Source organism: Symsagittifera roscoffensis, chromosome 7 (assembly GCF_963678635.1).
Source record: "Symsagittifera roscoffensis chromosome 7, txSymRosc1.1, whole genome shotgun sequence".
NCBI lineage: Eukaryota > Metazoa > Xenacoelomorpha > Acoela > Convolutidae > Symsagittifera > Symsagittifera roscoffensis.
Genome location: NC_087068.1, coordinates 16,884,682 through 16,956,770, shown reverse-complemented (window position 1 = coordinate 16,956,770; position 72,089 = coordinate 16,884,682). Strand labels below are relative to the sequence as shown.

Here is a 72,089-nt window from a genome sequence, read left to right as displayed (position 1 = left end):
TGTTTAAAGATTAGTTTTTGGAATCCAGGAACATACAGACACAATATAGTGCACAGTTTGGCCTCGTAATGAACCCGCGCATACGCATTAATCGTGCAAACTTTTTGCGCGTCAATTGTCTAAATAGGCCATATTGGCAAAAATTTAAACCCCCATAAATTTATAAAAAGCAATCACAGATGAAATATCTCTTTAAACTTGCCCTAAAGAGAACAAAAATTTTTGGCTGATATAAGATGTTTTTTAAATATCTTAGTTAAAAAGTAGAAGATTTTCTGGAGAAAAAAAACACCCCGAGCAAAAATATTCCAAAATTTTCAAAAAATATCAAAAACTATCATTATTAAAATTATCAAAAACAATCAAAAATTTTCAAATCGAAATATTGGTATATCAAAATGCGACGAGATACTAATAAATTGCTTATAGCATGGTCTACGTATTATCTAGAATACAACTTAAATGCAAGTGCAAAATCCATTTTAGCTGTTCGAGCGATGTTAAACAACACTGTTTAATCAAGAATTTCAAGAAGAACAAGTTTTTTAAATATTACCAAGCCAAACTGTTTGTTTTGTGAATTGTAAACGGATTCTGCGACAAGCTGAAAACATAAATGTCGGGAAATCCGCAATACGTCTATTTTTATTTTCGCAATTTTCGCAATTTTCGCAAATACCTAAAACATTTCAACGCTCAGAAATGCCCCTAGAAACAGCCAATTTTGCAGAATCCGCAATCAAAACATGCAAACTGCAGAAAAACTAGAAGAATTTTCCAAAGAAAAAATGGTTAAATGATATCGTATAAGAAAGACGAAATATCTTAATTAGAATTCATCTCAATTGCAGAAATAACAATTTATCTCAAATGATGAAATAAACATTGTTTTCCTAAAAACTTAAAGAACATTTAAACCTTCGAGTTTTAAAGTAACCGCTTTTTCTGAAGTAGTGATATAGCGAATTTATCTGCATCACCTACTCAGGTGACAATACAGAAGTATATGTGTGTTTTATGATCCCATAACTATTGAGATGGATATTTGCTTAGATTGCCAACACTTATTACACAGCTTAACAAAATATTTTGAAATTGAAAAATAGGAACATTGAAAGACCTGACTTGATAATTTATGCTAAATACTAGAGGGGTACACTCACAAATTTAATTATTCAATGACCCAAGATTTGCCAGTGAGTTCCGATGACAGTGACAATGGTTGAGTCTTTAGTTTTATGTTTTGTATTTGCTATGTATTCATTATAGCTGTAGCTCTTTAAAGTTTATGCAAGAACTGGGTTAGTTTAGTTTAATAAATAAAACGTTTGAATACCCTTACATTTGCGGAATCTAGTTACAATTTGAGGAATGCGCTTGCCTTTCCGGAATCCAGATTAACCCAGCTATTTTTGCTCATTGCTGAATCCACGACAAAAGTAATTTGCGACAAAGCTTACGATATACTTACATGTGTGCAGATTCCACAAATTTTTTGTTAGAGGAATCCACTCACATTTTCAAACTTGTCCTAAGACTGGTCTCTGGATTACAGTAACCTACAGACGTCAATTTGTTTGCCACTTTTGGCCTCGCAATGAACTAACTAAGTAAAGTTGGCAAGTTTCCAAATTTTAGAGTAAGTTTGAAGTGCAATAACAGTTGCTTATATCAGACAAAAAAAAACAACCTGGAAAGCAAGTGAAGAAAAAGTATGCTGTTTTTGAGGCAAAATGAAACCCCTATCATCCAATTTTTCAAAAAACAAACTTCTAAAATTAAATAAAATCTGCTCGCAGTCGTGATTGAACATAATTTTTAATTAAGAAGTCAGTTCAAATTCTGGTCAACTAATATTTACCAAGCAGTTTGTGTAAAAAGTTTTTAAAAAATAAGACGTAGAAGCTATAAGAAGCAAAAAAAATTGTTAATGATTAAATGTTGTGGTTCCCTATTACCAGTCAGTTTCGATCTCACAAGTGAATTAAGTGAATATACAACTGCTGATGTAAAAACTTCATTTCAAAATATTTTAATTTGATCTTAATTGAAGCCCAAACAACAAACAGGCATAAACGAACAACAAACATTGAATTGAACATAAATCAAAGTCATCCAGCACAAAATTTTAATTATAATTTTTTTCAATCCCCCGCCCACGTATGAAATATTAGTGGTAAGACTTTACTGAAATTTTCTTTTCTTTTTCGAAAATTGGCGTGACAACTACACAAATCCAAGCATAGCTGATGTCCATTCATAACCTAGCATTCATAATCTAGCATTCATAACCAAGCCTTGTCCATTTATAACCTTGTCACACCGCTGGTTACACCATTAAATTGATGTTTGTAAAAATAGGGGCTGGGTGGGATTGAACATTTTTAAATGGAATTATTCATTTATCATTAAACTTTTGTACATAAAGAGTGGCTTGCTTTTTGCATTTAACTACTGTTGTTTACATTCGTATTCTGAATAATAATACAAGAGCATGTTTAGGGAGCAACCAGATTTTTTTCTCGATTCTGCTTTTTTCTACGGTTTTTTTGCCAACGGGTGCCTAAAAGTCTATTTCATTGCACTTTCTGGTCGTCTACTCTAAACTAACACCACAAGCCAAAAAACGCCCGCGAGTTTTCAAAACTTCAAAAGTGAGCAAATTTTTACCACCCCCTTTCTCCTTTTTCACACGCCTCAGAAGATCCTCCACTCGCCATTGAAACATTAATTCATTTGATGATCATTTCTGAAAAATCCTCAAGCAGTCAACTGATAATTTAGCATAATCCTTATAATTTAGCATCATATAAATAGTAATGAAATTATTTCATTTCATTGATGATTTTATTTCACTAAAAAACTTAATTAGATTCAAATATTCTGGAAAATTGCCTCCAAAATGACTATCAAAACTGGACTGATTTTTCTGATCATCTTATTTGATCCGTTTCTGGTTCTCTTCGGAGCAAACTTCTCTTCACCCATTCTTGGCTGGTACTCTTCGTTTTCTGGTTCATCTGTTGTATTTTGCTTTGACTCCTCATCATCTATGAGCTCGAAACGCGGTTCGAATCCCATCGCTATCATCCTTTTAGAAATAAAACTCATATTTTCAGTCTCAGCTTAGTTTTTTCTTTCAAGAAATAAATTCATAATTTTTTAAAATAGAAGTATTGAAAATGTTATACGAAGATATTTCTTCAAAGCATCGGAAAGCTGATTTCAGAGGCATGCACGATAGTTTTTTTTAATAAGTTTAGTTTTCTGCTTAAAAAATTATATCATTGTAATGAATGTTGAAAAAATCGCACCTTTCGAATTTCGAAGAAAAAAATAGATGCCTTTTAAGCTCTTCAAATATCTAGAACAATTTATGATTTGCACTTTTCTGATAGCATTTTTCAACCCAATTTAAGAAAACTGGTTCAAAAGCTAAAATTTTGATTCCCCTGGGATTCTAAAAACTAATTTCCACATTAGAAACTTAAAATCGTTCACATTTTTTGCGCTATTTCCACATTCTTATTTGGAGAGTGCTATTTAGGTAACTCTCAGCGGATGAACTTCATTTGAATGCATATATACCTAAGTGCATTCATAAATGCGTCAATATCTATGAATGCACAACTGTAGTTATTAGAGACTTTTATGCACCATTTAAGACTTTTTCCTATAAAAAAATCAGCAAGACTTATGTGAGAGTCTTCATTACGTTCATTACTCTTATCAAAATCAAGTTCAAAAACATTGATTATTTTCAAGACAAAAAAAATCAAAATTTGCAATAAAAAAGCCAATTTTCAATCATTAGAATTAATTTATTTTTCAACGCAAAAATTATCAATTCAACGCAAGTTCCGCAAAAATTATTTTTAATTATTCTGATGTTTAATATTTCTGCAAAATCAAAAAACTTTAAAATATCATAAAAAACTTAAATATGCAAGAAAATCAAGATAACTTTTTATCATAATCAAGTGATAAAATGGTGGCGTTTCGTATGATGGAGACTCAGAATGTTGGGAAAAAATTGGAAGTATTTGGAAACCTCATTTAAATCGTGAAAACCTCAAAGTAGGCCGCCAATACATTCAGGCCAATAAAAGGAAAAGTGATTGAGTGCAAATTATGCAGATAAATGAATTATCAAACACTTCCAGATGAAAGACGATTTGGAAACAAAAACTTATTTTTTAGGGTACCGAGTTAAGATAAACGGAAAACCATTAACAAAAACAAATTTCCATGATTGAATTGCACCGCAAAAAATTGCTCTGCAATTATTTATTATCTTTTTTACTGCTGAAACTGATTTTGGTTTTGTGCGAAAACGATTAGAAACGTCTATCAATTCTGATTGTTTGAAAAAACATATCAACCATATATATTCGCCTCAGATTGTTTTAGAGGAAGAAATAAAGATTTTCATAAGCTAAATTTGAGTGTAGCCTACATTTGTTCAAAATTAACCCCGTTTTACTCAAAAAAATTAATTAAAACATTAGAATGTGTAATGAACAGCATACAAATGCAATCCCTCACAAGGAAAGTAAAAGCGAACTTGTGATCAACATCTAAAAAAATGGAATGCTCTTAATTTTAAAACTTACGTCGCAATAGTTGCAATTTTTGAATGCTCAATTGGATCTCTTAATCATTCCGTTCTTACATCTTAAGAGACTTCAACAATTAACATCCAACTTAAGCTTAACTTAAGTATGAAAAAACTAGCACCCAAAAACCGATTTAAAAGATTCGGTCAAATCTAAGATTATGAGACTAAAGATAATTTTTACGCATTGCTTTTTTTAAACAAATAACGAAATTTTTCAACTTTTTTATTAAAAAAATATGGCTTATTTGAGACAATTCATCTCTAGTGTTTTTGAACTATTTGATTTCTGAAAAAATTGATCGAGAATTTGATTTTTTGATTGGATAATTTCGATTTTTTTTGGTAAAAACTTTGTCTTTTGGCCTATACAACTTTTTCGCAAAAATTTTTGCATTTTAAAAAATAAACAAGAGTACTCGTATCAGTTCCTTCTACCAATTTGGAGCGATTTCTAAGACGGATTGAATCTCCGCATACGCGTTAATAGCGCGAAATATATCGCGCGTTAATTTCCCAAAATGGCCAAAATGGTAAAATTTAAACCCCCATAAATTTTTACGAAAAATTATCACAGGTGAAATATCTTTTCAAATTCAAGCTCAGGATAACAATACCTTTTGAATGATATTTAAAAATTCCGTCAAAAATGGCTAGTTAAAAAGTCGAAATTTGTCTGAAGAAAAAAAAAACCCACCCCGAGCACAAATATTCCGTTACTTTCGTATCGAAAGTCGGAACAACAAGACTGCTCGGATCAGGGCGAAGCCCTGAATGTTCCGACTGCCTTTTAAGGTTTATGGAGCAGCAGTAATAACATTAAAAAAATTAAATGAAATAAAATAAAATGAAATTTTTTTTTCTAAAATTTGAAATTTTTTTATGAAAATCATCACCCCACACGCCATATAAAGTAAAAAAGATAGATTTTGTTCCTTGTAACAAATCAATTATGGCAAACAAGCTTCGTTCAACCAATTTAGAACGATTTATAAGACGGATTGAATCTCCGCATACGCGTTAATAGCGCGAAATATATTGCGCGTTAATTTCCCAAAATGGCCAAAATGGTAAAATTTAAACCCCCATAAATTTTTACGAAAAATTATCACAGGTGAAATATCTTTTCGAATTTAACCTCACGACAACAATAGCTTTTGAAAGATATTAAAAATTTCAGTCAAAAAAATGGCTGGTTAAAAAGTCGTAATTTGTCTGAAGAAAATAACCAACCCTGAGCACAAATATTCAGTTACTTTCGTTGCGAAAGTTTGAACAACAACTGTTCAAGCCTAAGTTATTTCAAACAAAGAATTGTATTTTTGACCCTGTAGATCGACTGTAACATTCAGGAAGCTCCAGCTCCATCTCACTGCACAGCTGCCATTTGGTGTCCCCCCACTTGGATGGTGTGATGCTCTCCACGTGCACACAATTCACTCCCAGGGTGGGGGCTGTTTTGATCTTGCAGCAGCCGACGAACCACTTGGCTGTGTTGCCGGTGAAGTAGGAGTTGTTCGCCAGACACTGGCAGAAATCTGAGTTCCCACCTGCAACATTTTGAAATCACACAAGATGAAACTTTGAATCTGCTTTTCGACTTTTTTTTGAATTTTGAACAAGTTACCCAAACAAAAAGATTTTAAATATGATATATAACTTAATCACATCTGTCGTCAGTCAAGTATTTAAGAAATTGGACTCATTCATCCTCTTCATTTGGGTGTAAAAATTGGGTGTTCGAGTTTTATACTGCAAACTGTTATAAAAAAACATAGCCAATCGAAGATGGGAAAAGAGTTATGAACGCAAGTAAACATAAAAAAACTGCGACTCGAAAAAAACCGCGAAGGAAAAAATCTCAACTTTCGAATTTCAAAGAAAAATATAGACGCCCTTTGAGCTCATTGAGTTTCTAGAACAATTTATGATTAGGCCTTTTCTGATAACATTAACCCAGTTTGAGAAAACTGGATCAACAGGTACAATTTTTATTCCACTGGAAATCTGAAAATTAAATTCCACTTGCGAAACACTTTCGTTTTTGCGCGCGATTTCCACGTTCGTATTTGGAGAGTGCTCTTTACGTCATTTTCAGCAGATGAGTTTAAATTCAACTCAAAAAGTGCATATATACCTAAGTGCATTCATAAATGCATCAATATGAAAGAATGCACATCTGTAGTTATTAGAGACTTGTATGCACAATTTAAGCTTTTTTCCTGAAAAAAAAATCAGCAAGGCGTTCATTACTCATAAAAACATGGCAAGACTTGACCTACTACATTAGCGTCTGAATTTTCCTAGTACAACCTAGTTGAAAGGAGCTATTCTAAAAGCTTAGGTTTTTGTATATGGCTAGAAAAATTTTACTTTGAAAATTTTGGTGGTTGAGAAAACAGCTCGTTTGGTTTACAATTTCACGATTTTCAAAAAAAAATACTCGCTCGTGATTTTTTTGATTTTTTTGAGTGAAAAACTCAACATGGACTGCGGGCTCTTTTTCCTTTTCCCCCCACCTGCAAAATTTTACATGTAAATTTGTTGACCACATTGTCCGATTATTATGAAAATTTACATACAGACAAATAAGGGCACGACAAACGTATTTGGTCTTCATACTCAACCTCGTAAAACCTCTCGTTATAATAATATATTGAAGGTCGTGTGAGGTGGGGGGAAAAGGAAAAAGAGCCGGACTGCGTTATAAGAACAAAATAACAAATTATGCGTGCAAAACTTTTGTTTTGTAAAATGCTTATTTGAGCACAGAAGCGTGTTTGGAATCAAAAAAGAATTGAATTTTTTTTACCTCAAAATTGTTTTTTTTAATGAAAAAATGCATATCATACAATCATGCATATCTTAAATTGTGATGGTTTTTTTACCCAATTTTTTTATGCGAAAAGTTGCTATCATCTAACTGCCATTTATTTGTATTATTTGCTTTTAAAACCAATTGTAGGGCAATCATTTTTCTTCTGCGGACGTCAGCCAATGTGAAATTCAGATTTGTTTGTACTGATATTAAGTGAGCCAAATTTTAGATTTTGTTGATCCAGACTGCTTTGTTCAATTAGCATATTCACTCAATAAATACTTGAGAAGTTGAGGATTAATAGTTGGACCGAATTTGCTAAAGCCTGCGCTTATTCTTCATTTTTCACAAAAAATAGTGTCGGTCAGCCAGTTTTTCTCAATTATTAAGCTCATCCAGGCGAACCCACGGAGTAAAAAGAGATTCATAAGAGAGCAATTTGAGAACCAGGGGGTCGACACATGTGCTAAACTTTTTTCCCGTTTAATTTTTAAGCAAATTAGGAAAGGAATGGTAAGGTCGCCAAATGGTTGGTTTCGACCGTTGATTCAAAAAACAAAACCAAACTTTTTCCGACCCCATCATTCCCTTACTTTCTTAATTATTGAAGGAGGCAACTTTTCCGCACAATTTAGTTTTTTGTCTATTTACAATTTCTACCGTAAATATTTACGAAATGAATCATCAAACCCACTCAAGAAAAGTAGAAACAAGAACAAGTACGCAACTTAAAAAAATTAAACCAAGTTTCAGATATGAACTTTTTTTCATAAAATTGGATTTTTAATGTCTATCTTTCTAAAATCTGGAAACAATCAATAATAAAACAAAACGATTAAAATAATTATGTTTTCCAAAGCAATAAATCTATTTTCAATCAAATATAATTGATTTATTTTCAATTTTTTATCGAAAAAATTATAATCAAATTTAATCAATTAAAATTGTATCTAATTCTTTCCAATCTCTTCGACTGCTTAATAACTTTTAAGCGCTATAATTTTCATAACCATATGGAATTTAAATCGTAATTCTGTTTTCCCACTCATTTTTACTTTTTTTAAATGCAATCGCGTTTTTATAACTGGTTACGTTTCCCCGTTTATCCATCTGGAACGTGAGTTTGGGGTATAAAATATGGGGGGTGGGGTAAAAGTGGACGGTACACGGGAAGATGTTAAAGATTGTACGTGGATGTTATAAGATTGTACGTGGATGCTATTTCTTCCCCTCGCCTCACAAAAGCTTCAGTTTTTTTGGTGAAATATGAAGGTACAGTATGAATGCCATTTAAGTTTGTCATAGCCCAATTAGCCCGCATGCCAGTTTTCGTAGCTATCCAGCAATGCGAGCAAAAACGTTTCTTGTAAAAATTCCTAGGGGGAGGGTGAAGGAAAAAGGGCGTGGGGGAAAAGAGGGTAGAAAAGAAGCGTTGTAGCATGGGAAACTTTGAGGATTAAGGTGTTCGTTTTGGCTCGAGTTTTGCAGAAAAAAATATGAAAAAAACTGTACACAGTTCAAGTACACAAAAAAAACAATTTCCAAGAAAATTATGAGCAAAAACATAGTCGAGTATTTTGACAAAAAAAATGAGGTCTAATCAATTATTACGGATTGTTTTTCTAAATCAATTGATTAGAATGAAAATAAAATCACCTGTGTGGTCTAGTCTAGAACTGCTACGATAATTGACTATCTAGACAACAATTCATTCAACAAAAATCCGTTATGATCAATTTAAAGCAATAAAGATGGTGCGGGGGGAACGTTATCAAAGGTAAAAAATAACTAAAGCGATAAAATTAAAAATGAGTTTTTTCAGAAAAAATTTTGCTAACTGGAAACAAAACAATTTGCTATAATCAATTTCACTTTTTTGCTCCAACTTCCAATGAAGGGATGGAATATTTGTGGTATGTTTTTTTTTGCTTCTGCTTTTAACTAGCTACCTTTGAATCAAGTTTTTATACCATCTAAAAATTTTAAAGGTCTTAAGCTCAAAAATAAAACATAGCCAACAAACAAGAGTCCATGAACGTAACGATACAAAAAAATTGACAATTGTTTTTTCTAAGCTTCAATTTTCAAATTTCAAATTGGATGCCCTTAAAGGTCTTTGAATTTTTAGAACGAACTATTTTTGTCCCTTTTTTGATAAAAATAACCAAATTCGAGAAAACTTGTTCAGTAACTAAAATTTTTATTTCTCTGAAAAATCTGAGAACCAAACTCAATTTTGAAACTAGAAGTTGATCGCGCTTTTCATGACTTCTACACTTTTGCTGTTCGATCGTTTAGTTTGTCTTCCTTTGAACTAGGGAAAAACGTTAAAAAGAAATGAATGGGCAAACCGCAAAAAAGTGAATTAGAACATCAACAAAATTTAAGACTTTTCCTGAGAAAAAAAAACAAAAGAAAATCATCGCAATTTATATAGGAGTCTGAGCTATGCTCATCGACTGTTAAAAAATGTACTTTTTATCGTTTTTGTACAGCTATGGCAGTTTGAAAACGGCCAGCTTCCGTAATTTGGGACAAATAACGCGTTGTGTAGTTTACACTATTCACACGCGTAATTGATGACTTAATTCATCTCAAAAACTGTATCAAACTTGAGGCAAGGTATTTGAATTTTAAATACGATGTTAGACGCGTAACTTTTTCCAGAACATTTTTTGTCTAGTTAACTTTTTTTAAATTTTATCAAAACTTGTTTTTAGATTCTTAAAAGCAACCGGGACATTCGGGGCGTGGTTTTGATATGAGTGGTCAAAAATTACGCGTTCACGCTAGCAAGATATCGTTAAGAAAAAGGTTTTTAATTTCAAATGGGAAAACTTCACCAAAAATTATAGGTTTTAAATGAAATTTGAATGAGCGGTAAATTTCAACTCCACGGTATAAAAAAGGATCAAATTAAGATCTTATCAGTGACAGATGATCAGTTGAGCAATTGAGTTTTGCAACCTCAACAAACTGAAATGTTGTTAGTAACGAAAGAAACTTTTCTTCAGAAACGAAATATGATGATTTCATAGACAATGATCTCTAGACAATCAAAACAAATTTTTGTGATAAGTATATGTGTCAAAAACAGACAGCCACAAGCTGACAGCAAAAACAGATGGAAGCAAAAACTTATAGATTTGACCCACAAATTGCAAGATGGAGTTATAAACCTGTTTTAAAAAAGTTGCATAAAAAGTTGCTCATTGGGGCGTCAGAAATCTTGCAAAAAATTACATAGTTTATTTAAATGCGTACTTTTGTATACAATCATTTTAATTTTCTGATGATAGGCAGTTCACTTCAATGTTATCACAAAACTCCCTTTGAAAAACAAAAAAAACACAAGCATATTCGAAGCCAACTGATAACGGGAAAACAAAAAAGAAATGTAGCACATTTTCTAAAACAAAAACTTCTGGACTACAAGCCAGTGTTGTATTTCAAAGACATAAAAACGAATTGACAGTTTTCCAATTTTGAACTGATTACTACAACAAAATGTTTCAGAGGGAAAAATAAAGAGCAGAAGACATTACACTCAGTCTTTTGGCAGGAGATTTACACTTGGTCTTTTTACACAAAACTGAATAAAATAGTTTTCGGGAAATCATTTGAAATTTGAAATGCTTGCAAAATGAGCTAATGAACAACCAAATGTAAGCAGTCAGAGTAGAAAAAGCCGATTTTTTTGAAGACTGTTAATACAAATAAGGATTGATTAGTTTGTAAATCACTACCAGTGGCCAATTTCAATTTCAATGAATTTGGCAATATTGAATGATCTAGCATATTGTTCTTTTGGGGGACCGATTGTTTTGCAGACCAGTCTTTTAGCACAAAAAAAGAAAAAGAGTCTTTTAGCAGACCAACGTAATAAAGTGATAAATGATTGTTTGACAGAATCAAAAAGACGCTCAGTCTGGGGCCAAGCTTCCCCAATTAAGTCAATTATCTCACGATTTGTCAACAAAACTATCAACTTCAAAAACACAACAGTATAAGTTAGCGGCAAAACAAAGATTTAAGCGCACAAAAACACTCGTGTTGAATTGAAGCGCAGCGCAGCAAGCGGTAGCTTATCGCCAATGCCGCGTTTGAAGTTAGCTATTGCATCTTGAGCCTGCTAAAAAACCGGTCTGCTAAAATCCCATAACCCGTTCTTTTGCTTCTATGTTTTGATATCTAACTCATACGCATTTAATGGGTGGTGGACTTCAAGCCGAATTGTAAAGTGAGGGACTTCGAGCCGAATATTCTCAAGTTATGTAATATAATTAATTTGAAGAGTTTTTCTGAAGCATTTCTCAATTTCATGATCTTTTTCAATTGATATATTATGCTTTTCGAAAAACGGCTATTGTTGTTGAAGTTGCCAATCCTAAGTGGTGCATTGTCATGAATAACTCTAAAGCAACGTTTTACAGATGAAAAAAAAGTGGTTTCATATGCTTGTTTAGTTAGTTTTATTTTCGGCCTCAAGACCCTTCGGCTTGAAGTCTCTTCGGCTTGAAGACCCGTCGACCTGTTGATTTAGACCCGCTGTTAATATCACAATGAAACTCTAACTTAGACAAGACTGCTCGTATCAAGGCGAGGCCCTGAATGTTCCGACTGCCTCGTAAGGTCTTTAGAGCTATTAAAAAACGAAAAACATTAAATGTAATTAATAAAAATGAACATTTCATCCCCCCACCCCACAGGCCATATAAAATACAAATTGTTAGGTAACAAATCAACTATGGCGAATAAGCTTCTTTTAACTAACTTGAAACTATTTCTAAGACGGATTAAATCCTCCGCTTACGCGTTAATAGCGCAAAATTTATCGCGCATCAATTATCCCAAATTGTCAAAAATGGCAATCTTTAAACCACCATAAACGTCTCAAAAGTCGGACAAAAATAGCCAGCAAATATTTCAAAGAGTCTCAAGGAGTTCATAGAGACCAAAAAAAAAGCTTAACGCTTCTGGAAAATCTTCAATTTTTAATACTTTAAGGCTTTTTAAATTAAAAAAAAAAACTTTTTATTGTTGATGATTGATATTTTGTTTTGCCAAAGCCAGTCAATAAAATTTTTTTATAATTTTTGTTGGGAAAACTTACAATTATTCGAATTTTTGCAATTGAAACCAGAACTGCCTGGCTTTTTTTAAAAAAAAATCAAAATTCGGACTTCAAAATATCAAATTTGAGCGTGATCAAAATTCAAGATTTTTTCTTGCAATCTAAAAAAAAACCAACCAATTTTTCGACCAATCAGAATGCAGAAAAGTTAGATTTCTCAACACAAATTTACTGTTTTTATTTATAGGGCTGTAGATTCTTAAGTAGGTATGATAGGGGGACCGTTAAGTAAATCCGAAAAAAAATTTTTTTTAAGTTGGTGTCGTTTTTTTCCTCATGTTGTGATAAAAAGATCTGAACAAAAACATAGAACTTAGGCATAATTCAAAGTCATAGTAAAAAAAATCAATTGGAAATTGGCTCCAAAGAAAAATGACTAGAAAAACGAAAAACAAATTAAAAACAAATTAAACAAATTAAATTTTTTGAATTTTTAAATTTTGGTTCCTAAAATTGCGAAAATTTCCTACAAATATCCAAAAAATACCTTTTAATGAGACAAACTAAGTTTTTACCGCTTAAATTATCTTATATAGGCTATTTTGGTCAACTTATTAGCTCGAAATTAGATCAGAAATCAATAATTTTGAACTGGTTTTTCTCGAAAAAGTTAAAAAGTTCAATTTTTTTGAAGTCTTTGAATCACGACTGAAAGGGCTGTAATATTGTATGTTTTTTTACCTATGCCGATGATTATTTGAGTTAGATGATTTTGCGTGCAAAAAAAGAAATACACACCCGAAAATAAAATTCCTCCATTTTCAATAGTCTATACAATGTTTTCCATAACAGACTTAAAGTCACCAAAACGAGATCAATTTGGTAAATTCTTAATCAAATTAAACTGTCTGTCTGTTTTCAGGCCTCCAGCGTTTTAAGCGTTTGCTATTTTTATCTGTTTTTTTAAGTAGGCGCTGAATGTTGAAATTAAGTAGAACATATTAGCCTCAAAACAAATTTGAACCTCAAGTAAAGACTGCTTCTATATCAGATAAAAACACTCATTGTTGCGAATGTACTCTATGGTCAAATAATTTTTTTTTATTTTTTTTTCTTCGCTCTATTTCCACACATCTTAAGTACAAATGGATGTTTTTCACGCCTCGGTTCATAATTTATCTTCACGAAAAAAAATCACATTATTTGTACAATTGAGTTCCAATATATAAATGCCATTGCTCACTACTCTTGCAAATCACAAACCAAATGAAAACAAGACTGCTCGTATCAGGGCGAGATCCTCCCCCGACACGCCATATAAAGTACAAAGTGATCGATTTTGCTAGAAAAAAAATCCGAGCACAAATTTTCCTTTACTTTTGTTACAAAAAATCGGAACAATATTTAAAAAAATTGAATTTGCAAAAAAAAACCTATTTGCTTCTACTAACGAATTAAAAAATCCAAATAGCCAGCTTCATTCATTTTGTAACTTTTCTTGTGCCTTTTTCTTTCATTGAACACGTTAGCAAAACAAATAAAAGTTACGCATTAATAATCCCAAATGAGCCAAGATATATATAATTTTCGAATGTTTAAAATAACATGTCAGGAAGAGCTAGTTAATGGGTAACAAAATACAGTTATACAAAACGACTGAAGAAAAAATATATTTTTAAACGCCGATGATTATTTGAGTTAAATGATTTTGCGTGCAAAAAAGAAATACACACCCGAAAATAAAATTCCTCCATTTTCAATAGTCTATACAATGTTTTCCATAACAGACTTAAAGTCACCAAAACGAGATCAATTTGGTAAATTCTTAATCAAATTAAACTGTCTGTCTGTTTTCAGGCCTCCAGCGTATTAAGCTTTTGCTATTTTTATCTGTTTTTTTTAAGTAGGCGCTGAATGTTGAAATTAAGTAGAACATATTAGCCTCAAAAAAAATTTGAACCTCAAGTAAAGACTACTTCTATATCAGATAAAAACACTCATTGTTGCGAATGTACTCTATGGTCAAATAATTTTTTTTTATTTGTTTTTCTTCGATGTTGAAATTAAGTAGAACATATTAGCCTCAAAACAAATTTGAACCTCAAGTAAAGACTGCTTCTATATCAGATAAAAACACTCATTGTTGCGAATGTACTCTATGGTCAAATAATTTTTTTTTATTTGTTTTTCTTCGTTCTATTTCCACACATCTTAAGTACAAATGGATGTTTTTCACGCCTCAGTTCATAATTTATCTTCACGAAAAAAAAATCACATTATTTGTACAATTGACTTCCAGACAATAATATTTATCAGATGTAATCTGTCAATAACTCTTATTTAAAAGTCAAAATTTGTCTGAATAAAAAACAATCAGAATAAAAGTTTCTCATTTTGGAACAATCGATGATTAATTTTAAGGAAAGTACGACATATTAAACATATTCAACTTAGAAGTCTGCAAATAATGTCCTTAACAAAAAAAGAACCAAAAGAAATCAGCATTTGAAGTTATTTGGTTGAAATCAAATTCCCTATATATCGCTTGTTTAGGCATTCGCTTTTCGGAATCGTTACAAGCAATACAAACAATTATGCAACCAAAAAAAACGAATAAAATTATTTTCTCTGTTTTTTCTCAAGATTTCGGCAGCATAGAAAGCTTTATTTTGGCTCAAATACAAAACAAAAAAGATATTATTAACTTAAAACTCATTGTTGTTTTTTTGGACGCAGATCAAGTTCAAAAAACATAAATTTATGAACTAAATAGATCAAACGTGATTTGAAAAAAAATCAACCTAATTAAAACTACGAAAAACTTTGAAATCTCAGAGAACAATTAGAAGGCCAATTAAAAGGACCATTTACGAGGCTAATTTACAGTTTTTTTTCCATATACGAAAGTTATTTACCTGTTTCACGTCACAAAAACTATTTAAAAGCAATTCAGCTATGTTTTATGTTGATCAATTGATTTTTCTGGGCTCTTTTTAAGACAAACGTCAAGCTTCAATTGTCAAAAATTTGAAGACTAGCATTTAAATGAATGGTCTAACCGGTTTTCATGTTGATTTTCTCCTGTCGACATTTTCCTTCCACGTCTACTGTTACCGATCGCCTCATAGCTGAAAAAGAGCAGTTAAATTCATCATTGTTGTGATCAAGAAAATCTCAAATTGTAACTAAGCTGGCGCAACTAACAACACCAGAAATCTATCTACAATTTTCCAAAAAAAACTTAGAAGATCGCCCTTAAAGCTCCAGTTTTGTCCTCAGGATTCTAGCATAAATTTTAGGAATTGGAACTTTTAATGACCTCTCAAGCGTTGTTCTGAGTTTAACAGCAATTTTTTGAAGCTGACTACAGTTGACAGCGAACAGATTGTAGCCTCAAACTTTAATTCTTAAAAGTTTAGTTAATTGAAACTATTTTTTTCTTTTTTCGACCCCACTCGAAAAATTAAAAAACAACAAAATATACCTTTTTTCTCTTTAAAAATACTCCTTCTCTCTTTATGATGAAAACTACCCCATAATACGAGCGGCTGCTTCTATTCTCTCTTCACGCCTTCACTGCTTCAAAAGAAACTACTCCAAAAAAATCAAGAAAACTCTCCATCTATCCTTCACAAGAATAAAACTTAAAACTCTTAAAGTTTTCTAAACCCAGGATGTTTGGAACCAGTCCAATACAAGTATTCATTATATTTTATTATATTCTTGATAACTATCTCTGTAAAATTCCTAGAACCAAGCAATCATGATCCATGATCAAAACTTACAATAATTTGCAAGGCTGAAACTATTTATAGTTTCAAACAGAAGAGAATAAATTTAACTTATCAAACAGTTTTCTTCCTCAGAACAGTTCTTGATTCTAAACCTCGCAAATACCAGTGTACGCTAGATCTATTGAGACTAGGAGATATAAGGGTAAGATTAGGATTGGTATTAGACTGAGAAGTTGCACGAATATATACGACCGAAAATAAGATAGCGTGGCGAACATACGGTGTAACTCATCCGAAATTACTCTATGATAAAGCCGCAACGAGCTTAAGCCAATTACGCCACTGTAGCTTTTAAAAAAAAACTTGAAATTACATTGTAACCGTTAATTAAAACTGACCAGAATACAAAACATATACGAGTTAACAAATATTTATATTTCAGAACTATCATTACTTAAAATTAAAACTGCTCTTATATCAATGGCCCTGAATGTTCCGACTGCCCTTTAGTTGGTCTCCAATCGTAGAATATAAAATTGGCACTGTCTATTGTGTAAATAAAATTTTAAGAGTTTTGTGAAGTAGTTATGCCAGTTTTCAATACTGATCAGAGATCTTGAGGATCAAGTTCACTTGGAAACGCTTTCTCGGAAACGCGAAGATTCCAAGTTCATTAAAACAACCAGTCTTTATATATTGGGTTTTTTTGCTCATTAAAACAACAAAGCTACTTACACCAGAGCGAAGAGCCCCGCAGGTTTGAGTTGATGATTGTCTCGATTAACATTTGTTAAGAAAAAAGTTTGAAAAGGCTTTAAATTTTGAACTCCAAGCACCCATTTATTCCCCTCCACTCAATATCAAAAAAGTTGTGTTTTGAATCGTCTAGGGAATTAAAGAGACCAATTAGCTTATCTCAATTCAATTAAGAATCTTTCTGAGGTCGGAATAATTCAATAGTTTGCTTAAACAATTTGCATTTTTATGTTCGAATCTATACTACTAAAAATCTCTGCAATTTATCTGTCTGTGGCTCTTTTCTACTTTCCCACCCCTTCAATAAAATTCCAACATCGCGAGTCCTCTTCTCTAGGTTTTCGAAAATCGAACTTCAGAATATCGATGAGGAGATCTGGAAAAGAGACTGATATAATTATTTGTCTACTATCATTAAGCGCAGGGGCGAACTTAGGGGGGAGGTAGGGGAGAGACGACCCCACGCCCTTACCCCCTAAACGGTTGAACACAAATGGTCGAGTGTTTTCATAGTGTTAGATACCAAGCTTCTACAGGATTTTGCTTCAGAAAATTTTTTTCCGCTTCACGGTATTTTTAAAATTTTTTGAAACATTTTTTAGCATGGCAGTAATGCAAAGAAACTTTTCATATCGAATAAACTAATGATAAAGGAAAAGATTTGTTCCAAAGATTTATTCCCAACGTAAAAATACACATTCAGTCATAATAACATGTGAAACAACAATGAAAATTAGAAATTGGAAATAGGGCGTCGGAGAGTAAAAAAAAACTATTGAAGATAGTTCATTTTAGTCCTATAATGTGGAGAAAAAGAGCAAAAAAAAGACAGTACTGACAAAATGTCCGTTGCATTTGCATTTTTTAAAACTGGCACCTCTATTTGTTTCAAATCAATTTAAAAACTTTGATTTTAATTTACGGCACCCTGAAACTTGATATTATTAAAAATTCCTGACGCAATTTATACAAAACAATTCTTACCCTTCAAATTGGAACGCACTTCAATTGTTCATGAGTGCATTTAATTTTCGATAATCAAGTAACATATAACGAGTTTTAGTGTTAATTGATTATGATTGAGAAGCGTTAGATCACTACAAAATTAATGCTTCATAGTAAAAACCGAAATTAAATCTGACTTCACGATCTTTCACATTATAGCCCGAGTCTCCTTGACAGGGAAATTGAAATTCAGACCCACAATTTTTCCAAAGGAGTAAGGATAAAGAGTCAAGCTTTTTAGGATATAAAAATGTGAGAAAACTTGTTGGGTCAAGCGGAAACGCAAGCCAAGAAATTTTGTTTCATAACTTGAAACGAACGGTTTGCTCAAAAAATGTTGAAAAAATTTTGAGAGACAAGCGAGCTCTCCTTACTGCTAGTTTTTACAACATTTTAAGAACAGCGAACGACGTGGCTAAAAGTTGGCCCCATCGATCACTTTGATTTCATAACCTTCAACCAAAGGCAATTACTATTGGTAAATAATTTTTTTTTGTTTAAAACATTTTAGCAAAAATCTTCATTTAGGTATAATTTTTTTATTATTATTTCAATTACCAAAAAGTTTTGACGGCAAAAGTACATTTTTTTGTATTATTTCAATTACCAAAACAAACTGACAGCACCATTAGGAGCATAAAACTTCTGATGGTTTTTCGAGATTAACAAAAAAATCAGTTATAAAATTTATTTTTATAGTTTTTTAGTGTTTTCAGTTTCTTTGTTTTGTAAAAATTCAGTGATACATTGTAGCTTAGTATCAAACAAAACATTTTAACGCTCTCAGATAAATCCTGTGCAATGAATATATAAATGCCATTGCTCACTACTCTTGCAAATCACAAACCAAATGAAAACAAGACTGCTCGTATCAGGGCGAGATCCTCCCCCGACACGCCATATAAAGTACAAAGTGATCGATTTTTCTAGAAAAAAATCCGAGCACAAATTTTCCGTTACTTTTGATACAAAAAGTCGGAACAATATTAAAACATATTGAATTTGCAAAAAAACCTATTTGCATCTACTAACGAATTAAAAAGACCAAATAGCCAGCTTCAATCATTTTGTTATATTTCTTATGCCTTTTTCTTTCTTTGTACACGTTAGCAAAACAAATAAAAGTTACGCATTAATAATCCCAAATGAGCCAAGATATATATAATTTTCGAAGGTTTAAAATAACATGTCAGCAAGAGCTAGTTAATGGGTACAAAATACAGTTATACAAAACGACTCAAGAAAAAATATATTTTTTCTTTTTTTAAAACCTTCAGAATTTTTTCTTAAAATACACTTAACTCTTGAAATGTTGAAGATTTTGATCTTGAAGCATTTGAATTATATTTATCAAAAATTTACCCTACAGTTTTTCCCTCAAAATGCTATGCTCTTGTTCAAAATGCTGTTTCTCAAAATTCTATGCTTTTGTTTTTTAATGATGCTTTTGTTTAATAGTATTTGATGTTATTTTTTTGTCAAAAGAAACTTCGAAAAACATTTGGAAGCCGGTATACTTTTTATACTTTTAAATTGCTTAATAATACAACTTTGTCTCAAATACATTTTTTATGGTCATGCAAAAAATTTTTTAAGTGCTGTTGCGGAGATTTAGGAAAATTCAACTAATCTTTTTTGGAAATCAAAAAGTTCAATTCATTTTTTATTGTCAGTTTTCACTCCCTTGTACAATTGCATAACTTTGTAAAAAGAAAACCAGACAGCAAAAAATATTTAAAAATTATTGTAAGATCTGCTCATGTGTTCACGTTCGCACAAAATTAATGCTGAATGAGAAGAGGAAAAAGTTTATTTTTTTAACACTAACTGTTAGAAACATACGCAACTAATTAACTGAAAAGTTGAAATTTAAAACCAACCCTTTTCAGTTTTTTCTAGTGTGGTAGCTATTGGTTATTCTTTCATTATTGCAACTATTTCTCCCAACAAAAAAAATCTGGTTTAAAAAGTTGAACTCAAACCCAAAGCACTACTTTCATTTCTGAAAAACTACATTCGACTTTTTAATTTGGAGCTGTAATCTTGATTTTTTCAGTTTTTTGTGATTATTTTGCACAAAAACTCACCTTAAATACAAATTATCCAAAACAAATGGAAAACTGGATACAAAATAAGACGTGATTTTACGTTTTTAATCTCTGAAATGCCTATTTTCAAGGTCCATTTAGGTCAATATTTACCTACACTTTTAGTAAAGTTCGTTCCATCGAATGACAGCAGATGATCAATCAAAGCTACCCTTTTCAAGCTACCCTTTTTTGAAAAAATTTCCGAATTATTGGATAGAAATAATCTATCATGCAAGGTGAAACATTTTAAACGAGAACATTGCATTGTTCAGGGTGACAGCTTTCTTTAATTCTTTTGTTTTTCATCACTTCCAAGTCTGGAAAAACTTTTTTAGAAATGAAAAAAACCTGACCCGGAAAAATTCGGAGTTGCTTCAAAGCAAAAAATGAGACATTCAGAGAAAGTAATTCAAATCGTTTGTTGTGTTGGCGTTCAAATAAAAAAGTTTGTTGTCGTTCAATTAAAAAAGATAATCTTTAAAAAATTGTTTTTCTGCGTTTTTTTCTTTCTCCAGTATAAAAGCGCTCAAACCCTTGCAAACCAATTTTCAAACTCTCGTACTTTTACAACAAAAAATCAATTTAAATTTTTTCATTTTTGAGCTCATGGCATCCAGATTTTTCGGTCTGCAAAAACAATTTTAGTCAACGCTTCTAGTTGAAAAGTCGAAGTTTTTTTGGAAAAAAAAAGATTCAGCCGAGTGCATTTTTTTCACCCTTTCTTCGAAAATTGGAACAAGAAAATCTTTTATGGTTGACTTTATTTTAACTTATCCTAAATTCCCTCAACAGCTTTTCATCTGTGATGTACAATTTTCACTGCCGTGGTTAGAGAGAGACGAAAAGAAATAATTTTTTGCTGAAGTAGTCAATAGTTATATCGAATCGGTAGGCTACATACTTTCTTTTGCACGGCAAAAAATAAAGAACCCGTTTTATTGCGGTCTTCGAAAATTGGTATTATTGATATAGTTGAAATTGATATTTGATTGGTGATACTAACTGTTCGGCAGATTTTTATGTCTCCAGGTCCATCTTTGAAAATCTTTTGCTTCGGCGAAAGCAAAAAACAGCAGAAAAAGTGTAACTATGCCAAGAATAGTCTTCATCACAAAATTGATTGAAAACTTCGCATCAAAGCAACCAAATTAAAAAGCCAAAATGTAACCAGAAGTCAGTACCTTCAATCTATTTTTTTGGCACTTGTCTAATCAGTTCGAATTATTTTAAAGCACGCTGGGTTGTTAAAAAAGCAGAAAGCCAAGGTTTTAATTCATGATAAAATAAATCACGATCGAGCCCGTTAAGCTTTTTTTGATGCAGTGCCTTATTAAGCGCTTTACTGAAGCGGTATTTTTTGAAACTTGGCTGAGTTTCAATTGAATTTATTGCAACAGAACTTTTTTGTAAGACATCAAAACTTTCCGAAATTATCATTCAAATTAGAAAATTAGTGTCCCCTTCAAAGCAACAAAAAAAATTTTTTATTACTCACATAACATAACTTTCTAAAAACTCTTCACGACGTTTTAACGGATATTTTGGTCTTCACAAACAGAAAAACACCACAAGAGTTCAAGTTTGAACATGCCAAAATTAACTTTTCACTGTCCTGATAGATATTTTTGGTCTACAGCAAAAAACTTCAACCAGCAAAAAAATTATTTCGTTGAAATCAAATTTAGGTTGGTGAAAACAAAAAACACAGTGAGCATACAATGCTGATAAGGTGTTAGCCTGTTGTGTAACTCGTAAAAACAACAATTAACTGGCGAAAAAAGTTAGTAGCCGGTAAAAACAATAATCAATTGGGCAAATAGTTGTATCATAGTTTTGTCTTTTACACCACGTGTAAGTTAAACTATTTCTAGCAAATTTTTTCACTCAGAAAAAATTGTTTGTATCTTGTGTTTTTTGATGATGCATATTAGTTAGACGGGGAATTGATCCAAGTTGATTTTATTATTCGGTTTTTTCGTCTTATCTTACATGACCTTGATTATGTTTTTATTTGATTTATTGTGTTGCGGCGTCGGGAAAAGCTTGAATAATACATGAAGTGGCTTTCCATTTTTAATCGATTACATGAAGTAGCTTTCCATTCTTAACCAAACAAAAAGACAGAATAAAAAAACAATGATTAGAAAAGAACTTAGCTGTAGCTTTGAAATGAAAAACATTCAAAAAATAGAAATATTTTTGATGTTTTCAACGTGTCATTCATTTTTTTTGCTAATTTTGGGGCAACAGTTTTAAAAAAAAATCCAACTATTTATTTATAACCAGCTTAAATATTGCACTCTTGAAACACTCAAAAATACTGCTGTAGGGTGAAATCATTCATCTCACATTTCATTTGTGAAAAATAAATTCAGGTCCTTCACATCCGACGACAATTTACAGAGGCTCAAACCTCAACTAAAACTGGTAGCTGCAATAAAGATCAAAAACTTTTACATATTTTTTTCTAATGTTATTAAATTGTAGTCTAGCAAACAAAATTTTGTAAATTATTGTAAGTTTTCTTCTTTTTTTCAGCTAGTGAACAAAAACATAATTCCAAATCAAGTTACTGAATGACTCCTTGCGGGTAACTGTGCGCCAAACCGTATTCAACTTCCGGCCGAATGTGTCTCAATGGTGAAAAACCCAACTGTTGAATGGTTGTTGTTTGTATATTAAACACAAACTCATTTTAATTTGTTTTCTGGGCCGGTTCTAATCTCTCTTCTAATCTCTCTTGCATAGTACGAATCCACCTCTCAACTAACCCAGTTCCGCGATGGTTGCCCACCAGCGCAAATAACAGCTGAATAAATTCTCCTGAGCAAAAATTGCCAATAAAAGTTGTTACAAAATTCGACCTCCTTGTCTATACGTAAATATCGGTCTACCCGCCTGACTGACATTGTCCTGTGTTATAATAAACTAAATAAAAAAAAGCTTTGTGAGCCTTTTTGTTTTGAATTGAGCCTCAAACAGATAGTTTTGGCAAAAATGGACTGCCTAAAAGGGACTGCAAAAAGGAACCACCACTAAAAACTCTAACTCATTGATGCTAAACTTCATTTCCAATTTGTAAAAAAAGTTTAGATGCATATGAGGTTGGCTTACAGCCGTCAGTATTGAATTGCTCGAACACTGCCCCTAGGCTTTGTATCGATGCGTCACACTTTTTACTAGTTTGTTGACTTAAACTAAAATGATGATTTTGGACAAAATTACTCACTATTTTTTTTCATTATTTAAAACGTTTCTTCACAAATTAACCTCCGTTCGAAACGCAAAAGTTTTTTAACGACTTTCCAAAGGGTTCCGCAGTAGCGGTTAAACTGAGTATGAAACAAAAAAAGTTATTTAATGTTCCAATCAATGATGTAATTTCTGTAAACGTTTTAGATTGTTTCATATTCACAATCAAAATATTTTTTTTTCAAATGGCACGGTGTCCTCATGGGAAAGTCGAAAACCCAACCATTCAATTTTTTTGCAAAATTTGTTGCGCGTGCCAAAATTATTCGCCGCTTTTTGCTCGTGCAAAACCCGTAATACGCCACAAATCTCGTGCCAATGGCGTTCCTCAGACCCCCGCGTCGCTATCAAAACTTTGTGCAAATTTCCTACGATAGAATATATCATCATGGGGCGTGTCTCCTGAACCTTGAAGTCCCGTTTTGAAACGATATGGGGCTGTTTAATTGCTACCAACATTACTAAATTTACGCTGTCTGCTTCCTACACTGTCGAACTAGAGGAAATTGTGAATAGGCGTATTTCAGGTCAAAAATTGAAAACCAGATAGGACCAACGCACGCGTGCTCAATAAAATCAATTCAAAATCTGACAGTGATTTCGGCAGATCTGTTTATTTTTTAGCTTGGATTTAATGTCAGCATTTCAACGACTCGTTTCTTCCGTACACTTTCATATAAAACAATTCTCCGTACACTTTCCAAGCTTTATCATTTGCTCATCTTTCAACAAATTTTCTATGGTTCTCTCTACCTTTGCCGATACATGTATAAGATATCTCCTACCTTTCAATTTGATTGAACGAAACGATTTTTAAAAATGCGACTTTCTAACTTCACAATTTTTATGCATTCATTTTTGTTTGAACAAATTTTTGAAATCTTTCAAAAAACATTCAATGCAATTACGTTGTTGATGGATACTTTTGTGTTTTCCAATTTGGGTGTACTTTGTTCACTGTTCTCATGAATCGTCTCTGACATACATCGGTGGCACGACATTGCCTCCCTTGATATAACGTTCTCGTTGGCCGCCCTCGGTAACGGAAAATTCCTCACATTTTGCAATAGATCCCTTCTATTTGATATATTTCAATATGCGTGCTTTTATCTTGATGATACCGTCTGTGGCTCTGCATATCATGATGCGTAATATTCTGGATACCATTTTCACGGCAAAGAACCTATTTTGTGTCTTAAATCATGATTTTTAACTTGCATGAAATAGATGAAATTGCACTTGTGCCTTCTATCTGAAATTTTGTTTGTCGTGGGTTTCTACCCATTTCGACGCTTAGGAGCTTCCAGTTTTACTTTTTTTGCTCAACCTCACTCTGTCATCATGGCAAACACACCGAGCTTATCTACTGTTTCCTGCTCTCATATTTTTTAGATACAATTCGTCTCGTTTTGCGTAAACTCGAAAAGACTATACACTGATTGACTCCAGCTTTCTTAAAAAGTTCGGCGGAGAGACCACTAGTTTTTGCTACTGGTCTACACCCGCTAGTTTTTGCAGATAAAAATATTCCCTCTGGACAAATATTCCTGTGGTTAGTGTTCGACAAGTTTCCGCAATAGTGGTTTTTTTTTTCACGTCATTGTGCCATGACATCTTTCATTTTCACTGGCTCTCTTTTATTGTAGAATGACTGATTACTTTGTCATTCTGACCCAGACGGTTGAATAGACTACTTTCAATGCATAGAATTCTTTCACTCACCGCATTGAACATTATATTCTCTCTTTCTCTCACCACTGTAAACTTTAGCGCAACCGCCGTGGTCCACTTCTATACACTTTTACTTCCGTGTTTCCTCATTCCGCATGTAGAAGATAAATCGATTCCTCAAACTATCGATTCCTCTTTTGAGCCATAATCGCACCATTGATGAATTCACCTTATGAGCCAAATAATAGCTCCACGCCCTCGCTTTTTGCTACGTGGTTCAAACAAATTGAATCTACGATAAACAACCCGTGATTCCTTTAAAATGGCGTTAAGCAAAAATTTCCAAGTCTCTGCAAAAATTATGTCCACAATCTTCCGATAAGGGTGTTTCTGATAAAAATTACCATCAACAGATTTTTGTGAGAAGATGATTGTATAACATCCAGGTTCGACATTAGAGGCCACTCATTGCCTAACAAGAATTTTGCACCCCTAGCATAACTGCTTTTTTTCAGGCATTGTGCTAATAATCTACTTGTCCAACGTCTAAATAGTGTCTAAAACTCACAAGGAACCATTGACTTACAATAATGATATCTTGTATTTCACAATTTTGTTTTGAGACAAAATTGATAATTTATCGACTGAATGAAGTCATTGTAATACCGTGGTGCTATCGGTCGACAAAAAGGTGCTGGATGCATTTTTCGAAAGCGCGCGATTTGTAACTTCCGTCCATTGAGACCCCAGCAGGGCTGTCTAAAAATCCAGCTTCGGAATGAACAAAGTTTTTTTTGGCGTTAGCATCGCTTTATCAAAAACAACACATACAAGGAAGTCACATTTTTGAGAATTATAAATCCGAAAAGGAAGGAAACCAATTGCCCGAAACACAACTTGCGATCTATATCTAAACATATGTGGTCACATTGATGAAATTGGGCTCAGATGGAGCTCATATTCAAATAGCTACGGGAGTGTTTTTTAACTATGAGCAATAGAATCGAGTGCCACTCGATAAATTGCGTCCATCCGGAGTCTTTCATGAAAGAGATTGTCCCACTTTTGCCCAGTTATGTGGCAAGATTGCATTGCAGGCGTAATCTAAGTGTGAAAAAACCATTAAGCGAAAAGGATCGAAACGTTGAATTATTTGAAGGAGCTTTCCCGGTACAAGAATAATTTTTTTCCTTTTGGAAAGGAAAAGTACTTTCTGCATCACGCATGGAATTATTGTGCCTACTTTTGCGCTCATTTTTGTGTATTTGGGCTTTTACTAGCCTTTGGGCACTTACGGAGAAGTGTTCCGCTTGCAGACAGGAGACAATATTTTTTTACTCCGAGGCAATTGTCGCTCTTGTACATGACTCTTTTATCAATTGCACCCAACCCAATACGACGACCGAGACTTCCACACGATTGGAGACAATTCACCGAAATTCTTGATTCAGAAAAGCGTTTTTTTTTCAGATCGTCATCGTATGATGAAAATCAAATCAAATCAATAAGAAACAAAATATAGAAACTAAAATTATTAATGCTTTTTTGCTTGGACAATTTCGGTGTTGGAAACTGCTAAGGTTTTTGAGAAGGGTGCTCACGACTGGCCCAAATTTGCGTTTAGGGAACCAATCAAATTTTCTTCTTCGACGTGTGTTCATCCGACCAGAATAAGCAAAATCCGACACTGACATTTTTTTTGTAGTTACCAGTGACTTTAAGTACCTCTAGTTGATGTGATACAAACAAATGGACTGCGAATTGACCGCGAATCTGTAATATCCCTTTGAGCCACTCCAATGGGTTCCCATCATAACTGGAGAAAATCCATTCAGAAAATTGTACTTTTATTTTCAATGCTAAGACTTCGACTAGGTCTCGAATGGCAGTCGATTTTAATGGGAGATTGACATAATGTGTGACAAGTTGCTGTAGATAAAGCGGGACAGAAAGAAAATGGCTGCTGATCGGATGAGCTTGGATTAACAAATGAGCTTAGGTTTGTTACGTAACCTTTAAATACTAGGGTACTTCTCGTATTGTGGCGTGACATACTAACTTGCTCATTTGCTGCTACTGTATGGGAACGTTAGTGACATCGGAGGTGGAACTAGTAGGAATGCCTGAAAGACTTGTGGCTTTTGATTCAAAGTGAACGGATTACAAGTTGCGGCGGTCGAGTTTGTAGTTAGGAAGCAAGATGCCAGCCAGATTTTGGTTAACGGGATTTTGGAAAAGTAGACGGGATGACCTCCAGGAGGTGCTGTGGAAATAGTTGCAGTAAGCGGAGGTAATTTGAAAATGACGTTGATTGAACTTTTCAAAATTAACAGATATGGACGGCACATCAATGTTTCATTGTTCTGGAGCTGCAAAACGAACGGTGACTTTGCATCACTTTATAGTTTAAATTCAACTCAAATTTACCTATAATTTGCTGAGTATCTGCATGAAAATATCAGCAAACTGGGCAAAAAATTGGGTAAATGAAGGGTTCTGGAGCCAAAGATTGAAGACAAACAACCTGAAAAGATGAAGCCAGCACAAACGACATTCCCCGGGAAGTTTTACCGAACCATGTCTAATCCAATTTGCGAAAAGTTGGTTACGAACGCTACATATTTGGTTTTTTTTCCAATCATTTTTCTGCGCATTTACCTGCTGTTTTTTTATAAGAGCCTAACAAACTAGGAAACAATTCAACGTATCCGGAGTCTTCCTCCAAATCATCTTCAACTATCTTGGCCTCAACAGTTTTTTTTTTTCGGTTTTCCTCCATCTTCATTCGTATTAGGCGCACTGATGCTACCTTTTTGCGTCTCGACATCTTTCATTCGCACTATAAGAAACAAGTCAACGTATCCAGAGTCTTCCTCTAACTCATCTTCAACTACCTTGGCCTCAACAGTTTTTTTTTTGGTTTTCCTCCATCTTCATTCGTATTAGGAGCACTGATGCTACCTTTTGCGTCTCGACATCTTTCATTCGCACTATAAGAAACAAGTCAACGTATCCAGAGTCTTCCTCTAACTCATCTTCAACTACCTTGGCCTCGACAGTTTTTTTTTTTTTTGGTTTTCCTCCATCTTCATTCGTATTAGGCGCACTGATGCTACCTTTTGCGTCTCGACATCTTTCATTCGCACTATAAGAAACAAGTCAACGTATCCAGAGTCTTCCTCTAACTCATCTTCAACTACCTTGGCCTCAACAGTTTTTTTTTCGGTTTTCCTCCATCTTCATTCGTATTAGGCGCACTGATGCTACCTATTGCGTCTCGACATTTTTCATTCGCACTATAAGAAACAAGTCAACGTATCCAGAGTCTTCCTCTAACTCATCTTCAACTACCTTGGCCTCAACAGTTTTTTTTTTGGTTTTCCTCCATCTTCATTCGTATTAGGCGCACTGATGCTACCCTTTGCGTCTCGACATCTTTCATTCACACTATAAGAAACAAGTCAACGTATCCAGAGTCTTCCTCTAACTCATCTTCAACTACCTTGGCCTCAACAGTTTTTTTTTGGTGTTCCTCCATCTTCATTCGTATTAGGTGCACTGATGCTACCTTTTGCGTCTCGACATCTTTCATTCGCACTATAAGAAACAAGTCAACGTATCCAGAGTCTTCCTCTAACTCATCTTCAACTACCTTGGCCTCAACAGTTTTTTTTTTCGGTTTTCCTCCATCTTCATTCGTATTAGGCGCACTGATGCTACCTTTTGCCTCTCGACATCTTTCATTCGCACTATAAGAAACAAGTCAACGTATCCAGAGTCTTCCTCTAACTCATCTTCAACTACCTTGGCCTCAACAGTTTTTTTTTCGGTTATCCTCCATCTTCATTCGTATTAGGCGCACTGATGCTACCTTTTGCGTCTCGACACTTTTTTCATTCGCACTTTAAGAAACAAGTCAACGTATCCAGAGTCTTCCTCTAACTCATCTTCAACTACCTTGGCCTCAACAGTTTTTTTTTTGGTTTTCCTCCATCTTCATTCGTATTAGGCGCACTGATGCTACCTTTTGCGTCTCGACATCTTTCATTCGCACCATAAGAAACAAGTCAACGTATCCAGAGTCTTCCTCTAACTCATCTTCAACTACCTTGGCCTCAACAGTTTTTTTTTGGTTTTCCTCCATCTTTATTCGTATTAGGCGCACTGATGCTACCTTTTGCGTCTCGACATCTTTCATTCGCACTATAAGAAACAAGTCAACGTATCCAGAGTCTTCCTCTAACTCATCTTCAACTACCTTGGCCTCAACAGTTTTTTTTTCGGTTTTCCTCCATCTTCATTCGTATTAGGCGCACTGATGCTACCTTTTGCGTCTCGACATCTTTCATTCGCACTATAAGAAACAAGTCAACGTATCCAGAGTCTTCCTCTAACTCATCTTCAACTACCTTGGCCTCAACAGTTTTTTTTTTTTGGTTTTCCTCCATCTTCATTCGTTTTAGGCGCACTGATGCTACCTTTTGCGTCTCGACATCTTTCATTCGCACTATAAGAAACAAGTCAACGTATCCAGATTCTTCCTCCAACTCATCTTCAACTATCTTGGCCTCAACAGTTTTTTTTTCGGTTTTCCTCCATCTTCATTCGTATTAGGCGCACTGATGCTACCTATTGCGTCTCGACATCTTTCATTCGCACTATAAGAAACAAGTTCACGTATCCAGAGTCTTCCTCTAACTCATCTTCAACTACCTTGGCCTCAACAGTTTTTTTTTTTGGTTTTCCTCCATCTTCATTCGTATTAGGCGCACTGATGCTACCTTTTGCGTCTCGACATCTTTCATTCGCACTATAAGAAACAAGTCAACGTATCCAGAGTCTTCCTCTAACTCATCTTCAACTACCTTGGCCTCAACAGTTTTTTTTTTGGTTTTCCTCCATCTTCATTCGTATAAGGCGCACTGTTGCTACCTTTTGCGTCTCGACATCTTTCATTCGCACTATAAGAAACAAGTCAACGTATCCAGAGTCTTCCTCTAACTCATCTTCAACTACCTTGGCCTCAACAGTTTTTTTTTGGTTTTCCTCCATCTTCATTCGTATTAGGCGCACTGATGCCACCTTTTGCGTCTCGACATCTTTCATTCGGACTATAAGAAACAAGTCAACGTATCCAGAGTCTTCCTCTAACTCATCTTCAACTATCTTGGCTTCAATCATTCTTTTGTTCCTTTCTGATGTAGTAATCAAATATTATCTCTTTTTTGTTCACTGTGGCTTTTTGAATGAAATTATAAACTTTTAAGAACTCTTTTTTTAGGCTACACCAAGACTCAAGTTACTTTTGCACCTCTCGGCGTTTTGCTTGATTCATTGTCGCTCTTACAAATATATATATGTTTGAATTAAGAGTAGGACTTATCAAATCTTAAATCAATACAAAAATAAACAAAATTGCCCTAAAATACTATAACACAAATGCAAAAACCTATACGACCACTGCCAGAACCACGTTTTGGAGCTGAAAACTTATAAACTTGTATTGGATGTTCTTGTTCGTTGGCTAGGATACAACTGTGTTCCTTGAGAGAGCGCACAGTTTTTTGTATTCAATTTTCTTTTTCCTTAGTCATAGAAGCCTTTTTTTATGTTCTGACCGTTGCGGTTTTAGTTTGGTGGTCTGGTTTAATGCCAAGTACTGCTTTTCCAAACTTTTATCCCTTAATTTACGTTTAGATGTCAGTTGTTTTAACATGGCGACAGTTAGATTGCATGATATCCTCAATTTCTAAAAGATATCGTCATTTCATGTTCGTTGCCAGTACACGATAGCCTTGATTTTGACATCATAAGTTTTCAAGATGGATTAAAATAGCTTATTTGACTGCAATGCTAGTAGCTTAGTTTTTTAGTGTCGTACCGAACCACGACTTTTCAATGATTGGCTAAAAATGACTCTAAGAAGTGCTGGACAGTCCTATGGGTGTTAACGGCGTTAAGATTAAGACCCAAAGCTGGAATGGTTTAAAAAGCAACAAAACTTTTATTTTTATGTAGAGGGTAGCTCTTCTAGCGCGTGATGCACCAAACTTGCACCGACAAGAAAAGCCATCTATGATTAAACCCTCCAAAAAAACGGACGCTGCGGTTTCATAAACTAACGTGGTTGGGTATACTACCATGCTCGAAAGTGCGAGCACTGGTTTCTGGAAGATTGATTGCGCTTGATGAATGTCCTGGCGTGCGAACTATTGGCATAGGCGAATGTCTACGGAGAATAACTTGCAAAAGTGTGGCTGAGTTCACCAAAATTGACCTTGAAGAAACATGTTCGACTGATCCATTAGCTTGTTGGCTGAAAGCTGGCGTTGAAGGTGCAATTCATGCGCTCTCTGATGTTTTTGATGACAACAAGGAAGATGGCTGTGGCATGCTGTTGATGGATGAATCAAATGCTTTCAACTCGCTCAATCGTGAAACAGCGTTGTGGAATGCTCGAATATTGTGGCCTAGATGTTCTAGATTTCTCTTAAATACTTACAGAGGATTCGCGTCGCTATTCGTTGCTGGCGCCGATGAAGTGATATATATATATAGGGAAGAAACCACACAGGGAGACCCACTGGCAATGTTCTTCTATGGTGTTTCACTTCTTCCCATAATTCGGAAATTAAAGGATCCGAACAATGTGTTACAAAGTTGGTATGCTGATGATTCTGCGGCCATAGCAAAACTCAAGAAATTGGAGATATGGCTCAAAAACTTGATTGAGGAAGGTCCCGCCTTCGGTTACTTTCCAGAGTCTTCCAAAAGTTTTCTGGTTGTCGATAAACAATATGCTGAAGAAGCGCATCACATATTTGACAAGTACTCGATTACTATAGTGGAAGAGAAGAGGTTTTTGGGCGGTTTCATTGGAGACGGAAATGAGAAGGACATCTACCTGAAAAAGAAAGAACTTGAATGGGTAGACAAAATTGAGAAACTTTCTTTTGCGGAAAAGACAGAACCACAATGTGCTTTATCAGGACTGACTAAGTCCCTACAAGCGGAATGGAATTTTTCCGATTGTGTTTTGGGTGGTTCTAGTCAGCTTTTCAACCGCTAGAGAACCTTCTGATGGAGAAACTCTTACCTGCGATACTTGGAACTTCGTCGATTTCATCAATGGAGAGACGTCTTTTTTGTTTGCCAGCAAGAAAGGGTGGTCTTGGAGTGTCTAACCCAACCAGTTTCGCTGATGAGTCTTACAACACGTCACGAGAAGCAGTTACGGTTCTTTATGATGCTATTGTTGATCAGCACGGTTTTTCCCATGAAGACCACAGAAAGCAAATGTCTCGATCGCGGAAAAAAACATCATCGAATAATGGAAGAAAAACGTGAAGAGTTGATGGGGGAGTTATTGAATGAGCTACCAGCAGACAAAGTTCGCGCAGTAAAAAGAATCAATAAATGAAGCTTGTCTGCCTGGCTGACAGCGTTACCGATTGCTGCAGAAAACTTTGATCTTTCGGAACCGGAGTTTCGGGATGCATTGAGTGTCCGGTATAACAAAAATTGATCGCTTCGCCAACTTTTTGTGATGGTTGCCAGTCACCATTCATCCTAGGGCATGCGTTAGCGTGCAAAAAAGGTGGTCTCTTAACTTTACGGCTTAATGAGTTTAGGGATGCCATAGGCGACTTAGCTTCTTTAGTGTGGAAAGATGTACAGAGAGAGCCTGTTATTAGAGAATACAACCCGCAAGATGAGACACCCGCATTAATTGCAGATTTGTTTGGTCGTGGAGTTTATGTTAGACAGGGAGGAGCGTGTTTTGATATTCGTGTCTCTGACACCGACGCCATCTCCTATCAGAACAGAAGCCTCATGAGTGTTTTGCACTCAGCAGAGACTGAGAAAAAGACAAAATATTCAGACGCGTGTCAGGAAAGACATATGTCTTTCACTCCTCTTGTCGTGCCTGTTGATGGGATGCTTGCTCCAAAATTTGCAAGTTTCCTTCGGAGATTAGGAGAAGCATTATCTACCAAGTGGGAGAAACCCTATAGTAAAACTATGAACTGGGTGAAGTGCCGGCTGTCTTTTGCCGTGCTCCGTGCTTCCAGTGTGTGCTTCCGAGGCACAAGGAGCAAGTGGGGGAGTTTTGGCTCAGACCATGATTTCTTACCCTAGAGAAATATTTACGAATGTTCTACAATGAAGAGAAATTGGCTAGCTATGTGCAGACTCTGCTAGTAATGTAAAACGTGGACCTAAACGAAACAAAACGTTGAAAAAATGAACCAAATAGATAATTGACTGAACACTTTTAGCACAATACAAGACGTTAAACACACCATTAGTATTTTACATTGCCTCAAGTGCAGTCGGAATGTCTTTGAACTGATATGCGAGCAGTCTTGTGGATGGTTAGCAGATTGAGTTTTTCAAAAATAGAGATAGATGTCCAAAAATGATAGATTTTGAAAACAAAAATCAACTTTGGATGCAAACTAGTTGCATAATAACAAAATAGCCGGTTGCTGAGCAAGTGGAACAGAAAAATCCTACTCCATTTTTCCTCAAAAATTCTACTTTTCGTTTTCACTTGGGCCATTTTTTGCGCGCGGTTTGACGATAGGAAAAGTTCTAGCTTAGAGCGTTAGTAAACCAATTTTCATTATCCAGTCAAGTCAAGTTGGTTTTGGCATGACAAGAAGTACCGTAGAAGATTCCAAAACAACCTATTCTTTCTGTTGTTATTGTTTTTGACACTAACTGACTTAGCAGAAACTTTCAAAATCTATTTCATTCAAATATCGAACTAGAGTGCCGTACCGAGAGTATGAAAAAAGCATGTAGATTCAATTGAGATCTTCGACTTTAGCAAAAAAAAATACAAGGATGAAATAAAAAAAAATTAAAGTTGGTTTGAATTTAAAATGATTTTAAAATCCAGCTAAAAAAAACTTGATCCAAAACGATTTCCCCTTAAGAAAATTCTAGATCCGCCCTTGTCTTCAGGGGTGGGGGCGGGGGCGGACGCTTCTTTTCTCTCTCAGGGATTCGACCCCCTGCCGACCCAAAGGGTCCCCCCTTTGGTACTTTTTAAGAAACCCAATTTTGGCCGACCGACCCTAAAATTTTTCTAAAGGCGCCTTTGGCGCCAATATATACCTGTGTTTTTTATAGTTTGCCTGCGGCGCACAAAATTTGGCCAAAATAGGGGCAAAACAGTGCTTTAGGAGAGCTCGGAAAATCAATTTAGTCGACCTAAAAAAAAGGTCGTCAAAATTTTTTCGAAAATTTTTTTTGAAAATCCGCCCCCCCCCTCGAGAAAATCCTAGATCCGCCCCTGCTTGTCTTTATGGTGTTATGGGAGTGATCGCAAAATCAATGTGGTCGACCTAACAAAAAAGTCGACAAAATTATTGAAAATCCGCCCACCTCTCCTCGAGAAAATCTTAGATCCGCTCCTGGTTTATTGGCTTGTCAAAGTTTTTTTTGCTGAATGATTCAATTGTAATTTTATTGCATGGTTTTTCATTCAGCTTTCAATAAATCAAAATGTATTATAATTTTAAAATATTTGTTGCCTCTTAAAAATGTACCCTTCGATTAGTTCGGAGTCAATGAACTTTTTTAATCAAGGTTGTCGCAGGGATATTTTTTATGAATGAGTTCTCAGCAGATTAGATTTCAGACGCACATTTCATCAAAATTGCGTAATTTCCCTGTAGATGAAAAGTGTTAGTCATATTTCCATAAATGGAATGCAGATAAAGGATTCTTTCATTCCTTAGGTGGGCCTTTATTTCCCATTACCTTCCTTTGCTTTTCCCCACCCCAAAGAGTTATATCTAAAAACAACCCCGCATATCAACGTGTTATCACATGCAGACTATGCAATAACTAAAAGTGCTGTCAATATTTGAGATGGATGGATGATTGAAAAGTGACAGTTTTGATTGACAGATGACTCGTTTTTCACGCCGTCTAGTGTTAACCGCGAGTCATCCAATCCATTTTTCGCCCATTTCGCCCAAGGGGATTTGAAATTGCAATGAGGTATCTTCATTACAAAGGGATGGATATTTTTCCTGTTTTTGTCATTGATACTTTTGATGTTAGTCAGATCAATACTCAGTCCGAAAATGAGGCTGTAGTGAAGGAAAAAATCTGTCTAAAGAGTTGAAGTTTCAGTGACGCCTTCTGTGTTTTTTTAAATTACTTTTTGACTGCTGTTGCTGCTCCGACTGCCTCCAAAAATCTAATAACCTTGATAAATTGTTTCACGCTTAATACTTACAATAATTTAAATTTAGATCATACGCCATTGAGACCAAGTGAGACAGACCCCCAACCCTATATATATATATATATTACTCGTTTTAATCTCAAAATACAGAACAAAAAATTATAATATTTGAGAAAATACAAAAACTTCGATTTTTTAATCAGATTTTTGTAATTTTGACAGTTTTTAGCAAACTTTTCATTATTTCTGACATGCAAATTCAAAATAATGCGTCTGACAAATTGATGGGTATTGTTCTAGAACTGAGCAATGAAATCCTATTTGACAAACTATTTATTTGTGGTTCCACTGAAAACAAACGCCGTCCACACCACAAATATTTTGAGAAACAGGAATGACAATTAGCCTGAGGAAAAGCGTCCCATTAAGCTTCGAAACAATATTTGTTCAAACGCTCCCTAGTTAGGCCGAATAAACATTAACCTTATGTCTAGAACTTCGAACCTTGTTAAAATTCACACCGAATTCTAAGTGCCGACTTATGGTTCAAAAATTAGACCATCGAAGTGAAAATAAAACACAGTTTCGGTCAAATAAGTTGAACTAAAATCTTAGATTTTAAGAATTTGTATCAAAAAGCTGTTTCTAATTCACAGTGGGAGCGTGCAATAATTCAGATTTAAAGGCTCAGTTATTTTGGTTATATTGGTGTAGAAAGTTGAACCAGCGTTTCAGAAAACAAAAAGAAACTTATTTGTGGCATTCCGATTAACTTTGATATTTTCTTCAATCATTCATGACGGGTGGTCACCCCTTTTGTTGGTACCCTTGCTAACTGACAATTTTGGGGGATTCTGGGCAAATTTTTCCCAATATATTTCCCTAAGTTCCGCTCACGTGGAATTATCTGCGGTTTTCAGACATAAAGTCTTAGATTGTCTCGGGGCCTAGATATGTCAGGTGATAAATCTGACATTAGCCGAAGGGTCAGAAAACAGAAATATTAGAACATTGATCCCCCTGAAATAAAAACGGGCAAAAAATGAGCTTATTAGATGATAATTTGAATATTTTTAGAATGCTCTTTGATATTTTGTTCCAATTTTTTTAAAAAAAAGTAAAATATGATTTTAAATTGATTTTGAAACTTTTTAATTGATATGCTTTTGCAACATTTGAAAAGTTACGAAATTTTGGAAGGTTTGGCAATCAAAGCAAATCTATCAGCCAGTGGTTACCAAACCACTATTGGTAACATTCCAGGTTACCCAACTGAAAACTAGGCATTGCATAATCTAGGAGTCATTTTGTTTATAGATCAATCTAAACTTGTGGGCTGCAGCTGAACAGATCGAAATTATTTACTGCTTTTCTTTCTGAAGTTAAATAGTGAATTTAACTTTGACGTACGATTTAGTGGATTTTGAGATTTACTGAGCAGGCAAGGTAAGTTTCTAATTTATTCGCCCAACTTTGCCAAGTGGTCAAAATATGCAGATTGTAATTTTGTCGTTCTATTTTTGTTGCGAAAACCAGTTTTTTTTTAGAGAAGTGATTAGTGAAAGCGAAGCAATTTTCTATATCGAAATTTGAAAAAAAATGATTGATGAAGAAAAGTTCATTGACTTTTTTAAATGTACATTTCATGGTTCAGTCCACTCATTTTAGCCATACCTCCCAAGCACATTTAAAGAAAATTAATCGCTTTTAAGTCTCACAGGTAAATAAAAATTAACTTTTATTCCCTATGTGAGTCATGTAGTCATGTTCACTTTATATGGGTTGTGTATTTTATTTAAAAATACTCCGCCCTATTCCATATATGAGGTACAAGTATTAATAGTATATCTCCACCCCACGCGAGACTTCAAGCCAAAATGAGAAGATGATGAGACATTTGATCTTCAGCTGAAATGCTTTCCTGAGTCAGCTTAAATTTATTGTTTCATCTAAGAGAAAAAGGAATTTGTCCTAGCACTAGTAGTAATTCTTCGGAGAACCTTTTGTAAAAGTGTCCGTAATTTCAATCATTCTCTTTATGGTACCAAGTAAAAAATCGATTTTTCTCAAAAAAGGCAAATTTAACAGCTAAGTATTTGACGAGAAAATGGCAAATTTTTTACTAATGCGTCAGTCAAGTATTAGAGGAGTTTATCAAACGTTGACAAGAACTCAAGATTTCATATAAAATTCCATGAGGTGAAAATTTTTATTGACTGTTTTGGATCTTGGTATCTGTGTCCGCTCTTATTTCATTTTTCACAAAATTTAGTTTGATTTCAAGATTTTGAGCAGTTAGAAACACTTTTCAGAGAAGAAAATTAATTAAAACCTTTACGTTTGACTCATCAAATTTGTAGTTAAAACACATACCAACAAAGTTTCTTAAGCAGAATTACTTGATGGCGTTTTTTGAATGCATATTTTCCTCAAAACGGCCGTCAAAACTAATGCATGCTTGGGGGGACTAAATAACAAAATCACACAGATAGGGGTAGAAATAGTTACCAAGATAACAGTTCTTTTTAAACCTTTTTCCTTTTAAATTTAATACCAAATTTTTTTTGGGGATAAGTTTTTGCTTCTTTCGAGCAAGCGTCTTTAAAATTTACCAAAAATTGAACCGTTTCTGATCTCATTCGGACAAATTGCCATATTCCAAAAGTACATTTTGTTGAAATTTTAAAAATTTTCAGTTGAACTCCATTTTTTTTTAATACATATTTCAGTCTTATTTTGGTAAAAACTTAATCCTTAAGTAAAGAAGTTCAAATTTTTCCAATAAAATTGTGGGGGGATGTGAAGAGGGGACACAAACTTCGATGATGGTAAGGGGTGCCAATAGTGGGGAGGAGAGTGGAAGGGTTGTAAACTATGAGATTGATCAAAAACCTACATATTTATAAATCTTTCTTCAAAGTGTATGCCTATAAAATACTGAGAAAAAGTTGGTAAATTAATAATTCATAATTCCAGCCGCCAATCATTCTTTTCTGTAGCCGAGGGAAAAGCTTATATTGATTTTTTTTGTGGATTTTCTAAAACAAAATACGCAAAACTTAACAAACGTTTTTCTCCGTTTACTTTTTTCGGCTAAATGTTTCTAATTTAGTGCACTTTTTCAGCCTCAAAGATCATAAATTTTCATACGAAATGCTTGTAGCTGTACTTAATAGTTTTTTGTAAAATAAACTTGTAAGTTTTCTTAGCAAAAAAAAGTTTCGAGCTAAAAACTACCACTCTAATTTTTTGATTAGTAACTGGTGTTTCCGATTGGTTTTTTTGTCCGTAAATAGATAGTCGCAATCTTTAAAGAAAAAATGAAAATATGTGTAGATGTCCATTTTTCTGATAGAGACAATAAATGTTTGCATATTGCGCTTTCAAAAAAAATAATTTATTTTTAATTTCATTTTATTGTAGAAACTGTTCAAGGGTTACTGTGGGTCTCCGTAAAAGGCATCGTACTTTAATTTTTAGGAAGTCATGAAAAAATTTGTCCAATCCGCTTTATAATTTTGGTTAAAATGTCTTTTTACAAGTAGTGCTTGCGTTAAAAAAACTATCAGAACTGCTTATATTGGCATTTAAATTTTGAAGCAAAATTAAAATTTTATGAAACGGTAGAAAATTAATTTTATTTATTTAAATAAATGTTGTTACCCTGACTTTCGATGAAACTGGCGAAACTTGTGATAGCGCTGGTTTTTTGTCTCCAGACGAACTTCGGCTTTTTAACTAACTAGTTTTGAACAAAAATTTTTTAAACAATCTTAAAGGTAGTGCTGACTTATGCCTAAAATAAAAAGTTAGCTTACCTGTCATCTTTTTTCGATAATTTAAGAGAGTGTGAAAAGTGGCAATTTGGCTTTATTGGGACAATAAATGCGCGAGACAATTCGTGCTAATAACGCGTAAGCGACTATTTATTCTACCCATAAACCGTTCCAAAAATTATAGTAAATAGCATAGTACTCAACGTTATAAACGCCATTTTATACTTTCCAGAGCCTTAGATTGAAAAAAAAAAAATTAAAAAACAAAAATGATCAAAAACAAAATTATTTAACTCATTTTTTTCAGGTTTTCTAAAATTTTTATTTTTTGTTTCGATAGATTCTCTCCCGATGCAGATTTTTGCAAATTGAGTTTTATTAGATGAAAAAAACGTCCATTATTTAACCTTGCATCAATTCTAAATGGATTAAGGATAGCCGGTTGCTGTAGAAGCAGCTAATTTTTTTTTTCAATTTTGTGCGTAAAATTTGTGCGTTGTGAGTGTCATTTTGTGCGTAAAAGTCGATAAAAAGGTTATACAAATGCGTTTATTTTAGTGATTTCAAAGTAATGGGCAAAAGTTGTCTTTAAAAAAAGAATAGCATTTTTCGATTTTTTTGAACTTTTTTTGTCAACGAAACGCGCCAAATGAAGCTTCCAAAACAAATTTACTCTTCTTTTTAGTAAAATTAGGTTTCGAGCTAAAAACTACCACTCTAATTTTTTGATTAGTAACTGGTTTTTCCGATTGGTTTTTTTGTCCGTAAAAAGATAGTAAATAGATTTTTTGATTAGTAACTGGTTTTTCCGATTGGTTTTTTTGTCCGTAAATAGATAGTCGCAATCTTTTTGTGGATTTTATTTTCATTTTGAGCCCAAGGGCTTCAGTATCTTTAACATGGTATAAAAAGCACGAAAAGCTGTTAGTTATCAAAGTTACTCCATTGCTTTACTCGCTTGAAAACAGACTAATACTTGTAAAACTCAAACCGGTTTTTGGATATATTAAAGTTTTCAGCAAAAATGCAAATTGAAAAGTCAAATTTTGCTTGAAGAATAAAGCTCACCGTGCACAATTATTCCGTCAACTTCTTGGAAAGTCGGAACATGAAAACTTCTTGTATCAAGAGAAGCACTGAAAGCTCTGACACGCAATCTTAATAAGAAAATGTTCTTTTTTGCGTCTATTAGCATAATAAATGTTTTTTATTTGTTTTTTTTGTTTGTTTTTGTGGATTTTATTTTCATTTTGAGCCCAAGGGCTTCAGTATCTTTAACATGGTATAAAAAGCACGAAAAGCTGTTAGTTATCAATTGTTAGTTATAAAAATTGTCTAAAAAACCGAAACGGGCACAAATATTTTGTCGTTTTTTTTGAACAAAATACGTCTCTTTTTCGAAAATCGAAAATGTTTAATTTTAACTGAGTGACTCATCAAAAAATTTTGTGACTCATCTGTTTTTTATTTCTTGCTATATCTCATGTAACAGTCCTTGCGAAAAATATCCAGGCACTTCATCGAGCATATGTTTTTCAGGTTTTCAAGCATTTTTTCAATAGCAGATGTAATGCAACATAAATGACTACATTTGTAAGCGAATTACTTTTCACTGTTTCACTACCTCAAAAGTATTATTAGAAAAGTTATTTGTGCAGACGGTGAACATATTGACGCCAAACAGACGTTTCAATCAATCTTTTTTTTTTCGTCTCGTCTCTATATTTTAAAAACTATGCAGAAAAACTCTACCGATTATTGCGCTATTTTCCACTTGCTAAAAACATTATGCTAGACAGAAAATTGAAAAAAAAAACTGGCGAAAATGAGAGAAAACGGAATTGAACGAAAATGAGCTGCATAATTTTCCCCATTTTAGTAGCAGAATTCTCAGCCAAGGTGTTCAGCCTAAGTGAATTTCTTTATCAGTCGACGCAAACGTTAGAATCGCGCATAGCACATTTTCATCAAATAATTTTTATTTCCGCATCAGCATCGCTCGGGCTTTTAGAACACTGATTCATTTCATTTCATTTCAAATTATTCCTTCCAATTTTACTCGCTGAAATTACTCTGATTTGTACTCCTATTTATTTACTAAAATCTTCAGCTGAGAAACCAAACTCACATAAACACATGAGCTATTCTATTCACAATATTCAGTATATTTGCAGTCTATCGTCTTTCCTCGTTCTTCTCAAGTCTATTTGATGATTTTGAGTCAAATACGAAAGTAAAGAGTTAAATCAGCGCCGCGACCGATAGCGATTTCCGAAATACGTAATTGAACGAACATTTTCAATTCAATTTCTCACTTTTCACTTTTGTGTAATTTTCCTGCTGAAAAAACTGCACGAAAAAAAAATTGAACAGAATGCAGTCTGAAAATTGCCCAATTCGTTCACTTAGTATTTATTTACCTGTATAATATTTGAATATTTTCCCATTTATTTCCTTACTTTTTCCGTTCTATTTCATTTTCCCTCCATTCTCATTTGCTGAGGCGAGGCGGGAGGCTGACTAATTGCTGCAATACCCGTCTGCAGTGTTGTAGTGTACCCCATTCCCTGAAATTACTTCACGCGTTGAATTACCCCGCCCCTTACGTGTTCCATTTTCAGTGCTAAAAATATCTACCCCACCTCCTACGCACTAAAATCCCGAAAAAAATTGACGATAATTTTCCTTATTCTATTACTCATATTCATATATTGTTTATGCCTTTACCCTTAATCTTCATATCAAAAAACTCACAAAACTTTACAAATTGTCCAAACTTTCTTGAAGCTAATTTATAATTTAGTCTGTGGTTCGTGTTTGTGCAACGTTGTATTAAGTCAGGTGATTAATTATTTGATTAAAAATTAACAATGTTTGTAATTAAATCGTCAATCTTTTGATCTTGCTTCAGTTGTATTGGACCCGCGTTTGTACATTCAGTGATACAGTTGACATTTAACGAGATCAATCATAGTTTTTGAAAAAAAAATTGTTCGACCCGCCAATTTTCGTTTATCCGTTTACTTTTCGCTTTAAAACCGATTCGTTTTAAAACCTGATTACTTAGTAAGACAGTTAGTATTTCGCGACATTTGACAAATTGTTTATTTACCTGAAATGCAATTAACCTCAAATCCTGTTTATTTTATTGAAACGGGGCCAAATTGACAGAATGTAATAAAAGTAAGAAAATACCCAATTACTTTTGGTTTACTTACAGAAAGCAAGCGCGCAGCGCAGGCAGCACAAAAATTCAAAGGGTTGCAAAAAACAGCAAATTCGCCTTTATTTGTGCCTTATTTGCTTCTTTTTCAGACTGCTTTTGTTTCTTGTTCCCTGAAGCTCAAAAAACTTCAATTTTGCGCTTAATTTCCTTACACGGCCAGTTTGTTTTGTTATCCAGTAGAGAACTTTGGCCAATTTGCTGGATAATAAAGGAATTGAAGCTTTCCATATTCTTTTATCCAGATATTTTGAATTGTCTCAACCCCAGTTCTATTGTCTCGACCCCAACCCCAAGTAGTATAATTTTGGTTTTCATCTTTCGACGATGGTCGTGAGTGGTCGATGACTCATTCCAATCGCTAATGAACTTTATTAACTATATTCAACTTCATTTTCTTTGAATTTTACCTTTAAACAAGCGTGTGATCTTTTTCCTCGTCATCATCTGTGATTATTTCATAAGTAAAAGTCGTCCTTTTTATTTTCGTGTGTCATCGACTATCTTTTTTTGTTTCTTCAAACAAAAAATCTTAACTTTGAGGATAAAAACATTTTCAATACCTTTGATCTTACGTTACTGGATTGAACATCTTTACCCTTTCATAGCCCTGCTTGCAACCATTAAGGATTAAAACCCCCATTTTTTACAGTCAATTCCTTTTAACCCGCAACAATTTACTTTTTTTTGCGGTCCAGCGGTGTTACCTTTTTTGTCATTGTGTTCGGTTTACCTAATTTTGTAAATAAAATTGGACTTTTTCAGATAAATTACGCAATTCCCAAATGAAGATTAATTACCATCTCCAAAATTCGTATTCGTTGTAATTTTTTTCTCGTAAATTTTTATCCAAAAATGGCTCATTAAAACTGTAAATCACATAAAAACTATCATCACAACCCAAATTATTTTAATTTCATTCTTATTTGTTCTATTTTTTTTCTTATTTACAATTTGTAAACCTTTTTTGAATTGATATATTTTTGAAATTTGCAAAATTATGACTTCGAAGACAATTGTTACCGCCCTTTCCTTTTACCGTGTTACTTTTCTTTTTCTCATTGTCAATTGCAACGGTAAAGACACGCTACGATTTAAGCCAATCGAAAAATCTCAGTTACCGAATTTGGATTCGGGGGGAACATTCACAATTGACTTGAATGACTTCATAATCCACGACGAAGAAATCGAAACGACAAAATCTCCCGACAGTCGGCAACTGAGCCCGTATGATGCTGCGGAAAAGGTTCCGGCGGCTTGTCCCGGGGATTCGAACCCCCTCCTCCCTCTTTGCGAGAATGTGCGAGGGGAACTTCGACACGAGAGGTTCACAAATTACACGATTTGTGTGTATAGTAAACCCGAAGGGTTCTCGGAAAAAGTGGCGATTTCGAAGTCGGTCGGGTTTTCGGTTTTGGCCTTGTGGGGAATTTGTGGTAAGTTTGAACAAAATAGCGTAAAAATGTTATTTATAAAAAATGCCTGAAGTTCTTATCAAGGGTCCAACGGCGGTTATCCAGTAAGATGTAAACAATTCGCTCGTAGATATATTTTTCTACCTGGGTGAATGGTCTTAAAAATAACGGGGTATCTATAAGCTCACTTGAAAGTGTGCACTGGTTTACAATTTTATCGATTAAAATTTTTTGGAAAAGGATCTCTATTTGTTCACATTGATTTTCTATCGCAAAACGTGGGACCCATATTCTATGTCTGTTTCTCCCTTAAGCGCCACACTTTGGATACGATAAGTTCGCTACCATTAGCGCCCCTCAGCCAATTTAAGAGCCCCAAATTACAAATTCACTGCTTTGGGGGAACAATTCTTTAATTGGCAGACTTGTGGCGAGAAGTGGAGTCATAATGACAAAAGATCTAGACTTTTTCTCAATGTGATTTCTCTCATTAAAAATTTCTTGATTTTACTATGGATGGAATCCAATTTGCAAATATTTTTTTAATCTTATTATGAAATATTCGAAAAACTTAAGCTAAAATTACGACTGAAATACCCGATATTTTTTACGACTGAAATATCCGATATTTCAGTCGTAAAATACGACTGAAATATCCGATATTTTTTGAAAAACGCGCCTCCCCTCTTGAGAAAATCCTAAATCCGCACCTGAAACAATTTATTATATTACTACAAAGAGACATGAAATCATAGGTTTTCCATCTTCATAGCTCCTTGTGACTTGTGACTAATTTTATCTTTGATTTCTGCTTGTTCAGCCAACCTGGTGATTGTTCTCGGAGGGATAGTCCAAAGACACCACTCGCGAAACTGCCTCCTAGCTCTCGTATCTCTTGGCGACCTCGTCTACCTCTCACTGCACTACTCAGTAGACATGCTGACCCAATCTGACTCGTATGACAATTGGAAGATGGGGGAGTTCGCTTGCTATTCTGTGAGGGGGGCTCTGATTGGAGCTAATGCGTTTTCAAACGTGGCACTGATGGTGTTGTTCGTACAACAGTGAGTCACCTATTCAGCTCAGATCTTAATTTTTCAAAGTTTGGTTTATATGACGAGTATTCTGATGCGATGAAAAAAACCTTCAGTTGTTACAAGTTTTCTAAAAATAAAAGGTCATCTTTTGCGAATTATATTAATAAAGGATCATCAATCAGTAAATTCGACAGTAAATTCAGGAAACTTTTTCCTTGCAGTGCAGCACTTTTTTGTTGAATATATAAATTCAATTTAAACAAGATTTGTAAAATCCAAGCTAAAGCAATGCCTTTAGCACAGTGAGTTTAGGTCCGGGTGGCCTTCTCGTGGTTCCAATTGTTTTGAATCACAAGAGACCGAAGTTATTTTTCTAGAACAAAATTTTTAAAAATCATATTTTTTTTCAGATGGGCCAGCGCTACGGGTAAACACAAAGTGGACCGAATCTTAGGCGGGGGCGGACTCCTTCCGCCCTCCCCCGACCATCTCTCCCCCTCCTCCACCTCATCATCAGTTGTGGGTGGGGGCAGTGTGTGCGGTGTGACTATGTGTTTGTTCTTTCTCTCGCTGGGCAGGATGGCGGCTGCTATGTCTGTGACGTCACACACTGATTGTGTTTTGAGAGACAACACTCCTTTCGCGCAGTGCACACTTTCAAGTGAGCTAACTTTTTTTTCTAATCGATTCGATTTCTTTTAAAAGTTGCGCCATCTTCGCCTAAAAAATTGCAACTAAAATGGTGATGACGGTGCATCTTGATTACTTAAAAAGTATAAAAAAACAAGGCGCTAATGAATCCTGAATTGATAATGTGAACTGGTCGGAGTTTTTACACAAGCTAAACTCTCTTTTTTCCAACGTAAGTCGCAAATATTGTTGTGACGCAAATATTGTTGCGTCAAAGTGTGTTAATTTTTAAAGTGCTCATTTTGATCATTAAACAGCTATTAAGTACAACCAATGCTCAGGATATTAATACAGACTATTATTTTACAAATAGCACTTTAGCTTCAATGTGTCTCGGATCTGTAGCGATGGAACTGCTACTGCGTCATAATTGGCTTGCGTCACTTAGCAATTATGTAGACTCATAATTGGCGTGCGTCATTTATGAAATTTTGTAGACTCAAATTTTTACTCATTCAGTTTTTCCCAGTAGCTTTATCGGTCATAATTCACCGCTTTTAATCAGACTAATTTACCGCTTTAACCGTGTCTTCATAATACAGCACTAAAACTGTTTTTATTGAGTTCGTGAAGTGATTTTAATATTGGCCCCAAGTTAATTACACAAGCAATTACTTGTGTTATTGTTCCGACTTTCTTAACGAAATTAACGGAATATTTGTGCTCGTGGTGGGTTTTTGTCAAATGTCAAATTAAAAAAATATTTTTTTTTACTTTGAATTTTTCATGATATTACTGCTCCATAGACTTTAAAAGGCAGTCTGAACATTCAGGGCCTCGCCCTGATACGAGCAGTCTCGTTTTATCAGTTAATCTTTTCCAAACTAACTTGCATTGAGTAGTGCTCAACAAAAGTGCTCATTTTTAGTATATGTGTACTGCTTTAATTCTGATTCTGTATGGTATTTTATAAGCGTGCGGTTTATCCGCTTTGTTCGTTGGTTGTGTTTGATTAATATTAAGACCAAGTTAAGATCTTCCACCCCAGCAAATAATTCGCATTCAATTTGCCAAGCGCTTCATGTAAAATGCTCGGTTCTGATTGGCTGAAAATCTGTAACTTAGAACCAAGTTAACATCCTCTCCCCCCAAACGATTTTTTTTGTGGGGGGGGATGTTAACTTGGTCCAATATTTAGCTGCTATAGCACAGTTACGAAAATAATAATCTGTAAATCTGCCGGCCGTGAGTTCGAATGACGAGAGCAGATTTTTTTTGCAAAGCTTTTTTTTTACTTATTTTTTTTTAGCTGTTTTGTTATGCGATTTTTTTTATTCGCTGTGCTTGCGAAATCCGGCTTTGCTTCTGTCTTTTTAATTTATTACCAGGATAGGATCTGGTATTTTGCTCCTCTCAACTATTTTTTGAGCTCCCCATATTACTTTATAAAACCATAAAAACTTCTTGAACAACTTTCGATTTTGTTGAACAAAAATGGATGATTTTAAATACTATCTAAATACATTTTCTTGTTTTTTTAAAGAAAAATTGAAGGTTTTTCACCCTAAAATTTATTTAATTTAATTTAAATTTTTTTCGTGGTTTTCGATTTTTGCTTTCAAGTTCAATTCAAATTTACTTTTCTTCAGGAATTTAGATTAGATTGGTCAATTACGAAATTGGATATTGTGTAAAACAAAATATAACAATAAGTTTTAAAAATGGGTTTTATGCTTCAGAATTTTGAACGGAATTTCAAAAACTACCTGTTGATCCAGTTGTCTGTAATTGGTTTAATTTTACAAAATATTTTCGAAATTAATTGATTCCTGAAATTCAAAGGGCTGTGATTTATAATACATGATTTATTTTTTTGTTCGCAAAATTTGAAGTTTGAAAAAAAAATCGAAAAAAAAAACTTCAACTATTTACCGTTTTTCCAATTGCATCCCGCATCCAGTTTTGAGCGTTAATAATTGATTATGTTATGATTTTCGTACCAAGCTTGAAAAAATTGAGAAAAAATCTAATATAATTATTTAATAAATTTTTATAATCTCTCTCTTTAAAAACAAGTTATAATAAATTATAAAACATTTCAATCGATTATTTATTCATCAATTTTTTGATACAATTATAATCGATCAAATTTGATTATAACCGAATATTTTTATCCTAATTTCCAATTTGTTTGTTATGCACAATAAATCTATTTTAATCGATTATAATATACGTTGGTTTGTGTGAAAAACGTGATACACGTCTTAGCAGTGTTCAAATCAATTCAAGTTTGTAATGTTTTTTTTTCACTTCTTTTCATTTACAATTGTTTTGATGATGTGCATTTTGATTTCAATAAACACCAAAATATCAGCACATTGTGTTAGTTTCATGATGTAACTCAACTACTACGGGTCTCTATGAATTTTTTGTTTCGTGGTAAAACTTTGTGTTCAGATGAACCAAAGTGTGACGAGACATCTGATCTTATTGGTGGTTTTCTTAGTGACAAAAAATTAACAACCCATAGTTAAAAACATAATTAGGATATATAGGATATAATTAAAAATTACTTTTGGTGTGACAATATGTCGGCAAAATAAGAGATTATTGTCGATTACATTCAATTTAAAGTTTTTTCTCTGTCTGAACTATGATCAATTATAATGAATACCTCTTTTTGGTACTACGGTGGCTGGTGTTTTTTCACTCGATTTAAAGTGCCTTAAAGAAAACTCATAAGGCGTCAACTTTGTTGTAGTTTTTGAGCCATTGCAAAAAGCTTAACACAGTTTCGAAAAAACTAATCTAATTTTTTGAAATTAGACTATTTGACACATAGTACTGACCTTGGATTTTGAATTTGCTCTCTAAGTTTTCCCGTCGCATTTATTTTATTTCAGTTGTTTTAACTAATTCCAAAGCCTCACTAATTAAAAAACCATTAGGAAAAATTTGAATGTTAAGAAATTTTGTCTACTTTACTTCCATACTTCCGAACTAATGGTGCTTAATATGAATTTTGCTGGAATATTTATTTGTTTATTTTATAATCAATTAATGAAATTATTGAAAGTTCACAAGCAGTTTTTCTGAAAGACCAAAATTCTCAAATAATCAAACATCAATTCCATGATTGCGTAATTTTTGCACAAAGATTTATTCTTATTATGAGAATTGTAAGTCGTCAAGTCAGGGGCGGGTCTAGGATTTTCTCGAGGTGGATTCTCAAAAATTGTCTAAAGTTTTCTCGACCTTTTTTTAGCTCGACCAGATTGATTTTTTGAGCTCTTCCAAAGCAATAAAGACACTTTTTTGGCCAAATTTTCTGCAACCCAGGCTAAATTTTGAAAAAACAGTCCAAAAAATTTTTTTAGGACCTTTTTGGAAATCGATTGTTGAAAAAAAAGCGTTTTTTCGGCGCGCGCCTCCCACTCAACATTAGTTAATAGTAAATATTGGCGCCAAAAGCGCCCTAATTAAGATAATAGGTGCCGTCAGCCAAAAAGGGTTATCTCAAAATAGTACAACATGGGAGATCCTTTGGGTCGGCAGGGGGTCGAATCCTTGCGTCGAGTCACAGTCTTTGCTCTATAATAAAACTGAATTTGATAAAAATCCTGCAGAGCGTTGTATGCTATAACTGTAATGAATGACTCACTATCTCAGAAGAGCAGCAGACTGTTACACTATATGCACTGTTACACTCCCCCTTCTCAAATACCACTTCTTAGTTTGTTCAGTCATGAGTCTCAGTTTGACTTCCCAGGGACAACCTAAGGATGGATTCGAAGTCAGATGTTTATTTGATCCGATTCAGGCCTGTGATTTGAGTTGAGTTCAGATGGACAACATTTTTAGTCCATCTAAAAGATTAGTTATCTATCACAACTGCATGCAACTGTCAACTAATGCAGGCGCCACCTTTTTTTATTTGTAAACAAATCTAGCTTCTTTTTCAACTCGAACATTTACAAAATTGAAAGAAATGAGTCAATTCGGTGTATAATTTTAAAAGAGCTATAGTTTCAAAAGGGAATATTTCATGCCTTTGCAAGTTTTACCAGATCTGCTTAGCAATTCCACTTTTCAAGAAAGGGGTAAGATTGTTCACTAGCATTGATCATTGCAGGCCTCGAATAACCGCACTCTTGATTGTGAGGCAAATCACTTGCCCCAAATCATAAAACAATGACATTTTTGTTTTTTATCCTCTCTTAAGCATGAAACACAGATCATTTTGAACGTCTCGAATAGCCGCTCGACCTCTTGGAGTCGGAAAAGTCCGGGTTGAAGTTGCATTGCAATTCAGGAATGTATCCGAAAATTTTCAATATTTGGCATCGTTGAAACATTTATGTTACAGTACTAGTTTAAAGTTGTTCATCCAGATGAGTATACTGCGAGTTGTCTTTTATTGCGAGATGCCTGTTGTTGCGAGTCGTCGCATTACGTTCTACGAACCAAACACGGATGTAAATTGCATTGATGATTTCTCTTAATTAATCATGAGTGAATCATAGACGTTATGATTCATTTTTGAAAGATAGATGCAAATTACATGGGTGGTATCTCCACTTAACCGTAACAAATAATGAAAACTGTGTTCTGTTTCAGACTCTGTGCTGGACTTCACTGAATTAGCCGCGTTCAGTTTGAGTGACCTGATCATCTGTCAATTCCTCCCCTGTCTAGTGGTCGTCATATGTGCCAGATTCACTCTACCTATTGTTGAGTTCAGAGCACACAGGTTCAGAAACGAGTTCACTGTCGCGGATGCAAAGGTAGTTTAGATTCTAGTAGTTCTTCCAAGATAGCCGAATAATTTTACCAGTACTACGAGTGAAAATAATTGAGTCGGCTTTTGCGAGTTTCGGGCAAAATTTTCTAAATAATAGATTTTTTCTTGAGTTTTCTTGATTAAGTTGTTGTAATTTAGTTCTCCTTTTTGTTTCAGTTCTACCACACAATTATAGTCATCGGTATGCTCTCTCTTGCCTTAAGTGTCTCAAGCACCATGATTGACATCTTCATGGACCTTCTCAACTATCCCCCCTCCCCATCCATGCAAATAATGTTACGTCTCCTTCCGTATGTAAACTGCGCCCTGATTAAACCCCTAGTTTATTTGTTATACTACACCGAAATATTCCCGAGTCGAAAGCAAATCTTCCAGCAGAACCCAACATCCAGGAGTCCCGCGAGTCACCAGACTAGCGAAAACCCGACTCGGCCGAGACTGGAAACCGATGACAGCGAATTAACCACCGAGGAAATTTTAAACGGAATTCGAGAACTGAAACGACAAACTAGCATGACAGCAGTTCGCCCACCAAATCATTTCGGATTGCGTCATCAGAGTTCGGCTCCGGACTCGGCGATCGGGCGAAGCAAGTCGTTCGACAGTCACTTAAATCGACGAATCCAAAATTTGAACATGCCTATGCACATGCCACGACTTGCAAACCAGTCGTTCACGAATCCACTTTACGATTCCCCAATGGTACGCGCCAATGATTCGCAGCCGGACGAACCTACAACGGAATCGAAACGTAATTCGCGATATGTGAACTTGGAAAGCGCGATGGAGTGGTCGAAAGCAAAGCCGAAAAGCGAGTCCCAGTTACTAAGACCTTCCTCCATGTACATAAATCTTGGAGCTTTGAGTAAGAATCACCGACTTAGCAAATGTGAGCAAGATATAATTGACCCTAAAGGCCCGATAGAAGGAAAGAGTCACGAAACTGGTGAAAGAAAAAGGGTGAGTTTAGCTGTGAATGACTCACAAAAAGATGAAAACGAAGAAAATACTTATGAAAAAATTGAAAATGATATTCCAGAAAAACCGACAAAACACCGTGAAAGTAAAAGTGCATATAGCTTGAATACAGTTCAGTTTGCGGTTGATTTGCATGTTTACTCGGATATCAAGTATCACAAACAAGTTTCCGAGGATAGCGGTTGTTATTCTAGTCCGAGCACCCCTAATCAACTGACCTCGGAAGCACCGATTCCCGAAGATGACTCAACTAGTCAAGATATCGACGTCTAGAAATAGATTTGTGTGTGTGTTATTTTGGTAATAAAAACTCAGTTAGCAAGTTAGTTAGATGGTTTAAACAAACTGAAAACTTGTAAGCTTTGATACTTTTTGCATACAAAAATAGATATTTACCGAATTGACGATGCATTGTTGTCTAGACATGTTATGAATTGGGGTATTTTCTGTTATACTACCCAAAACTTGATAAGATAGTTTTGTTTTTGAACTCTGATTTGCTGTTTATTGAAATGTGTCAATAAAATAAGTGCCAATTTTTTAACTGAAGATATTTTACTGAATTTCATTTGAGCTGAACTGGCAAAACTCAAGATTTTCGGATGATGTTTTTTTATTTTGTATCCTCACTATGAATTAGTCACTGTTTTTTGTATATTCTTATTTCTCTCACTGCTTATTCTCAATTAACGTGTTTGTGTTTTTTGAAATTTAATTGATGAAATGATTCTTTTACAAGCCATAAAATTTTTTGATGAGGTGCCTTTTTTTATTAGCCCCTGGGCCAACTCTCACCATTCACCCGTGGGCCCGTTTTCCGTGGGGATAGATTTCATTCAATTTGCCGCAGCCGGTCCCACCTTGGGATGCGGATGACAATGGAACTACTTGCCAATAGGAATTGCCGCCTGTTACGAATTGTCGCCTGTTACGAATTGACACCTGTTACGAATTGTCGCCTGTTACGAATTGTCGCCTGTTACGAATTGTCGCCCTACCCAATGGAACCCGTTCAACCGTGACCGAAGCGGGATTTGACTCCAAAACTCAAGAGGTGCCTTCAACGGCACGAAAAACTGATTTTGAAAACACGCTTTTTTCTCACAACATTCCAAAAAATGTCCCAAATAGGATTTTTTTGTGTTTTGGTTCAGCTTCGAAATCAAATTTGGCCGACCTATAAAATAGTTGTCAAAATTAGTTTTGATTTTTATTAAAATACTACTTTTCGGTGTTTTTTTCTTCAATATAGGACTACCAAATTAGCTGTAAAACATTAAATATGGGCCAATAAATGTTTCAACTATTTTAAGTTTATAATTTTGAAAAACGGAAACGTTCAGAACAGTTTGTATTAACACAGAGTCAATTTCTTGAATTTTTTATTGGAGTCTAAGCTTTGTCGCGATTGCTTTGTCAAAATTTTCCAAAGTGACTAAAAACGCTTTTTTGGCCTGTTTCTCAAAATTTCGTCTGCGGCGCAGAAAATTTTACCAAAACAGGGTTATTTTAGTGCTGTGGAAGAGCTCGGAAAATCAATTTTGTCGACTTTATAAAAAAGGTGGATAAAATTTTCGTAACTTTTTTTTGAAAAACCAAACCCCCCCCCCCCCCTCGAGAAAGTCCTGGATCCACCCCTGGTTCAGACCACAATTTAAAAAAATTGGCAATTTTTGTGGTGATCAAGAACCATTTTTTCTTACGTTGAAGAAAAAACTATAAATTTATGAAAAAAATCAATCAAAACCAACAAAAAAACAGAGAAATTGATTTCTTACAAAATGTCTATAAAAGTTAACAAACAGTAAGAACCTAAACAAAGAAAAATTTGCAAAACAAAATGATTTGACGGTGGAGACTTTGCCGCTACGTTTGATCCATATTTTCACTAAAACTGCTGTTAATTTATAATTAACTTAGAAAAAATGAGATCTGTCAAATTTCTAAAGACTTATTAATTTTTTTGTATTTCCAAATTAAATTTTTCTGCTCTTCGTCTTGTTTTTTTTGTTGTTTTTCACAATAAGCAGCATAACTCTGGTGGCTAATAAGAGATTGCCTTGTCATCAAAGATCGTCCACATTTCTCACACGTCGTCTTCATCTTTTTTCCCCGCGCTGCGACCGGCATTCTTGGCAATTCGTTTTGGGTTATTTCAATTTCAACTGCCGATTGGTGGTATAGATGCACATTTCGTAATACATCTCACGACCATCAGCGGATATACGGGGGGGGGGGGAGGCGGGGACGCGCCTTTCCGTTAGAGATTCGACCCCCTGCCGACCAAAAGGGCCCCCTCTGTACTATTTTAAGAACTCCATTTTTGGCTGACGGACCTAAATAATTTTGGCGCCAATATCTACTCCAAATTAGGGGGAAGCGCGCGCCTAAACAACGCAATTTGTGAGAGCTCGGCAAATCAATTGGATCTTGATCGACCTAAAAAAATGGTGATAAAATTTCGAAATACTTTTGAAACTCCCCCCCCCCCCCCCGAGAAAATCCTAGATCCGCCCCTGCTCACGACTGAAGTTAATTCAGCACAAAAATTTCAAAATTACTTCAATTTTCAGCCGTTTTCAAATAAGAATATTCACAAAATATTCCATGTTTAACATTTCTTCAAATAATAGTGCTACGTATCCGTTTAAAAAGTGACTCAGGTTTCTTTTGCTTAGTTGCCCTTGCGGATGAATCGGTGGATTCGTCCAACTGGGAAGTGCAGTCCAGCTCGGCTTGATCGGGTCTTGGCCTTGGCTCCAACTTTGCCGCTCTTCGATTTTCCTCCTTTGCCTGACATCTGGTTGTAGTTGTAGTTGTTGTGGTAGAAGCTGTAGATTGACGATTGACTTTACCACAATTTGGCTCCCTGTCTTAGGGTACTAAATTCAAATCAGCCACCAAGATGGGAGAGCCAATCAGAATCGAGCTATCATTTTAAGTTGGTTTAGATACGTCGAAAGCTCTAGACTAACCAGTTGAGCTTGTTAGAGCTCTATCAGAGCTTGACTTAAGAACTGAGATAGTTGGTGGCCTTTAAAAAGGCCGTTTTGGTGCTGCAGCTAGGAGAGCAGCTGGCTAAGAAGCTTCTTAACCTCCGAATCCGTACAACGTCTTGCCTTGTCTCTTGAGGGCGTAGACGATGTCCATGGCTACAACGGTCTTCCTCTTGGCGTGCTCGGTGTAGGTTACAGCATCCCTGATCACGCTCTCCAAGTAGTTCTTGAGCACTCCTCGGGTCTCTTCGTAGATCAGTCCACTGATACGCTTGACACCTCCTCGTCGAGCAAGACGTCTGATGGCTGGCTTGGTGATGCCTTGGATGTTATCTCTCAAGATCTTTCGGTGCCTCTTTGCTCCTCCTTTGCCAAGTCCTTTTCCTCCCTTTCCTCGCCCAGACATGGTTGTTGCAGATGTAGTTGTTGTCGAAATTGAAGTAGAAGTTGGGTTTGGGATCGGCAAAAATCGCTAGGTACCTATCAATTTTCGACCGACTTCTCTGCTCTCTCATTGGCCCTCATACCAACAGCCAATCAGAGAGCAGATAATAAGTAGTAAAAAGAAGTTAGGCACGTAAAGGAGCAATTGAAATTTTTTTTTGATCTCCCAAAAAACCTTCTACCTCAAACTGGTCAGTCCACAGAGCTTATCAGAGCTATGTGATTTAAACCAAGCTCGTAGAAGCTCGCTTGAGGTCTCTGAGATAGCTTGCCGAGCTCTGAGAGCTCGAACTTAAATATAATTAGGCTACGTACAGGAGCAATTGAAAAAATTTTGAGCTCACACAAGGTGTACCAGCTTAAACTGGTCAGCCCACAGAGCTTATTCGAGCTCTCTGATTTAAATCAAGCTCGTACAATCTTGCCTGAGCGCTCTGAGCTAGCTTGCCGAGCTCTGAGAGCTCGAAGCTCAAAAAAGTTAGGCTACGTACGGGAGCAATTGAACAGCTAGCTCGAGCTCAATTTCCAGCTGCGTCACCCCAATACGGGGGAAGCAGAGCTCAACCTATACCAGCTTGAGCTTGCTCTGCTCGAAGTCAGCTTGAGCGAAGCTCACTGTGAAGAAAAATAGAACTGATGGTTGGGTGGCCTTTAAAAAGGCCGGTTTGGTTGGTGTGGAGTACACCCTGAGCTTAAGCTCGCTCTCCTCGGATTCGTCGAGCCAACTGGATGTCCTTGGGCATGATCGTGACTCTCTTGGCGTGGATCGCGCACAAGTTGGTGTCCTCGAACAGGCTGACCAAGTAGCTCTCGCTGGCTTCCTGCAGAACCATGATGGCAGTGCTCTGGAACCGCAAGTCTGTCTTGAAGTCCTGGGCAATTTCTCTGACCAGTCGCTGGAAGGGCAGCTTTCGGATCAACAGCTCAGTGGACTTCTGGTATCTCCTGATCTCCCTCAGCGCAACGGTTCCTGGTCTGTATCGGTGAGGCTTCTTCACACCGCCGATGGAAGGTGCGCTTTTTCTTGCAGCCTTGGTAGCCAGTTGCTTCCTGGGTGCCTTTCCTCCAGTACTCTTTCGTGCGGTCTGCTTCGTTCGGGCCATTCTTCGTCAGTTGAGTGTAGCTGAGTTGTAGATGTAGAAGTAGGTTTTGGGTGTTGAATTTTGGACAAATTCGTGAGGTAACCAAGAGATTCAGATCTCCAGAAGCCTTGAGAGCGCTCGACGTACAAAAAAAGTTAGGCACGCAAAAGAGCAATAGAAGGAGAGCTCTGGTGAGTCGTTACTTATATATATTAAGGAGCAATTTCAACTATATATAGTAAAGTATGTGAAGTGCCGACTATTTATACTTGGGTTGGAGGTTACCCGCCAAAAGCGGCATAGGTGATTGGCCCGTGTCTGAGTGTTAGCGGAAGCTCAAACTAAGCTCGAATCTGATTGGCTGAGAAGTGAAAAGTTGAAAATTTGGTGTTTCTGCCTCTAGAATTGACCCAAAGCTAATGTCAGCCAGCTACAAACTCAATTGAGCTTATCCTAGCTGAATTGGGTTCGTTAGTTAATTTTGGAAGATCAAACTTAGCTATTTCGAGCTGTAAGTTACAGAGCACAAGGAAGCTCAAATCTGATTGGCTGAGACGTGAAAGCTTAAAATTTTGCTGTCTTTTAGCTCTAAAGTTGGTCTGGAGCTATTTTAAGCAAGTTACAAGCTCAGTTGAGCTTAGTAGCTTAAATTAGATGCTCAAAGCTAGCTTTTAAGAGCTCGAAATTGCATACAAGCCAAATTGAGCTTGCTAGCTAGAGTACAAAGAGAACTATGCTTTTTGGTGGCCTTTAAAAAGCCCGGTTTGGTGTTGCTCAGAGCAACTAGTTGTAGAAGCTGGTCGTCTACTTGGAGCTGGTGTACTTGGTGACGGCCTTGGTTCCCTCACTGACAGCATGCTTGGCCAGCTCTCCGGGCAACAGCGGTCTGACTGCGGTTTGGATCTCCCGGCTAGAGATGGTTGATTGCTTGTTGTAGTGGGCCAGTTTTGAATCTTCACCGGCGATTCTCTCAAAGATGTCGTTCACGAAGCTGTTCATGATCGACATAGCCTTGGAGGAGATGCCGGTGTCAGAGTGGACCTGCTTTAGCACCTTGTAGATGTAGAGAGAGTAGGTCTCTCGCCTCTTCTTCTTCTTTTTCTTGTCTCCAGTGGGCTTCTTCTGGGCTTTGCCTGCCTTCTTGACTGCCTTTCCGCTGACTTTGGGTGCCATTGTAGAGATGTAGTTGTAGTGGTGTTGAGTTGTGGATTGAGAAAAAAGCCAACCTAACTTGAAAAATTGTGTTCAAATCGAGCTCGAAGAATACTCAATTCTGATTGGCTCTCAGCTGAAAGCTTAATTAAGCTTGAATTTTGGACTGCCAGTCGAGCTCGAGGCTAGCTAGTGTTGTTAGGCCACCTTAGCTTGCTCTGAGTACCTTAGCTATGCCTGCTAGGCAGGATAAAAAGATAGAACTTCAAATCTGGTGGCCTTTAAAAAGGCCGGTTTTTTGTTGAAGCTTGAGAGCTAGCAACTGGCAGAGGTAGAAGCTCTTTACTTCTTGTCAGACTTAGGCTGAGATGAAGACTGCTTCTTGGGCAGGAGCACAGCCTGGATGTTCGGCAGCACACCACCCTGAGCAATGGTCACTCCATGGAGCAGCTTGTTCAGCTCATCGTCGTTCCTGATGGCCAACTGCAAGTGTCTAGGGATGATCCTGGACTTCTTGTTGGCTTTAGCAGCGTTCCAGCCAGCTCAAGGATCTCAGCAGTCAAGTACTCGAGCACAGCAGCAAGGTAGACTGGGGCTCCAGCACCAACTCGCTCAGCGTGAGAATTGATGGCAATTTGGACTCATGAAATTGACGGCAGTTCAGCTGCTGATGGCGATGGTCTCTTTATTTTTCCAGTGGCTTCCATTTCCATAAAAACTGAAGATGAAAAACTAAGTTTGTGCCAAACCAGTCATTAGAGAAACTAGTTTCTAAACAGTTAGTATTTATACTGAACAGATTAACCGTAACGAAAGTTTTCATTTCCATAACTTCTTAAAACAACTTTAAATTCCTATGCAATTATTCAAACTGATTAACCCTTTTTGTCGAAATGACTTGAAACTTTGTTTTCCGGTATGCAAATTATTCAAACTGCTATCATTGAACCAAAAAAATTCAACTTCAAATGAATTAAAAATTTATACTTCAAACAGAAAAAGGAAGTTTGGACAGTAATTTGGATAGAAAAGTTAGACTACAAAAAAAGAACGATTAGTTCGAACTAGAAATTGGGTTAAGGGATGACATGTCATTGTGGCGACTCACAACTGATGTCAAAAGTTGAATCCTGTCAAAGCTATTAATTAATACCGCTTTAAAATATTGAACCACTGCCGGTTTTTGTTAAAATAAAACCAAAAAAAAACTTTTTCTTTCAGCTACCGAAAGTTCTTCAGAGCTGTTAAAGTCGTAAGTGTAGAAAATCAAAAAGGTTGTTAATAAGTTGTATTGTAGACAAACTGTTAGGCATCAAATCGAAATCTTACTGCACTCTTTTATTTCAGATCCCATCGGACATTAGAGATGGCAATGTCAGGACAGCAGGTCTCCAGACAGAAAGAAGGATTGATAGCACTTACATAAACTCGCACTTACATAAACTCGCTTCTACTCTCAATTAGGCTTTCTTCAGCCGCCGATCTAAAAGACACACCACTCCGCCTTAGTAACGACCCTTTTTCCATTTGCACCGTATGCTTAGTCAATTTCACAATTTTTAATGGCAAACGTTTATACCTTCTTGGGTCCTTTGGATCCGTCTTCCCGGTCCTCTGATATACGGTCGTGGAACTTGTTTTGTGCTTTTTGAGCCATGTTGGAGTTTTGGGTGGACTTAGTTCCTTGGGGTCAACAACTTCCGGAGCCTTGGGATCCGCTACCACATCATCATCCAAAATGATTGGATCTTTCCTATTTTAAGGGGCGTACACTAAATCACTTCTTTTCTCCCAATCTAGGGTGAGTTCAACTTCCGGGAGGTTTTCCGCTCTGTCTAAACAAGATAACTTTTGGTTAACAGCATTGTTCCAATTCAAGTTTTTCAATGACGGCTTTTTCGTTAAATTTCGCAGTGCCGTATTCGCTTCTCGGCCATGGTATGCTTCGAACGGCGTTAATTTAGTTTTAAAATGTGCTCGTGATATCATTGCTCCAAACTTTCCTGAAGATAAGTCAACACGTATTTTTTTATCGACCCAATAGTCCGTTCAACCATTCCTGTCGCGCGATGATCTTTAACCGGAGATTTATTAAGTTCGATGCCTTCGTAGTTACAGAAATTTTAAACTTCATTAGAGAAAAACCCCGTGGCTTGATCCATGTGCAATTTCCTTGGGTGTCCATGAGTATATATGTACTTCCTCAGGAACTTCAATACATTTTTTGATTTATTGCTTGAACAAACATATGCCGACGGTCAATGCGAGAAGGTATCTACTGCTACAAGTACATACTTTTTCCGACCCCTTACATAATTTACTGGACCTCAGAAATCTAATTGGACCAAATCATTTGGTTCCTTCGGAACATACGTTTCCCCATGTCACTTTTCGGAATGTCCGGTTTAAGATTTTTACCTGCTTCTAAGCAACTCTTGCAGTATTTTGCTGTGGCCGCAATTTTTCGATGCATCAGGGGAATCCACACGTTCTTTGCGGCAGCGAACATTTTGTCCCGCCCATGATGGTTGTAATGTAGGCGGCTCAGAATTGCTGATGATAGATCCTTCGTTATTGCTAACCGGCCGTCCATCCACAGGCAATTCTCACGTACTGCGAAATCGTTGTAATGCTGGGCGTAGCATTGTCCTAATCTTGTAATAATCTCTGTTGCTCTCTGATGTTATCTCTGATAGTTTTCATAATTGGGTCTTTTTCAATGTTTGCTTCAATTATTTTTAAATTCAAAACTTCCGGGTGTTCAATTTTCTTCACTATTTTCTGCACTATCGAGCAGATCCATTTTTCATTTTGTACAAGTGGGTAAGATAAACCGGGGAACTGGTGTGGAAAAGATATAGTTGCTTTTAGTTTTTTGGAATTAGTCTGTTTAATATCAAGTTTTTCGGGTGGTATCATTTCACTATCAGAATCCGAACTAACGCTAGGAGGTTGATTTAGGCGGTTCAGTACAACGTTTAGATTCACATTTCCCGAATTAATTGATGTGTTGACTATGGCCGAAGTTGGGGGATCATTTTTCTCAGGCGAATTGATCATTTTTTTATTTTTTGAGTTACTCAAGTTATTCCGAATTAGGGTTTTGCTACTGTAATTTTTAAAGTAAATGGCTTTTCACTGTAATCTTTGCTGCTGTAAATTTTCAAAGTACGTGGCTCTTCACTGTAATCTTGTAAAATGGGTGGTTTGCAACTGTAAATTTTCAACGTAGAAGGCTTGCTGTTGTAATTAATTGAACTGGAAGAATTGCGATAGTATTTGATCAATTTTTTTATGCTTGCAACTGTTATTTAAGCAATGAGAACAAAGTCTGAATCTCGTTCTTCGGTATTTGCATATTTCCGCCGTTATGCAAATATCTCGACGCTGATTGGTTAACCGCCGGATGCATTTAAACACGCCCTCTATTGAGCGTTCGTGCTCACGGTTAATATTTGCATATTCGTCTTTTCTTTCGTTCTCATTGGATGGAACTGATTTCGCTGTATCGAAACATGACTGTTCGCCCTCTACCGTCGGTTTTGGCTTGATGTTATTCACTTCCTGACCCCTAGGCTTCATTTTATCCTTGGGCCTTAACGCCGCGTTTATCATTTTTATCTTCGCTACTGTAAAATTTTCATCGTAATGACTTGTCTCGGGTGCCTCTGCGGACGGAAACCGAGACAAATAGTCAGCCATCCCCATTTTCGACCCTTGTCTATGTTCAACTTTAAAATCATATGGCACCAGTCGATCATACGATCGAGTTAATCGACTGAAGAATGTTTTATTACCTTTCGGTGACGAATTCAACAATGTAAGTAGCGCTTTATGGTCAGATATTACTGTGAAATACCGACAGTATATATAATTTCGAAAATGTTCCGTGGCCCACACTACCGCGAGTAATTCTAATTCGTTTGTGGAGTATTTTTTCTCAGCCGGATTAAGATAACGGGATGCAAACGAAATCGGGTGCCACCCGGATGCGCCATACTGTTCTAAGATGGCCCCTAGGCCATCGTGACTAGCGTCACAAATAATTCTAGTTTCACGGTGAATGTCGAAGTGTCGTAATTCGACAATATTTTCCACCAGCGATTTTAATTGTTGGAACGAATTTTTGCAACCGAGTGTCCAGACAAAATCGTTATTTGACTCAGTAGTAGCCTTAACGGTGCGCTTAATTCAGCGATTTTGGGTAAAAATTTGTGTAAACTGTGTAGTGAACCCATCAAAGATTTCAACTGTTTTCGAGATTTTGGGGTTTTGCAAGTCTTCTTTTGCTTGTGTTTTTCTTACTAATGGCGTGATACCACTTTCCCCAATTCGAAATCCGAGCCATTCGCACTCCGTTTTTGCAAATTCGCATTTTCGCAATTTTAACGCGATATTGGAGACATCCAGCTTTTTCAATATCTTTTCCACCAACGATGTGTTCGATCTTAGTTCCTTTTGAAGCAATTAAGATATCATCAATAAACGCGTTAGCTTGGGGGAACTCCTTAATTAAATTATCAATTACCTTTTCGAATTCCGCCGGCATTGACGTAAGTCCGTAAAATTCGTTTTTAAAACTAAGTCCCCGTGGATTTACCACCGACTAGTAAAAAATTGCATTGCTCGCTCGTTTTTTGTTCTAATGCGACTTGTCCGTACGCATATGTGAAATCCAATGTTGTAAAATATATATTCCCTGATTTTTTTTCCGCAATAATCTGACTTACTCCGTCTATTAATTCGTCAATATTTGGCATTTGGTACTTATTTTTGTGTACCTGTTTGTTCAATTCTCTTGATTCCAGTGCTAATTTTATACTTCCGTCTGTTTTCACTGTAATGACGATAGGAGAGACGAAATACTTATCTGAGCACTCTTGTAATTTTACGATATGCCCTTCATTCGTCAGCCGATGAATTTTTTTATCCACCTTATCTTGTAGACTTATTGGCACCCTGCGCCCTTTTTGTTGTATAGGCTTCAAATTTTCAAAAAATTCGGCTCTTACTTTCGCATTCCGGATCTTCCCTATCCTAGTAAATAAATTTGGGTACAACTTACAGAAGTATGTTTGCAATTCGTCGTATTCCTCCTCCTCTTGACTGATCCCTTCCCCTGTGATTTCCATCACTTTCTTCCGTTGGACTAACTCGAGGCCCAGGGTGCCCATCAGATTGCGCCCCAGGATTGACTGATGATTTCCGGCTAATACTGACACTTGAGCTGGTGCTGCCCAGCCATTTAATGACATCATCACTGTTACCTTCCCCAGTATGTTTATTCGATTGTTATTGTAATCCAGAAATTCCTCTTTTGACGGCTGTAGTTGAATATTTGCTTTACCTAACGTTGTTTTTAGGTCGTTTATGCTGAAAATAGTCACTGGGGATCCACTATCTATCCACAACCACATCTTCTTCCCTGACACCTCAACTTTAACGCGGGCCCCAGGGATCTTCAGTTCAGTCTCATTCTTCTTCCTTTTTATCGACATTACCATGTAGTCGTCCGGTCCCGACTCCAGGGATTCATTTTCCCCGCACCCCTGCTGGTTCACCCACGACACTGGGTCTTCATTTAATTCATTTACGTTCTGCGTACCCTGATGATGCTCATTTTCCTCCCTAACCAATCCGACTCGTCCTCGTCCTCTCCATTGGTTAGTACCTCTTCTAATTCCTCGACATGTTCGTTCAAAATGTCCCAATTTTCGGCACGAGTTACATCTTGCTCCCTTTGCAGGACAGCTCGCGATGTGATCCAGGGTAAAATTTGGTGCGCCGCAAGTGTAACACCTACGGTTATTTCCGCTTCCCCCACTACTACTTGATCCTTGGGTGTATCCTCCACGTCCCCCACGGCCTCGACCTCGAAAAAATCCGTGTCCCCTTCTTATATTATTTACCGGTTTCTGTTTTATTGAGATTGCCGGAGCTGATGAAGCTGGTTTTCCCGTATATGATTTGTATGCGCGCTCACCACATTCATATGATAAGGCGATCCGGTAAACTTCCTCAGGTAACTTAGTTGATCGTGATAATTCTCGTTGGCAATCCGATTCCCGCATATTCATAATGACAATATCACGAACATTTTCGGCCGCATTTGCAAAATCACATCTTCCTGCTAGGGCGCTTAGCTCCGCATGAAATTTTTCGAACGTTTCGTTCTCACGTTGTTTTCGTCCGTAGAAGAGTCCCGGTTCATGAGTTACATTCCTCTCGCGTTGGAAAACATTTTGCTTATCCAGGACCCGTGGGTACCGTACCGTTTTAATGTTAACCGTCGGTTTTCGTGCCTTGAATATCCGTTGCGCCTCGTCTCCGATACAAAGATATAGATTAGACTTTAACTGCTTTTCCGAATCGAGACGGTTTTTCCATTGACTTCTTCAGGCAACGCCGTGATAGCCGCCGTATTTAGAGTGCTCGCATAGTAGAAATCATCGGGATCAATGTCGTATTTTGCTATTATCCCCCAATGAAATTTAATTATCCACTCCTCACAATAGACTGGAGGTTCCGACGTTCGTGTTTCCCAAAATGCTACTATTTTTAGTGGATTTTTCCCCCCTCCTTTTTTCTCTGCTGGCTGCGCCATGTTAAAGTCGTAAGTGTAGAAAATCAAAAAGGTTGTTAATAAGTTGAATTGTAGACAAACTGTTAGGCATCAAATCGAAATCTTACTGCAGTCTTTTATTTCAGACCCCATCGGACATTAGAGATCGCAAGTTCAGGACAGCAGGTCTCCAGACAGAAAGAAGATTGATAGCACTTACATAAACTCAAACTGGTGTCTATCTAGAACAATTGATAGCACTTACATAAACTCAAAACTGGTCCCATTCTCAGAGCTTAGGAATTTCTCCATGAATTTTACTTTAAACTGTTTCCAAGTGTTAACTTTTGGCAATCAAAAAATATCGGGCTAATATTTTTTGAATGACCGACTCCATTACTCAGAACTGATAACAAATTTGATCTTTTTTTCAATCGCAGAAAACTTAGGCCAGTTCATTAGTGGTTCGGCCAGTTCATGAGCGCAGAGGATTCCGACATTATGAGTAAATATTGACCAGTGTAATCCTTAAAAATGTTTTATTCTTTAGTTTTTTGAAGAGATTGAAAACAGCCGCTGACCACGACCAAAAAATTCATGGCATTTAGCAAGGGTTACTCTGAGTATGAAACTTTTATATAATTTTCGATTTTTGCTTTTGTTCATTTTAAGAATTTCTGAAATGTCCAGATTGTCCGTGTTGTCCATTAATCAGCTTGATCATTAGAAGAAGATTGTGTAATTGTTTGTACGCGGTGATTGTCAGAAAATTGCATTTTGAAGCTCTTGACAAAAAGTAAACCGAGGATCCGTAGATCCAGTGTATTTGCTTTTTTTCTAGACGCATTCAATTATTTTGGTTTCTGTTTTTTTTTCAGGAAAAGTGCTTGAGCACCTTATATAAGAACGGGTACTTCATATCCAAGATAATAATTTAGTTTAGCTTTAATTATCAAACGTTTTTTATCAAACTTATACGTTTCTTTTTATGATCACTTTTGACTCGCTCTTTTTGTATTTTCATGCCAAGACAAGTTGCCACAAGCAATAATCCCGAGATTTTTCTAGTTTTTGTGATAGCAAACTTGTTGTTTTTGTTCGCAGACGATTTTGTCGCCCTTCAAAATCAAAACATTACAGTTAGCGACGCTGAGAATCCTTTGATTACAATCACACTATTCCCCCTGTTCTAGGAGAGTCTCTAAGAACACCTGCTCAATTGTCATTTGGTAAGATGAGCTGAGTCATCAGGGTAGCCAGAAGCGTCTAATTGCATGTCGTTGTTGGTATCGTTTCTGTATCTATTGAAGAAAAAGCCTTTGGGTACGCGAATAAGCATAACTCAATTATTGATAGGGTTTTATCAGTTTTTACTATATGATTTTTTTGATTAGTTCGCTGTCAAAGTTTTCAGTAATCTAATTATAACGCTAAAAATGTTTTGTAACTTTACTTTCAAAAAGGAGCGCAGTTTTTTTCAATTATTTTTTCAAAAGCAAGAGAAAAATCAGCTAATTCCTCAGCTTACGTTATGTTTTCGACTAGGTGTTTTTCGCCAAGAAATTGGACCAAAAGTATGACAGCTGAATGTACTGGTCCGAAGCCAAACTGTCAAATGTCAAATATTTCTTTTGCAAAAAACTATTTAAAAAAAACGTTTTTGTAGATTGGTGTTTCAAACACTTTTGATGAATTGCACTACAAGCTGATTAGTGGGTGGCGATTTAAGAACGTTTTTTTCCCATCTTTAGAAGAAGGAACGAATATGCCTAATTTTTCCAACTGTAGGACATAATTCCTTATTTAGACAGGTTTGACACATCAAACGCAAAGACTTAGACATAGAAATGGAAAGATTTTTAACACAAGGTCCGCAATCTCTACTTACTTCAAGTTTTTGGAACACGTGAATAATATTTGGTCAATTAACTTTTATGTTTGGACAGGATTCGTTTTTCTCAAAAGTTCTTTCTACTATGTGATGTTTGGTCAAGAAAACTTATTGAAAAGATTTGCTATATGATAATTGTTGTTTGTAATTTTTTTGAAGAAATTTGTCGCCTGGGAGGGGGCTCATATTCCATAAACTACATCTTTTATACAGAAGTCGCGGATTCTTCTTCCCACGAAACTTTTTTTTTTTCAAAGATTACTGGATCAAGCTGTAAGCTCGCTTTGTAATTAGTTTTTCGTTATTTTCAATTTTTTTAGTTGGAAATTTAATTTTTTTCCCATTGCTTTTTTTTCAAAGTATGTAAAATTTTAGGTAAGTCAAAAAATATTGATTTCCAGCATGGGCGGATATAGGGGGGGGGGGTGCGGACGCCCCCCCCTTCTGGGACTCGACCCAAAGGGTCCCCCCTTTGATACTTTTTCAGAAATCAATTTTTGGCCAACCGACCCTAAAATTTTTCTAAAGGCGCCTTGGGCGCCAAAATTTACTAATTTTGAGGGGGGAGAGTGCGCCGAAAAAACGCAATTTTTTGGTCAAAACTTTCCAAAAAGTGCATAAAAACGCCTTTTTTGACTTTTTTTCAAAAATTTGCCTGCGGCGCACAAAATTTTGCCAAAAAAGGGGCAAAACAGTGCTTTGGGAGAGCTCAAAAAATCAATTTGGTCAACCTAAAAAAAAAATCCGTCAAAATTTTCGATTTTTTTCTGAAAATCCGCCCCTCCTCGAGAAAATCCTAGATCCGCCCCTGCTTTCCAGTATGTTGTTTGACCATAAAAACTATTGCTGTACTAACCCGTCACCATTGCTGCAGCCGAGGTTTCTCATTTTTCTTTGTATTCACATTGATGTCTTTGCCTTAGTTTCGTCTACTTTTTTTTGTTTCGAAATTTCTAGATTGTTTTTTTGACTGGATTATTGAATGACCTGTTTCCAGTTTCGGTATCACCAAGCATTTGTTCAAAATCTTCTTGAAAATGCAGTTGCAGTATATTTTGTCTACTTTGATTATCATATGACAAAGTTTCCCAATTTGATTCAGCAATTTTTGTCTGGTTTATACTTTTGCCTTTTTCATCAATATGCGCTATTTGTTGTTGAATTTACATACAATTAACTTAAAAATTCAACTATTTTTTGTATTAATTTTAAAATTACGAATTGTCGCCTGTTACGAATTGTCGCCTGTTACGAATTGTCGCCCTACCCAATGGAACCCGTTCAACCGTGACCGAAGCGGGATTCGACTCCAAAACTCAAAAGGTGCCTTCAACGGCACGAAAAACTGATTTTGAAAACACGCTTTTTTCTCAAAACATTCCAAAAAATGTCCCAAATAGGATTTTTTGTGTTTTGGTACAGCTTCGAAATCAAATTTGGCCGACCTATAAAATAGTTGTCAAAATTAGTTTTGATTTTTATTAAAATACTACTTTTCGGTGTTTTTTCTTCAATAAAGGACTACCAAATTAGCTGTAAAACATTAAATATGGGCCAATAAATGTTTCAACTATTTAAAGTTTATAATTTTGAAAAATGGAAACGTTCAGAACAGTTTGTATTAACACAGAGTCAATTTCTTGAAGTCTTTATTGGAGTCTAAGCTTTGTCGCGTTTGCCTTGTCAAAATTTTCAAAAAGTGACTAAAAACGCTTTTTTGGCCTGTTTCTCAAAATTTCATCTGCGGCGCAGAAAGTTTTACCTAAACAAGTTTTTTTAGTGCTGTGGAAGAGCTCGGAAAATCAATTTTGTCGACTTTATAAAAAAGGTGGATAAAATTTTCGTAACTTTTTTTTGAAAAACCGCCCCCCCCCTCGAGAAAGTCCTAGATCCAACCCTGGTTCAGATCACAATTTAAAAAAACTGGCAATTTTTGTGGTAATCAAGAACCATTTTCCATTTTTTCTCAACGTTGAAGAAAAAACTATAAATTTATGAAAAAAATCAATCAAAACCAACAAAAAAAACAGAGAAATTGATTTCTTAAAACATGTCTATAAAAGTTAACAAACAGTAAGAACTTTAAACAAAGAAAAATTTGCAAAACAAAATGATTTGACGGTGGAGACTTTGCCGCTACTTTTGATCCTTATTTTCACTGAAACTGCTAATAATTTATAATTAACCGAGAAAGAATGAGATCTGTCAAATTTCTAAAGACATATTATTTTTTTTGTATTTCCAAACTAAATTTCTCTGCTCTTTGTCTTGAATTTTTTGTTGTTTTTCACAATAAGCAGCATAACTCTGGTGGCTAATCAGAGATTGCCCACATTTCTCACACGTCGTTTTCATCTTTTTTTTCCCGTGCTGCGACCGGCATTCTTGGCAATTCTTTTTGGGTTATTTCAATTTCAACTGCCGATTGGTTGTATAGATGTACATTTCGTAATACATCTCACAACCATCAGCGGATTTACGGAGGGGGCGGATACGCGCCTTTACTTTAGAGATTCGACCCCCTGCCGACCAAAAGGGCCCCCCTCTGTACTATTTTAAGATCTCCATTTTTGGCTGACGGACCTATGTATTTTTGGCGCCAATATATACTCAAATTTTGGGGGAAGTGCGCGCCTAAACAATGCAATTTGTGAGAGCTCGGCAATTCAATTAGATCTTGGTCGACATAAAAAAATGGTGATAAAATTTCGAAATACTTTTGAAACTCCGCCCCCCTCGAGAAAATCCTAGATCCGCCCCTGCTCACGACTGAAGTTAATTCAGTACAAAAATTTCAATATTACTTCAATTATCAGCCGTTTTCAAATAAGAATATTGACAAAATATTTCCATATTTAACGTTTCGTCAAATAATAGTGCTACGTATCCGTTTAAAAAATGTCTCAGGTTTCTTTAGCTTGAGAATTGATGGCAATTTGGACACATGAAATTGACGGCAGTTCAGCTGCTGATGGCGATGGTCTCTTTATTTTTCCAGTGGCTTCCAGTTCCATAAAAACTGAAGATGAAGATTAAATTTGTGCCAAACCAGTCATTAGAAAAACTAGTTTCTAAACAATTAGTTTTTATACTGAACAGATTAACCGTAACGATAATTTTCATTTCCATAACTTTGTAAAACAACTTTAAATTCCTATGCAATTATTCAAACCGATGAACCTTTTTTGTCGAAATGACTTGAAACTTTGTTTTCCGGTATGCAAATTATTCAAACTGCTATCATTGAACCAAAAAAATCAACTTCAAATCAATTAAAAACTTATACTTCAAACAGAAATAGGAAGTTTTGACAGTAATTTGGATAGAAAAGTTAGACTACAAAAAAGGAACGATTAGTTCGAACTAGAAATTGGGTTAAGGGATGACATGTCATTGTTGCTACTAAAAACTGATGTCGAAAGTTGAATCCTGTCAATGCTATTAATTATTACCGCTTTCAAATATTGAACCACTGCCGGTTTTTGTTAAAATAAAACCAAAAAAAAAACATTTTCTTTCAGCTACCGAAAGTCCTTCAGAGCTTAGGTATTTCTCCATGCATTTTTCTTGAAACTGTTAACTTTTGGCAATCAAAAAACATCGGTGTAATAATTTTTGAATGACCGACTCAATTACTCAGAACTGATAACAAAGTAAGTTGATTTTTTTCCAATCGCAGAAAACTTAGGCCAGTTCATTAATGGTTCGGCCAGTTCATGAGCGCACAGGATTCCGACATTATGAGTAAAAATTGACCAACAGTGTAATCCTTAAAAATGTTTTATTCTTTAATTTTTTCAAGAGATTGAAAAAAGCCACTGACCACGACCAAGAAATTCATGGGTTTTATTAGTTTTTACTATATGATTTTTTTTGATGAGTTCGCTGCTCAAAGTTTTCAGTAATCTAATTATAACGCTAAAATTGTTTTGTAACTTTACTTTTAAAAAGGAATGCAGTTTTTTTTCAATTATTTTTCAAAAGCAAGAGAAAAATCAGCTAATTCCTCAGCTTACATAATGTTTTTTCGACTAGGTGTTTTTCGCCAAGAAATTGGACCAAAAGTATGACAGCTGAATGTACTGGTCCGAAGCCAAACTGTCAAATGTCAAATATTTCTTTTGCAAAAAACTTTAAAAAAACGTTTTTATAGATTGGTGTTTCAAACACTTTTGATGAATTGCGCTGCAAGCTGATTAGTGGGTGGCGATTTAAGAACGTTTTTATTCCATCTTTAGAAGAAGGAACGAAGATGCCTAATTTTTCCAGCTGTAGGACATAATTCCTTATTTAGACAGGTTTGACACATCAAACGCAAAGACTTAGACATAGAAATGGAAAATTTTTTAACACAAGGTCCGCAGTCTCTCGATTTACTTCAAGTTTTTGGAACACGTGAACAATTTTTGGTCAATTTATTTTTATGTTTGGATAGGATTCGTTTTTCTCAAAAGTTCTTTCTGCTATGTGATGTCTGGTCAAGAAAATTCATTGAAAAGATTAGCTATATAATAATTGTTGTTTGTTTATTTTCCGAAGAAATTTGTCGTCTGGGAGGGGGCTCAGATTCCATAAACCGCATCTTTTTTACAGAAGTCGCGGATTCTTCTTCCCACGAAACTTTGGTTTTTCAAAGTTTACTAGATCAAGCTGTAAGTTCGCTTTGTAATTAGTTTTTAGTTGTTTTCGAATTTTGTAGTTAGAAATTTAATTTTTTTCCCATTGCTTTTTTTTCAAAGTATGTAAAGTTTTAGGTACGTCAAAAGTTATTGATTTCCAGCAGAGGCGGATATAGGGAGGGGGGCGGACGCTTCCCCCCTTCCCTTCCCCCTTCAGGAATTCGACCCCCTGCCGACCCAAAGGGTCCCACTTTAATAGTTTTTCAGAAATCCATTTTTGGCCAACCGACCCTAAAATTTTCCTAAAGGCGCCTTCGGTGCCAAAATTTACTAATTTTGAGGGGGAGAGCGCGCCGAAAAAACGCAATTTTTTGGTCAAAAGTTTCGCTTTTTTGACTGTTTTTTCTATCAAAAACTTGCCTGCGGCGCAGAAAATGTTGCCAAAATAAGGGGCAAAACAGTGCTTTGGGAGAGCTCAAAAAATCAATTTGGTCGACCTAAAAAAAAGGTCGTCAAAATTTTCGATTTCTTTCTGAAAATCCGCCCCCCCTCGAGAAAATCCTAGATCCGCCCCTGCTTTCCAGTATGTTGTTTGACCATAAAAACTATTGCTGTACTAACCCGTCAACATTGCCGCAGCCGAGGTTTCTCATTTTTGTTTGTATTCACATTGATGTCATTGCCTTAGTTTCGTCTACGTAATTTTTTTTCGAAATTTCTAGTTTGTTTTTTAGACTGGATTATTGAATGACCTGTTTCCAGTTTCGGTATCACCAAGCATTTGTTCAAAATTTTCTTGAAAATGCAGTCGCAGTATATTGTGTCTACTTGAATTATCGGTTACATGACAAAAGATCCCTTACCTTAAGATCCCAAACGAGAAGATCCCAGTCAATAAGATACCATTCCAAAAGATACCTCGTTCTAAAATCGCCCACGACATAAGATACCATAATAAAATAACAAAGAACCTGAGAATTGAAAATAAAGCGGTTAATCGATCAAAGCAAAAACAAAGCGTCGGTTAAAATCAAAGAAACGGCAAAAATTTTGCTGCACAAATTTCGAACATGAATGACCTTGCTAATCACTTGGCCTTTAAAATGAAACTCAAACTTCAAAACAGCTTAGAATATAATTGAACTTGAAAAGGATTTCCAATTAATCAAAACCAACTTTGCTAAAAATGGCCTGATTTTCCAGACAATTCAAGTCGGTACAAAATTGAAATTGAGTTTTTGCAAAATTCTAAAGCTTTCAAATCATTTTCATTGCGAATCACTTGCCGTTCTATTTGATAAAAAATATCAATTCTCAATTTTGATCAACTTTTTTTCGCTAGGCGCAATACTCAAAGGGCCGTCAGGCCCCTACCCCCAACCTAGCCTCCCGTCAATAAGAGCAATTGCTCTGGGATCAAATTGCTAGAGACAGCATTTTTGAATGCGAGTCGTAGTATTGCGTTTCGGCGTTCTCCGGGAGGGTGCAAGGAGACGTCTATAAAAAAGTTGATCAAACAATTTTAAATTTAGGAAAAATTAGGCAAAAACTATAACAAAATTTAATAGGTTAAATGGGCAAGTGAACGGATATAAGACAATAAGTTAGAGTCTGTGTATGAACTTGTTATCTGTTGAACTTTTTCATTCAGATCACGGTACTTCTTCCGGGATAAGTTGATAGTGCCGCTGGATGCCTTCAAAATGTTGAACTTTTGATTGTAGGAATCCAGTTGAATTTTTTCGAGAAACGTATGTATTGAAGGATGGCTGCCTTGAAACAAAGCGGTTACACCTAGATGCCACCCTTCAACTGCATTTGTGGTTCGGGCTAGACCACACACAGCATTTTGATAATGGTTCCAAAGAGAAATAGGAAAAAGTGTTTTTCGGCCAATCAAATCCCCTCTAATGTAAGTTTTTTGGAAATAAGCAGTGAGCTCGTCTAATTTTTCGAGATCGTTTTGTGAAATATCCAGTTTGGTTGCCACACTGCATATTTCCTCAATGACTAGGTCGAACCCGATTTCCACTTTTGACTCCGGAACAAAACTAAGCGCAGGAATCATATTCAGCGCTAAAACTAGCTCGCTGTTTGATTCGTACGTCTTTTTAAGGCCCAATTCGGATATTTTTCGCATAAAACTCTGACAGAGGTGAAAATAGCATCCCTTAATGTCAGTTTCGTAATGAGAGATAAAAGCACTCAGAGCCGCAATTTCAAAGTCGATCAAAATTCTTTCCGGGGTTACGTCACCGATAAGC

The 72,089-nt window shown here is 35.7% G+C and overlaps 4 protein-coding genes across 4 annotated transcripts; 1 reads left to right on the top strand and 3 right to left on the bottom strand.

Moving 5' to 3' along the window:
• Nucleotides 1-36,538: 36,538 nt before the first annotated feature.
• On the top strand, nucleotides 36,539-51,787 carry LOC134851178 (uncharacterized). Its single transcript, XM_063867148.1, has 6 exons — nucleotides 36,539-36,665; nucleotides 40,875-43,654; nucleotides 44,454-44,697; nucleotides 45,081-45,331; nucleotides 49,918-50,084; nucleotides 50,258-51,787. The coding sequence occupies exons 2-6, from the start codon at nucleotides 43,219-43,221 to the stop codon at nucleotides 51,350-51,352; spliced, it is 2,193 nt and encodes a 730-aa protein (XP_063723218.1). The 5' UTR covers nucleotides 36,539-36,665; nucleotides 40,875-43,218; the 3' UTR covers nucleotides 51,353-51,787.
• A 1,966-nt stretch (nucleotides 51,788-53,753) lies between these two features.
• Nucleotides 53,754-54,481, bottom strand: LOC134851922 (histone H4-like). Its single transcript, XM_063868197.1, has 2 exons — nucleotides 54,189-54,481; nucleotides 53,754-53,910 (listed from the first exon to the last, which is right to left on the bottom strand). The coding sequence occupies exons 1-2, from the start codon at nucleotides 54,479-54,481 to the stop codon at nucleotides 53,754-53,756; spliced, it is 450 nt and encodes a 149-aa protein (XP_063724267.1).
• Nucleotides 54,482-55,211: 730 nt separating this feature from the next.
• Nucleotides 55,212-55,622, bottom strand: LOC134851920 (histone H3-like). Its single transcript, XM_063868196.1, has one exon. It carries the CDS (start codon nucleotides 55,620-55,622, stop codon nucleotides 55,212-55,214), a length of 411 nt encoding a protein of 136 aa, XP_063724266.1.
• Nucleotides 55,623-56,405: 783 nt separating this feature from the next.
• On the bottom strand, nucleotides 56,406-56,774 carry LOC134851919 (histone H2B.1/H2B.2-like). Its single transcript, XM_063868195.1, has one exon. The coding sequence runs from the start codon at nucleotides 56,772-56,774 to the stop codon at nucleotides 56,406-56,408; it is 369 nt and encodes a 122-aa protein (XP_063724265.1).
• Nucleotides 56,775-72,089: the final 15,315 nt, after the last annotated feature.

Coding starts and splice junctions, on each gene's coding strand:
- LOC134851922 (XM_063868197.1), bottom strand. CDS start 54,481: ATGTCTGGGCGAGGAAAGGGAGGAAAAGGACTTGGCAAAGGAGGAGCA. Junction 53,911..54,188: donor AAGAGACAAGGCAAGACGTT/GTACGGATTCGG, acceptor GTCAATCTACAG/CTTCTACCACAACAACTACA.
- LOC134851920 (XM_063868196.1), bottom strand. CDS start 55,622: ATGGCCCGAACGAAGCAGACCGCACGAAAGAGTACTGGAGGAAAGGCA.
- LOC134851919 (XM_063868195.1), bottom strand. CDS start 56,774: ATGGCACCCAAAGTCAGCGGAAAGGCAGTCAAGAAGGCAGGCAAAGCC.
- LOC134851178 (XM_063867148.1), top strand. CDS start 43,219: ATGACTTCGAAGACAATTGTTACCGCCCTTTCCTTTTACCGTGTTACT. Junction 43,655..44,453: donor GGCCTTGTGGGGAATTTGTG/GTAAGTTTGAAC, acceptor CTGCTTGTTCAG/CCAACCTGGTGATTGTTCTC. Junction 50,085..50,257: donor TCACTGTCGCGGATGCAAAG/GTAGTTTAGATT, acceptor TTTTTGTTTCAG/TTCTACCACACAATTATAGT.